The sequence below is a fragment of the Mytilus galloprovincialis genome, chromosome 8, assembly GCF_965363235.1.
Source record: "Mytilus galloprovincialis chromosome 8, xbMytGall1.hap1.1, whole genome shotgun sequence".
Lineage (NCBI taxonomy): Eukaryota > Metazoa > Mollusca > Bivalvia > Mytilida > Mytilidae > Mytilus > Mytilus galloprovincialis.
Genome location: NC_134845.1, coordinates 14,380,229 through 14,452,317, shown reverse-complemented (window position 1 = coordinate 14,452,317; position 72,089 = coordinate 14,380,229). Strand labels below are relative to the sequence as shown.

At 31.9% G+C, this 72,089-nt stretch overlaps 1 protein-coding gene and 1 long non-coding RNA gene across 2 annotated transcripts; one reads left to right on the top strand and one right to left on the bottom strand.

Annotated features, from left to right (window-relative positions):
- The first annotated feature begins 17,321 nt into the window (after positions 1-17,321).
- LOC143085133 (uncharacterized) lies at positions 17,322-24,805 on the top strand. The gene is made up of 2 exons (XR_012981252.1): positions 17,322-17,382; positions 24,495-24,805. It is a non-coding gene; the product is annotated as an uncharacterized LOC143085133 (long non-coding RNA).
- A 9,734-nt stretch (positions 24,806-34,539) lies between these two features.
- On the bottom strand, positions 34,540-65,239 carry LOC143085139 (dehydrogenase/reductase SDR family member 7-like). The gene is made up of 9 exons (XM_076261323.1): positions 65,109-65,239; positions 63,313-63,451; positions 39,752-39,901; positions 39,095-39,201; positions 37,666-37,858; positions 36,938-36,984; positions 36,551-36,670; positions 35,625-35,791; positions 34,540-34,734 (listed from the first exon to the last, which is right to left on the bottom strand). The coding sequence occupies exons 2-9, from the start codon at positions 63,437-63,439 to the stop codon at positions 34,680-34,682; spliced, it is 966 nt and encodes a 321-aa protein (XP_076117438.1). The 5' UTR covers positions 63,440-63,451; positions 65,109-65,239; the 3' UTR covers positions 34,540-34,679.
- Between the last annotated feature and the right edge of the window lie 6,850 nt (positions 65,240-72,089).

Genomic DNA, 72,089 nt, shown 5'->3' with positions numbered 1-72,089 from the left:
GTTAAACGATAACGATTCTTTGACAAAAAAAATAGTTCTTTTTAATTCACTGTAGCATGTGTAGTAAGGTAACTTTTAAGACGCTTGCAAAATGTTTTATTAATAACCCAAACATTTGAGGAAATATAGATAAAACCTTTGTGGGGCGCTTATACCATATCGCACACCTCGCTTTATGTTATATGTGTATTTGTTCACCAAGGCATTTGAACACTTTTCATTGATGGACAACACATTTAAATGAAATCAAATGTAAGCAATAGAAAACTATGCAAGTGATATATCATTCACTTTATAAACAATTTCAATGATCTAAATTATTAAAGTTGCTAAGAAATGAAATTCTTCATTATTTGTTATTTGACGATTTATTTAATACATTTTGTGAAATTACTTGATGATCTTGAATATGCAACGAAACAATAAAGAATAGTTTGAAAAATTTGATGAAATTCAGTATTCAGGATTTATATATATAAAAAAAAAGAATTTCCTACAATACAGGACATTCATGTCATCAATCAATTTTGTTTAACATATTATTTTTATGATTCAATTTCCGTTATTCTGCGTAAATGTCATATCGGTTATTGATTGTAAAACAATAACATGTATTGATTACTTTCAAATGTAAATATCAGCACATCAATGTTTAATCTGCAGATCTGCGGAAGATTAGAATCTAAAGTTGTAACACAGTATATGATATATTATGCATCATGATGGAATTGATTGCAGCTTAAGTAGATATATATCGTAAAGGATCGTAAAATTTAGTCACAAAAATAATTTTATATATATATTTCACGGCAATTTTTCAGTATGATCGAAAAGTATACTTACAACATATACAACATTGAATCGAAAATTTGGGCATCTTGTGTTGTTTTAGGCATCATCAATGTTGCATGGAGATTTTCGTTCATGCATTTTGCTTTTCCTTCATCATAACTGACGACATCATCGGTGATTTTATAGCATTTTGATTCAAATAGATTCCAATTATTGTTTGGACAGAGGAGTGTACCTAAATATTACAAAATAAAGCATAATGTAGTGCATACATTCTTAAAACATATTAGTGTTTACGTGTTGGAAAAAAATGAAATGAGTTTCAAAATCACTGTATTTAATTTTTTTTTTCTGATTTTGTTGATATACACGACTACATTAAAAGACTTGACGATGAAACTTGAGTATTAACAAACAATAGTCAACAAGACAAGTAAGTTCAACAAAACTATAAGTTCAACGAAGCAGTTAACAACGTGCTCATTAGGACAGACAGGAATAATATGATTCAAACTGTCATATAACAATATAAAACAATAGCATTTATCATTAAAATACCCATATGTAAATAAATACCATAAACAAATTTAATCATGGTAAACACACACTAAAACATACTCAAGTGACACTTCAGTAAATCACATAATCTAAAAATTCAGAAAATATGTATTTATGATTGTTTTTCTAACAAAAGAACACACTTTACACAATATTTTATCCAAATAAAACATAAAAGTTACACATCTGGCTTAAAAAGGGTTGCACAGACTTATATGCCATCATAGTTAGAATCATCAAAATGTGAATTAATTGCGCTAGCTTTCACGTATAAAATTAATCGACGATTGGATACACATTCACAACGCACTAAAAATCGAGTTAGCTTCTATGTACAATATTTACATTTTAGAAATAGTGAAAGTTCAATGATCAGTTAATATTGGTTTAAAAAGACCTCCAAACAAAAAGAATTATTAATATCCCCGAGCCCGAAGGAAGGTTGGAATATCTTTTTTAATGATCAATGCTTTAGAATTTTAGAATAGGGACGTATTACTAGAACTCTCTTTTTACCCCGGGTTGTCACCCCTTTAAAAATGCTAGTATCCGTCCTTGTGTACCATCATTTATTAGTCTTCAACAATCAAAATATTAATGTCAATATTAACTTATCATTGAACATTTACTTGATTTATAAATCGTCAAAAACGTAAACAAATTACACAAAAAGCACTTGAATTACTTATTCCCCTGAATTGGACGAGTCGAAATATGTTCAACTTATAATATAGTTAAACAGTACTCCTGAAAAATGTCTACACTACGTTACAAACGAATGCGAAATAGCAAGTGTACGCTGTCTGTTCAATCCAATAAATTCATAGATCTTGTTTTTTTTTTTTTACTATTACAAGTATGCATACAAACTCTAATAATTACTTTAAATGTATGTTTCACTATAATACGTTATTCTGATTGGCTAACTGTACATCACGTGTTATTCCTTAAGCAGTTGTATCAATAAAACTTCTCATTCATAATGACACGAGGTCCCACAATAAAGTGCACAGGTAAATGAAATAAAAACTTGATAAAAGGCCTGTTTTCATGATCCTATAGGTAAAAATATAATTATAAGTATTGAATGCTTTTTTTGTAACTTTATAGGGTTGTAAAAGCGTTGACCGTGCGCACATTTTTAGTATGAAGCGCTTCCGCGCTTCATACAAAATGTACTTCTGTCAACGCTTTTACACCCCAATAAATTTACAAAAAAGAGCATTCAATTCTTAAATGAATACAATCGTATTAAATTTAAGTTTCACTGGCCCAAGCAAAACGTGTTCATGTGAGATATTTGATCAAATCAATGTATTATATGAAATCAAACGTTTTTATTTTAGTCGTACGTTATTCCCTTTTCATGTCTAAATCAAACAAAAACACGTTTCGTAGTTTTTATTTTGCCGGACAAAAATCAAATGTTATAAATCGTATTTAAACAGTAGACAAGAACCATAGTCACTGGGGTAAAGCTGATGACCGTAACTGCATTCACTGACATCCCAAGATGTTGGATGAAAAATTAGGTCAGTTTCTGTATTGTCTGTTAAAGTGTTTCTATATCATTTTCGTTACAAATCATACATTGAAACGACGTAAATTTATAAAAGAATCACTCGGAAATCACAAATTACTACCGAGAAATGTGCATGAAATGGGAAATTCGATTTGAAAAATCGTTAAGATGACCGTAAATCATAATCAAAATATTTTCAAGATGACCGTAACATATAACAAGAATGACCGTGATTGGTAAAAAGATGACCGTAACTTGTAAAGGATGACCGTAATTTGTAAAGGCTTACTGTAATTTATCAAGGACGACCGTCAATTCTAAGAAATATCCGTACTTGTATTCAAAGCTTTTTGTTGAGTTTGTCGATCTCAAAAGGGGCTCGGTTAGCGGATATAAATATGGTTCATTTAATGCTTTTTTAAAACTATTGGCCGATTTTTGGGTTCATGACAATGATAATATACTAGTAAATTGCATATTTCTCGTAAACAATGAAATATTCATTGATAACGACGTTAAAATTTTCGTAGCTGTTTGTTAGAGAAGGCGATAAATGTTTACTGTAATGTTTACTATAGTAACACAATTTTTAAAAGTTATTTGCATAAGTTTACAATGTATCTATTACATAGTAATGCAGAACAATAAGATATCAAGTCGACGACATGGGTACTATAAGTTGGATGTAGAAAATGCATAACCTCCGATTTTTTTTTACCACGGAGGGACAACATATCAATCTATTAGTTCAGAAATGTTCGCGTCTGCCCTTCCATTATGTGAATCAAGAAAAAAAAAGGTAACGGTTGTATCGAAAAGAGAAAATCGAGTGCATCTTTTTATGTTAGGGCGTGTTTGAGGTGTATATTTTGTCTTTAAAACGTACAAAGCAAGAGTATTTGATATAGCATCTCGCTTCAGATTCTATAATTTTAATATATCAAAGCTACAGGTTGACTTTATAACGTAAAAAAATGACAGTACGAAAAGATAAAATATATGGGTCAAGTGAAATACCTAACTTATGAATCACAAAAACAGAGTAGGTGTGTTCGAATAGCTATTTTTTCTAAAAGTACTTGACGACAGTCTTTTAATTTGGATGATGAAAATGCGTATCTTCGAAAAAATATTTTGTTTTGTGTGTGATAACTAGGATATATGATCTTCAACCACTGAAAATGTTTAGTCTGCCCCCCTTCAACGACATATTTAATCAGTTTTTTTTTAAAATGTTTAAGAATTTTCGAAAATTCCACCTGACCCGATTATACAATAGTTTTAAGGCAGCAACCATATGATTTTCTTGGGGGGGAGGGGGGCGGGGGGGCTATGGATTTTTTGGGGAAAAAAAGTTTGCTTTCAGTTTTTGGAAAAAAAATAATTTGTTTTTAGTGGCAGCTGAGGGTGAAACAAACATTTTTTTTTCTCAGAGTGTTTCACCCTCAGCTGCCACTATTTGTTATGCTAAAATTGAAAGAAAACAATTGTTTTTGACTTGTCGTGAAAAAAAAAAGTTTGTCCGAAAAAAATATCCATAGACCCCGGAAAATCAAATGGTTGCTGCCTAAGTTGAATCAATACAAACAAGATCATTAACTGATACTCATTAGCTAGTAGATACATTTGTCTTTTAAAATACAACTGACATATAAGGATCGTAATGGTGTTGTGTGGATAAATTTATCGGTTTTTAAGAGCAAAATTGGCAGCGCGTCATCCCTACAATGGCTTCCATTTCTACGATTGTGAAAATGAACTGCCTGATGTAATGGGGAGATAATTTTGACGAAGTAGAATCCTGAGTGTATGAATAACATTTCTGTATATATACAAATTGACAACATTACAATATTTTCTGTTATTTTATTTCCACGACAAAATGGAAGACGATATAATATCAAAGGGTGTACATGCATTGGCATTTTTAAAAATGTGTATCTATTATATGTCATTAAAAGGTATCCCAGCAATAAAAAAATATCTTTTGTCTTGTAGTTGGAGGCTATGCACCGCATTTTTTCAATTATACTTGTAAGGTGTCATTTTATCGCGCGTTTGTTGCATGGTTTCCCCACTTCTTCATGTGCATGTCTTGTTGCAAATTCATTTTAAAAATTCAACCCTCTACTGTAAAAAAGATACATATGGTGAACTATGCATTTGAAGCACATCTACGTTTCTTCTACTTATATGATAAAACTCTCATATTAATACGTTTATACTAACACGATTAACTTCATTGTATACACAAAGGTAGTTATATAAATACGGATATTTCTTAGAAATGATGGTCATCCTTTAAAAGTTACGGTCATCATTTACAAATTACGGTCATCTTAAAACCAATTACGGTCACCCTTGTTATGAATCGCTGATTCTGTTACGGTCATCTCGATTGTGATTTACGGTCATCTGAGCGATTTTTTCAAATCGAAATTCCTGTTTCATGCACATTTCTCGGTAGTAATTAGTGATTTCCGTGTGAATCTTTTATAAATTTACATCGTTGAAATGTATTATTTGTAAAGAAAATGATATAGAAACACTTTAACAGACAATACAGATACTGACCTAATTTTTCATCCGACATCTTGGGATGACCGTGAATGCAGTTATGGTCATCAGCTTTACCCCAGTGATAGTAAAACATGTTTAAAACTTTGTATAAGCAGTCAGTTGTGAAATAAATAAAAGAGAAAATAAAAGAGGAAATAAAAGAGAAAAAGAAAACACAAAATAAAACATAAAAATTTAAATGAAAATTGTACATATTAATAGCATTTTACAAGATCTTGTCTTAGTGTGATAAGCAGTAGTACATGGAATTAGTTGTAAAGTTGATTGAATATTGCTTTACGTCCAGTAGCAAATATTTTATGCAAACAATAGGTACAAGAGCTTTTAATTTGGCGAGAGCGTTGATCCATGAAATTTACTCTGAGGTCGATCATCGATGTTTACGTGTTGTTAACAATATCATTTCACGCATCACATTTAAAATAGATACTTTTAGCTCGCTTTAGTAATTGTGAAATTCTGTGAAACTGTATTGTTTATTGTACTTGAGATTTTAGTATGATATTCTGTACTATCGCTGTCCTGGGTGGTCTCGTGTGAGGGTGTTTGCCTTGAGAGCGGGGAATTATTTGTTCGAAACCCCACCAGGTAAAACATAGACGTTAAAATCGGCATTTGCTAAGTTAACGCTAAACATGTGGAACCACGAAGTAAGAGCACAAACTAGTCGGATCAGAGTCGGAAATGTGTCCGGGTAAGCTGACTTTTCTTCCTGAGGACTCATATCTTGTAAACTTGCACGCAAAACAAAACAAATCAGCGTGTTTAACTTAGACTAGTAAAAAACGGGGTTAATTCTTGTATTATATTAACATATTATCGTCCTGAATATTCATTTTATGTGCCGCATGTCGTCATCCATTATCATCATTTATTTTACCGTTATATTTTACAGGGAAGTATGTTTCGTCTACTGGTTTATATTATAACTTTTCAATGCCAGGTTCAGTAAGAAGTTCACGCTATCTATGCATTACAAACATTAGATGGAAATACGATCTACGCACGAGTTGAATGATTGAAATGTGTAAGCAACAAGAAAGGTAAGCTTAATCTTTTTGATTAAGTCGCATGGCTGAATTTTTTTTCGACCTTTGCAAGATCAATGTAAGACGGAAAAAGATAACAAAACCGACATCAAGAAAATATCTAAACCAAATAAATGAAATGCCCAAAATCCCTTCTCCTATTAGTTTTGCTGAAAAGGTTACCCCTGATGTGTACTACGACAACGTTTTTTTTTAAATGTTAAATAAGAGAAAAAAGATCGAAGAAATGCTAAGATTTACGCCTAAAAATTTAAATGCAAATAAAATTGAAATACAATTTGTTGGAGACAATTATCTAATGAAAACAAAATTATTATACATCACCAAATGAAGCTGAATTATTTATTCCTCCTTATGTCTAGTGACAAATATGTCATGCATTTTCACGACGATCAACATCGTCCGGTTCAGAACATGTTAGTTTTCCCACTTAAATACTGTGTGGACACTGAGCGGAGATAAACAACCAAAAGCACTTTGAATAAATTATTTCTAAAATTGAATATTATGGTACATGTTTTTCCCCGATCCTATTTCTAACTCCCTGATTTTACGGGACCGTATCTAATTATTCTTACCCGATTAATTTTAAGTAAATAAATTAATATGCAAATTAAAGACTTACACCGGGTAAATAATAAGTCCGAGGTACAATAAGTAGACAATAGAAATCCTTTGTGAAATGGGATCTTACCGGATATCTCATATAGTTCTTTTGCGTTAAATAACAATGAAAAATGCACGAGCAGCTTAATCTCATTAAGACGAGTTTCGAGTTTGTTGTAATGATCTGTCTCTATCCCTACTGGTAATTTGTCATTTTTTAAAGTAGATAAAATACGCCTATGTGGTCAATCAGTGAGAAAAATATCAGATATGAACTTTACTTTTTCATTTTTTTTCAGAAAGCAATCTATAATAAAAAAAAAAGTTTTTGATTTTCAACCTATTAAATTATTTCACATTAATATCATGAACTTATTGTATTATTTGTATTGTTTAAATTTGCTAAGGATTCGACTTATAAGGTACAAAAAAATTAAGTTTGGTCAAATATACAATTTTAAGCAATTTGTTAGATGTTAAACAATACTAGAGCATATATGTTATATATTAAATATCTTATGGAATACATAAGTCGACTGACTTTTTTCAGTGCGTCAGTTTTATATGGTATTGTTTTTACTTTTGATAAAAACGAGAATATTTTAACCATCATGCATATATTCAACATAAACAAAGTGCAAACAGTTTTATACTTCACCTAGAAGCTACAGAAACATTCACTAAATAAGAAATGTTTTAAAATAGGCCAAATGCAATTGTTCTTACATTAGGATTGTGCTCCGTAGTATAAACCAAACTAACGAATTTTCAAAGAGTTGTTTTAGGCCGTTGACTCATTTGAATTAGATACAATAAAAAGCTTTACCACTGCACACATATTAGTGTTTTTATGCACAACATTTTGGAATTTGGGGTTTTCAATGCTCTTCAACTTTGTACTTGTTTTGACTTAATAATTATTTTGATCTGAGCGTCACTGATGAGTCTTATGTAGACGAAACGCGCGTCTGGCGTATTAAATTATAATCCTGTTACCTTTGATATCTTTTTACTACTTTCGTGAAGTATGTCCTAAATGGAAATCAAAGCTGTCCTTAGATAGTCTTACATGAACATGAGCATGTACCCATGATGACTGTCATAAGTGAAAATATGTCCCCTTATCTTGAATAATAACGATAATTATGACAAGAGAACAAAAATAGAAATAAATACGAAAATGAATATATAAGGTATGTAATTGAACATTATACGGGAAATATAATATACATTTATTATACAAGTTCATGAGTAAAAATTAGTCCTAAATTTACGCCGAAGGCAATTAAAATTTAATTGATGAAGTGAAAAAGAATATTTTGTTCTTTTTATCAGAGTGAGCAACACAAATAATATTTTATAATGATAAACATGAAATTGTTTATAGACTGACGAAATTAAAATTTGAGTTAATAATCATAATATCATCATAAATCATGTCACGTAAAGTCTTAAGAAAACAATCAAAGTCATAACATATCGTTACCTAGGACACTTTCGAAAAAAAATAAATGTACGACTACGAAATGTCCTCAGACTGTCAAAAGAGATGTATTAGTCGAAAACCATGTTTGGAAAACTAGATCAATTGAAATACTCCTTTCCCCAACTATTCTTTATTTCTACTCGATTTATAATCAAATATAGAATTAAATTTGATAGTTCAACTCATTAGTATTTATTTTTCGATTAAATAATGACTTTGTCATCCTATGTATTGTCGATCTGTTGTTCGTTCTTATAAATCAGTCAGCTATACCATTTTTATTACAAAAATTTCAATTTATTTTGAATTGTTGGAATTGTACTATTACATACAATGACGTTTACTGGCGTATTAAATTATATTCCCTTACCTTTGATAACTATTTACTGTTTCCTTATTTTTCAATACAAAACTGTCTAGCACAATTGAATATTCTCATATGCGAAAATTATAAGTGCATACCCTACCTTTCACAAGCCCTTGTCCAACAAGGCTCCATAATAACAATTCATTCAACATACTCAATACACTGTTGCTATTCTACGGTCAAACGATGGTGTTTTTTCCTTATAAAGTCAAGTAAAGGCGGAGTAACCTTGCCGATCATGAATAATCATTATTGGTAATATATACATTTTGTCCTTCAAATAGTCAGTTGATAAATCTTTTTCAAAACACGTGATTTCAAACCATCCCTGCGTTCTTTCTGAAATTAAATGCTTGCAATTGGTGGAAAAACAGTGAATACAATATTGTATGCATTTCGTTTAACATTGGTTTAGATCGATTCGAGCATCTCAATTGAGGAAAACCGGCTACATCAAGACGATAATGACAACTTGGGAAGGTAGTTCAAGAAAATCTGATGGAATCTACCAAATTCTGTACGTTTTCAATTGATTTCTAATACGACTGATTCTTCTGTCTAATTCGTATGACCGAGAATAAAATTCATTACATATGCTAGACCTGCGTTGCAATTAGCAAATATATGCACTTACTAAGCAGTGTGAAAAATTGCACCCAGTGTGTTCATATAAAGTTGTATTTAGTTATTTAAATTGCTATTCGCTCCTTAGATGCAGTAGATATAGTATACACTTTCATTTTGTTTTTATTTTGTTTGATCCGCTATGACGTTTGTCACTTTTGGTATTCCCTATTCGTTATAGGCATTTGGAACGAGTTTTGAACATACATGTTTGCACAAAAACAAATAACTTACGATTTTTCTTTATTCAAGATTCAGTTTTTTAAGGTCTCACCACATGCAACAGACATTGGCATCAAGATTCACATCTATTCAGCAGTATACTGCAAGCGAAATATATGTATGTGTTGATGCTATGAAATACCGTTTCAACTTATTGAAATGGAATGCCAAGTTTCGGCAACAATATTAGAAATATTGTGATGTTTTAATGAATAAAAACATTATTAACAACTAGTACTAAAATAAGTAACTGTAAATGTCAATTATTGTCTTCCTCGACCAATTTTCCCGTAAATTGTGTAAATTAAGAGAAATGTAGATAACTAATGTTCAACTGTCGTAAAACGATACGAAATGAACAAATCAAGGCAACACACAAAACCTGAGGGTATCGCATAAACAGTAAAAGAAGCGAGGCCGGCCGATTAAATCGACAGGGTAAGTACCGCTTGCATCACCCGTCATACCAATGCATGCTCAATCAAAATATCACACTTTGGAAAAGACACAAAGTTTAAAAAAATAGAGAAAAAAAAATTCAGAAGCAGTTAAAACTCTTTACTCTATTTTTTCCATTTCTCGTTTAATTTTCGAATACCTCGTTATCGTATAATGGCATTGTTCTAACAGATTTTCGTATTTGATAATACTAATATTTTAGTATTTAAAAAAAAAAAACTTATGATACACAGACGTAAAATAAATTAGTATATTTATTTCAATTTGAAAATATCAATGACTAAACTCCATTTTTTATGTATTCATAGATTTTTCGTGAAATTCGCATGCATATTACGTGTATCATACGTGCATTTCTCTCTGATTTATTCTTAAGATTAATTTCTCCTTATCTTGAGATATTGATATCGACTAATACAACATACTAGATCAACTATATCGACAAAAAAAATAAACTTGTTCCATTGCTCCTGCCTGATAAGATGTACAAACATAATAAATTTATTTTCTAAAAATGTATTGAAACCATATTAAGTGATATATAACAATATTTGCCAGACTTGACCAAAGATAAAAAAAGAATTTTCATAATAAATATTCTACTTATATGGTCATTTTTGTTAATAAAATTTGTGGTATATTGTCAACAATAATATCTTTTATACAAATCACAGTTGTATGTCCCGTGCTTTACCATCGTGGGTAAAGAAGTGGAAGTCTTTCAATTACAATTTGAAACACAAATGATTAATCATTACGTATTGTTTTTTAAAATATACTATTCGATGCGCAGTTCAATAAAAATTGTGCATCAGTATGACAGATGAGGTTAGTCTTTGATATTAATGATAATAATGTAGCATAGAAGACATATAGATATATACATATAATTCGTATAAACATCAACCCAACAATGTTAGATCTGTTAAATGTACGTCAGCAAATCGTTTGTTCTTCCCTCGCCGGACTTCGAACTAATGCTACTGAGATATCGTGGCACGAAATCACATGCACTCTCCCCGACGCGCTAGACAACTCGACCACCTAGGCCCTTGGCTGGTCGAGTGGTCAAACGTTCGGTCACACTGCAATTTAACGATTTTGTTCAACCCTGTTGGTCGAAGAAACATTAGCAAAGATATTGGTTGAGTTTTACAAAAACTTGTCAACACGACTTTTCGTTAAGAATTTTTTTTGGAGTTCAGAATTTTTTATATTTTACTCTTTTTTATATCTCATTAGGTTTAGGGTAAAGACCGGCAATAGGAGATCATCACTGAAATCACCAATTTAAATAGTACTTTGCATACATGTAGGCTTAGTTTAATTCTAAACACTGTGATCATCTGGGATATGTATGTTTGTGAATTAATAGAAAATTTGATTTAACATTATGTAGCAAAATTTGTCCAAAGCAATAATTAATGCTTACTGAAAAAAAGATTTAAACATTTCGATTGCTGAACATTTAATATGTTATTTCCATCATATAATTATACTGTCTAACGTAAAATTAAAGATATAGATTGTTTCATACATGTTTTACTGGTATAATATTGAAATTACCATTTTTTGAAATTCCCTGCACAGAACTAAATATGCAAGTAAACAAATATGTAATTTTGATAAAATTACAATGTATATCATTTGCTTAACGTCTTTTAAATTGTTATTAAGATTACTATAGACCAATTTTCAAGTCTTTATGCAATTAATAATTCATAACTTTTAAACCTATTTAAACAAACGTATCATTTATCCCTTTTCTCATTTCTTTGATTTTAGAGGCCGTCATCGTATTTTGTAAACAAATATTTTTAGTCCATACATTAAACAAATTGTTTTCTTTTGTGTTGCAGTTTCAATTGTTTGTCAATTGTTTTCTTTGCTTTCGTCTTATCCTTTTTTTCTGGTATCAGCAATTAAAATGTAAAAAGCATTCTTGAAGGGTTCTGTAAAATACAACCTATTACTAGTATTCTACTGATCGTGTTTTCCAATGTGTGATAATTATTTATCATTTAGTTTTATTCACTAGATAACTGTTGGTGATGTATTTGTTATTAGAAATAATTAATGATCATATGCCAAAAAATCCCCTTACATAACTGATTTCAACTATTTGCCCATTTCAAGTTATCACATATCAGGAGCATATTCAATTAAGATTTTGAAATATTTGTGTTGATACAGAGAATGAGTAAGATGAAATGAAATGAGATAAATCAGTAGACTCAAATCGTTATTTGATTTAGTTACCAAATAAGCGAACTAATAACTTTAATTTATGATTATGTCAACGGATCGAGTGTCTTTTATTCCGGCTAACTGTAAAACATATTTTTAAAATATGTTTTTCCCGGCCTGCCTATTTGCGGATGCACAAATATTCAAAAGCAATTGAAGTATCACGTGAAGTGGGAGACGTCTCAGATGAGATGTCGAATTGCAAACGCGTGTACAAATGTATACGACGAACGTTTTGAAAATTTGCGATTTTGATTTATATCTAAAGATGTCCTAAAAAACTATAGTGAATGTGATTGTTTTATAAACAAATTTATATAGAAGTGACTTCAGAATAATAGCGTATGCATGTATACTGAGAGAAATAAAGCATGGAATCGAAATTTATGAGTTGCCCTATTATATTTACCTGTATCGACTGATGGAGGCAAAACAGATTTACAAAAATCACGGGAATATTATTAAGTCAAAATTGCTTGGATGAATTATTCCTAATTAGTTCTACAACAACCGAGATTTATGAACATGCACTGATATGCCTAGACTAGATATAGAATACCCCTATTTTATTCAGTGTTATCTAATAACAAAATAATGTGTTCTATATTTTGTCTATTTTAAACACAATATTACTTTTGGGGCAGGTAACACGATCCTTTCCTTTCCTTTTATTTCTTTTATTTCCTATGAGTTTAAAAATCACCGAACATGTTAAATAAAAAATCTTCCAAATCATTTCAGAATCTTCTTCATGAATCATAGATGTGCATTGAAGCTATCAATCAGTGGCCCAACTCTTAACCTTACAGGAAATGCATTTGTAGAACAACATGAATAAGCTACATACTTTGTGCAAAATACATTTGCAGTTTGGATTTGTTTGGGTGAATGAATAGAAACAGACTACACAATAGCTTGCAAAGACTTTTAATGACTTTGATTCAAAAGTGTATTTGCTGCATTTCAATAGATGTTGATATAAGTTTTTTTTATCTCGTGCCTATGAACAGCTAGTAAAAAAATAAATCAAAGTTGGAACCAGACGAGTTTAATTCTGTTTTTTATTATTTGATTTTTGCTGCGTTACAACTTTTGTCGAGAACATTTTATCTTGAGTGTATAATAATCAAATAAGTGAAGTTCGCTCGGAGAACGTGCAATAAATGTAGTTTGACATTATCACGTTTTCTTTTCTATAAGACATCGTTTTCTGACACTGACCGATACTTTGTTTACCCTTGCTATAATCTTTGTTCATTGTGGAAGTTTTCATGGTATATTTGTTTTATTTAAATGTATGTTAGCTATATAGCTAGTTTATGGTGTTATAGAGTATGTTTGTCGAATCTTTAAAGTACTAGTAAAGACTTCAGTAGTTTGTAATGGTCCCTCTGCTGTTGTTTCAATACGGTTATTCGTAGTTATTCGAGGTTAATTTGCTTGCTCTATCGAAACTGGAGTCGCAGTTTCCAGAATATTTCTGGTTTGGTTTCACTGTTATTGTGCATGTGGATGAGAAATGTGTTGTATCAGATAGAACCTTTTACGGCAAGTAATTATGTAGCCAAAGGAGCTGTACATTTGTTTTTACATTTTAGGTAAATAAAGGTAAATGATTTATCATTAAACCATAATCTATTTTTTTATAATCCAAATTGACATTTAAAGAATTTTTCAGAATAGTTTCATTGATTTGTAATTCTAAGTATATTTCGTCCTTTCATAATAATCTAGTAAAAATTAGTACAGATGAGCACAAAAACTACACATTAGAAATTTTTACTGGATTGAAAGTAATTCTGAAATAATGAGTCTTTTTTTTCTAATTATTGGCGTACTTGTTTTGTTTTATTACTATTTTGATATGAGCGTCACTGATGAGTCTTATGTAGACGAAACGTGCGTCTGGCGTATTAAATTATAATTCTGGTACCTTTGATAACAATTTAAGGTTAAATGGATGTCAGGTTTTTTCTGAAAATCAACCAATAGAACCGTGTTCACCCATTAGTGCGCACTGTTATACAACGATCAGCCATGCCATGCAAATAGCTTTTGGGTTAAATCATTTTGAGCAATGACCAAGAAATTTGACGTGCTGTGAATGAAACTTGTTCTGAACAGCAGTAATGTTTTCGTATCTGATCAATACGTTTTGTGTAGTTACTGTTGTTATTCAACTTAAACAATTGTTTACAATACTTTGAGCTATCTTTCGAATACCAATGGTTCATTTGTGTTTATTTAAAATACTCAAAACTATTCGTTGTTTTTTTCTTCTTCTTTTTTTAGATTGATGGCCATTCAGGTGTTGACCGTTGGCATATATTTGAAGGGTGAGTTTCCACGTTCATCTAGCCCACAAAAGCCACCATTTTGAATTCCGTTTTGGGGGGGGGTATGTAATTTCTCACTTGATAAACAAGAAAGTCACATTGTGAGCCTCAAAATTTTCTTTATTTTTCCAAACATTTTGAAGCGTACGTACGAAAAGTATAAATACGTCTAGTGGTTATGTTTGACATCGTGAATATAGATATAACTTCACATGGTCTAGACGCTAAAGACAATGCAACTGTTTTTCAGACCTTTACATTTATGTCATTTTAAGACAAAATATTTATTAAATTGAATTTATTGCAACATACTGCATTCGAATGGAGATAACTGTACTATATTTTAAGCTTGGCCTTCCTAAAACTTGATTTTACAGTCGAAAATTTAGTTTTTTGCTTTGCTTATACTGCTTGATTTTACACTGATTAAGGACACGGAAGGCTGAATAATAACCTTACAGTTTAATGTATTTTTCTTCCAGGAGGTTGTTTTTAAGAATCGTTCACAATTAAAGAAATTTCGAAGATGTTTAGTTTTACAAACGATGTATTGTTTGATGTGTATAGATTTATGTTGTCACGTATCCCACATCTTCGTTCTGTTTGTTCCATTAACTTGATGTAGGATTACAAAAAGATTTGAAAAATTTATAAATGAATACTTTTATTATTTTTTATATTGATATCACACCAAAAATCACACCAACAGGCGTTCGTTTATACTTTTAATTTCAATATAAACAATACAATAATCACACCAAAAATATGTCAATATATGATTATTAAAAAAAAATATAAAACGAAATATACTGCACAAAATTATGAAATATCAATTGTTAACTTTATATTCAGATTAAACGTAATTTCGAGTTTTTTGTGTTTTGATGATGTTAAACTTTAAACAAATTTTACAGTATGATCATTACTTTTCAATAAAGACCCCTTCTATGGTATATATTTCACACATTTGTCAGTTTGTTTCTTTTTGGTGGTCAGTTATACTTTAAATTATGAGCTTTGTATCTTAGATGATTTTTTTATTGGTAGAAACACTGAAATGTTGCAGGTAGATCACCGAACTTTATCGTAGAATGAGATTCCTGTCGAATATTTGGTCAGTGTATTATTACAAACATCCAAATTATAATCTTAATTGTCATCAGCTATATAAAACGTAAGGTTTAACGATAAACTAGACATACTCGTTTGCTTTTTTGTTTTCCCTTGTTTTGTCTCTGTGTAGGACAACTATACCATAAAAGAACATATAACACATTCATAAAATAATAAACAGATATAAAGAGAAAGACCACTTATGACAAATAAAACATACTGTCTGCGTTGCTTGTATGATTTGAGTGCAGAAGGAAACGTGTGATATTCAATTTACAATTACAAGCATTAATTATAGATCGTATGACAAAAGGCGACTGCTATTTAAAAATTAAAAACATTTTTCATCAATCATTTTCTCATTTGAGACGTAAATCATGTAGATTACACTTTTCAAAATCTGTTTTTGGGACTGATTATAATTTGTTCATTAAAATACCAAAAAATAATAACAACAGTCATTTACAACTTTACAAAAAATAACATTAATCATACAGTAAGCATACAGTAGATAAGAACTGATAATGCTTTACATATTTTCATGCATTTTATTTTATTTTGTGGAATTTAGTTTTGATAGAAGATAGACACTCATTTTTCAAGGCTTACGATTATATAATGCATATAATAACTAGATGTGGAATACATTTGCCAAAAATTAACATCTGTTTGACAATTAAGATTAACATAAGAAAGTATATTCAATATATCAAGCTTAAAGATTTAAAAAAAATCTGTACTTCCGATAGTAAACTGAAATTCCCCAATGGGAATATTAAATTTAGAGTTGAATTCATTTGGAAAGATTTTTTATGCTTGACATTTACTGATAAATACCACTAGATTGTTTTTTTTTTGTATGTTAGAGTGCAAAAGTTTTCCTCGAATCTCATTTTAAAAATATAGTTTTATTGTAAAAAGAAAAGCCTATGCCAAAAGATTGGCATTCTTGAACGAAACACCGACTCGATATGCGAGTATTCATGTTAATGTTATATACATGTATATCATATACAGATCTTTATTCAGTACTTCAAAATATAGGACTAGTACAAATCTCACTACGCCAAATGACTGTAATTCCGCAAAATATTGATGATCTTGACAACTGTTTGATGTTAGTAATAAAATCTTTATTTGTTCCAATGAACAGCAGTCATCTCGGTTACTTTTAGGGTCTTCTTAAACATGCGAACATCATATACAGTTGAATTGGTGTCAGAGTTATCTTTCGGCGAGCACCTACAAGTATACAGACAATCTATTTCATTCAATACTCCAGCGTCAATCATTGGTTGCACTTCGCATTTCCTGAGCCAAATGCAATCTATCATTTTCACGCTTTCTGTTGATTCGACATTCTTCTCTTGGTCATCTACATTACCATCTTTGTATCATCCATTTTGATCACAGTTAGCATGGTAAGTACATAACACACAGACACCACCACGCATATACGATTTCCATACTGTCTTTTTCCTCAAATCTAGGCAATTAAATAATTAATGTTACCCTTTTTTATGTCCAGATGAATAAAATCAAAACGTACCGTTTTTTCTGATGTATTAAGTAGACGTTACAGGCAACGGTAGTTTACCTATGTTCAAATTGTTTTAAAGAAACAAATACATCTTATATCGCGTATCTATTCTTCATACAAGGGTTTTGCTTAGGAAAAATGGACGCAGCATGAAATCCCATTGTCTTCATTCACAATGGTTATCCCTTTTATTTATGATTAACAAATATACCCTGGCAGACTTGTCCCCGAGCGTAAGATTTTTACAAATGACTAGCTGTATACAAAGTGCTTATTTTAGTCTATCCAAGACTTGTCTGTTAATATCCAATTTTGTTTATTTTAGCATGTAGAGAACATGTTCTTTCTTTAGTTTCTTATTCGACGCTGGCATCATATACCAAGTTTTAACGACATATATTGCAAATTACAAGAATATGTACAATCATGATATACAAGTAGGAGTAAGTCTGCATGTAAGGTCTCTCGGGTCAATAATTTTGTGTTTTATCGTTCTGTTTGTAAAATGTGAAAATGTTCTACAACTTCTTTTAAGAAAAGAGGATTTGTATTCCAATCAAAGCTGGATATCATGTGCGTTTGAAAAAACATGTGACCTTAATGTTTAATTATAATGTTGTTCTTTTATTTCTAAATATAAATTTGAATTCAACTAGTACTTCAGGAATATAAATATTCAAATACAAGTCATTCGTGCCTTAAAATAAACCCTATCATTTCGACCGAATTAGCTCAATGTCGATGCTTTACAGTGTATAATTATTGATATTTGATTTAGAGGAACGAATATGAAATACATATTTGAGTAATCGATCTTATTTTGATATTGTAAGAGGAAATGATTAATGCTCTATGTATAGGATCTAACCTTGTAGTTTCATTTTTTTAACAGATAACTGCATGGACATCAATATAAAACCAAGGCACTCATCATGTTGTGAAATAAAACAAACCCATCATATCCTTATCCTAATTACCTAGCCACTTTCTTTTGTAAAATATTGTTGTATGTTATATTGATGTGTTTATCTCTGTTTACAGTGTAAAACATTGTGAACCTGTTTAGAGTACTATAAATAAAAGCAGCAGTTATTCTACTGCTCAATAGTCATAAACTGACTCAACAAAAAATAAACAAGTCTTTAACAAAAACCGATGGAAACGTATCAAATTTTAGAGAACAAACGGAATAACAGAAACACTGAACTGCTACAAATACGAACGCCAACATAGATAAAACAGTACTTACTAATTAAGAAAAAGTGAAATTGACTTCCAGAAAACCTATTACAGATCGTTCCTTTTTTCTTAATGCAAAGAAACTAAATATCTCTTTTCCCAATATCATGATCATGATAAGCATGTAAATTTTTGTCAAAGACACACGAATACAAACGCTGGAATGTATATACCAAACCTAAGCGGAAGATACAATGCTACCAAAAAGGTAGTTTAGTGAAATTCAATTAAGACATTAAAATCAAATAAAATCCCATTCATATGTTTTCTAAAAAAAACATGACCGATTCGGTTACAATTGATTTCAAAGCAACATCTTGCGTAACCTAGTCATGTGTAAGTTCGTTCATTACGATATATTAAAGCTCTTTTGATAAAGTTATTTATGCATATATTTTGTTAGTGTGTAATCTCTGGAATGATTCTTTTTCGGTTGGTTAATGCATAAACCAGTCACTAATGAGGCTTTGTTACTGTTGCATATCATTGTTTGAATGTCACAGTAGTCAATAGAAACCAGTCACTAATGAGGCTTTGTTACTGTTGCGTATCATTGTTTGAATGTCACAGTAGTCAATAGAAACAATACAAAGCAAAACACGTTGTGCCAAATTGATTCATTTCACAGGTAGCATTGAAAAAGATAAGAGCTTTTGCATCAAGTTATTTTGAATTGCTGTCGCATTTTCTAAATCTACCGTTATAGGCGAGTGACTTATTTCAAAAAGACGCTTAGTTAACGACTTTAATGCACCCACCTAACACACGGCTGTATTATATATCATTCGAAAGCTAATAACCTGTACTTTCTGTTTTGCCCGGTCGTAAAAAAATCGTACGGTGCATTTTCTGTTAAATCAAGGTCAAAGGTCATGAATAAACATTCCAATTTTTGCGATTGCTAAACAAAAAGCCATTTTCTAATTCTTGTACCATAAAATTTTCCAAAAGATCATATGAACTTTATAGAACAGGATACATTATTTCCAAATCAAACAAAACATAAGAGGTTAGATGCGCAATATTTCCCGAAAAATTGAAATTTATCATAAATCCTAAAAAAATGAAAAATTGTTCCAAAAGCAAAATATATCTTGGGGAATTGATATTTGTATGCTAAAAAATAGATAAATGTATATGTTTTAGCTCAAGGAATATTTGTTTTGTAATTTTAAGATGCAATTATTAATAATTGTTCATAGAACAGCCTTGTAATGAAGTGTTTGCAGTTGCCCAAAAATCTGCCATCTGCAAATAGTGATCATTTTGCTATTCTATGTTAAGATAGCACATCGCTTATTGTCAATATCAGGGAGGAGAATGATTTGCCATAATAAAAGAAGGGGTATTTAAAGTTCGAAAAGAATATATACGAGCTAATTGTGGTAAAAATATGTTTTTTACGAAGTCAAACTTATCTACTCTTTGTAATCATGTTTAAATGCAAACATGACTTTGCGACTGAATCGTAGGCAACATTGAAATAAGTAACCTTGTAAAGAAACACTTGCTTGTCCAAAGCGGGATGTAAACGAACTAAATAGAATTCTGCTGCTTCTTATTTAGTTTAAAATCGTGTTAGTCATATTAAATGTGTTTAGAAGTTTAATCGCTTTAATTGTTTGAAGAAAAGATGCTTTGATCATTTTCAACATAAGCTTTTAAAATAAAAATGCAGGTCATTGTGTATGTAAAACACTATAAGCAGTTGTGAAATAAAAAAATGAAAAAGTTGAATACCCTTCCTGACCTCATAAGATCATTCGCTGTTTTAGGCAGTGATCGTTTTCATGGTGTGCTGTGTTTTGTGAACTGTTGTTCGTCTCTTGGACTTTAATTTAATTTTGTTCATTGTTTTAATAAAGTTTATTTGATTCATGGTTTGAGATGTTGATTGTCCCTTTGGTATTATTTTACTTTGAAGACATTAACTTGCAGTAATGAAAATCGGCAAAAAACGAACAAGACAAGCAACAGTATACAAAACCCAACATATAAAACTACAGATTGAGTAACACAAACCCTCCAAAAATATTTGGGGTGAACTCAGGGGCTCCCAAAGGGTAAGCAGATCATGTTCCAGATGTGACACCCGTCTTGTGGCTATGTAATTCCTAGCTCGGTGCCAAGCCTTATTCGGTAGGTGACAATCAAGGCAGAGATGACGGTATTTTGGTTACGTCGATTGGAACTTATCAGTCGTCATCTGGCGAAATAGATATTTCATAATTGTCAACCAACTAGTAGTGGCGTCCATAAAATGTTCTAAGGGATAATTTCAATTTTGCATTTTAACTCTTGGTTAAAACCATATTCGAACCACCATTTTTCTTAAAATGTCCTGTACCAAGTCAGGCATATGACAGTTGGTATCCATTAATCTGTTTCTTTGTATGTTGACGTTTGTTTTGGAAGCAGTTCAGTGTTTCTGTAATATCGTTGTGTTCCTCTTATAGTCGATGCATTTTCCTTGGTTTTGGTTTGTGACCCGGATTTGTTTCAGTTACTAGTAAATCGATTGATGACTATTGAATAGCGGTAAAATATAGTTGCCTTTATTTAATATCTTCATTGTGAGCAGTTACGCACTATCTAGCATATTAATCTATTGCAATAAAAAATCATAATATCTAATAAAATTTGTAGATTTAGCTAACAAAGTCCTTATATTTGTATAAAGTAACATTCGTTTATATTGGAAAATTGTTTTAACGTTGAATAAGCTACAATTAAAAATTGCTTGCTGGTCCCTCTCTGTGATTACCATTATATTACGCTGGTTCATTTCCCAATCAATCTGTAACCAAGGGAAGATAAATAAATCGATTTTCGTTCATAGTCTTTTTCAAAAATGATGAACGGTTCTTTATATTGGTATGTAATCATTTTAAACGTTTCAAATTTATGAAATTATATTCGTACATCAATGTTTTTGATACACCAATAACAAAAACTGAAATATATTGAATTGATACATTTTGAAATTATTCAAAATTATATAAGAAACCTAAACTTAATTATAAAATAATGAACCTATTAAGGGGAGAGAATACTCGCATAACTTTTTCGAATTGGCACATAATACAACGAAATGTCACTCTTGCATACAAATGGCACATCAATATAATTAATTATCTGCGAAATCGTCCCCCACCTTCACTGATGATTCTAACTTATAAATATAACCAAAAGTTGTTAATCTATAGATAGTTAAGACTAATGAAAGCTAACCCAATGTAAAAATATTTCTTTGCAATTTTTTAAAACTTCCTCAGAAAAATACTCGAGCCACTTGACTTTCATAGCTCAAAATTAACGTTTTTACACAATATTTGAATAAAGTAGTTGAAGATTATTCGCTTCTCAAAGTGTAAGACGCAATAAAAATCGTATGCTTGCACCATCCTACCGAAATACGTATTTAATTAAGTCCTGAACATTTCGACATTTCTTCGTATATTTTGAACAAAACCGGTTTTAACCAAATCACAAGTACGTGTTAAGATCCGACTAAATACCTATTTTCCTATATGGTCAGGTAAAGTTGCTACATTATCACGAAAATCGTGAAAGTAAATGCAAGCTCTGAAATATTGTATCAACTTGGAGATATATACTCCACAAGAAGATTCTGCGAAATCGCGTTACAATTGGGCAAGTGTTTAAATAAAAAGGTTTATTTAATTTCGCGGGCAGTACGCCGACTGAGCATGCAAAGACAAATTAAGGAAATACAAAACCCTACATTTATACGTCATATCATAAATATCATAAATAACTTGTTACTGTTTCAGAGGATTTTCAATGAAATCGGTCTCCTCCTTCCTTTAGTAGTATAGATATGCAGCAGTTGCTTTAATATTGCTACATAGAAATGAAAACTTTATAATTTGGTAGTAAGGAGTGTTTTTATGGGTTGATTTATGCTCTTCTCTTTTGTCGTAAAACTTGTTTTCAACCAACCCTCATCGTCGAGTTCAAGATACGTGATAGAGTTAACTATATCTGTTGAGTCTTTTATTTTCAATGTGAATGGAAAATACGATTCCAACATTGTCACAAATTTGGCACTATTCAGTGAGATGACATCATCTATATAGTGGAAAGTGAAGTTTCAAGATAATGCTAGCTTCTTTTCAGTCGTCATCAAAAACTCTTGCATGAAGTCATCCTCGTATGAAAGATGAACTAGTCATTCAAGCTATTCAGGAAGTCTAGTTGTAACTAGAATCGTTGCGTAATAATGGATTTTTTTCTTCAAAATTATTCTCATTTGATGAATTAATGCATTTAAACAATGAACAACGCAATTTAAGCAATCAAGAAGTCATGTTTTATAATGTTTTTACTAGTTTTTTATTTCTTTGAAATTTCAATTTATTTTCTAATTATGTTTGTCTAAATCTTCAATTTCTTTTTTTATGGTTCACATTTAACAAATAAAAGGTCTTTTCACTACATCAATATTTATAATAAAGCTACAAATCAAACAATTAGAAAAGTCGAAAGATGTTTAAATTATTTCAGTCTGGTAGTTAAAATGCAGATTGCAATTTCTTAGTTTCGCCCCCTTTATTTCAAGCAATAGTATAATTTGCGCACATATTTTTTTACTTTAAATTTTTCAATTTCTAAAGAATTTGTTGAATAAATCTTATATTGACAACATACAATGTTTAAATAGGAAGAAATGCTTAAAAGCTGTTTTTTACGCAGATGGTGGTATTTTGGGCAACTGTATGAGTTGTTATGATTTGCTGTTTGTTTAGAAGTAAGCATAACTTTAGGAAATTTATGATGTCAAAAACTTCTTTGATAGTCATTACAGGGTATTACTTAGTTTTAAGTGATTAGCAGTTGCATAAGATAGAAAAATTTGGGTTTTCACACATTTTGTTAACTTTTGCTCGAATTTCAGGAAACATGTGCTGTCTAGCAAAAAAACGCTTTAAATATTTTAAAATGCATATGATTAATGTCTGTTAATCTCTCTGCTAAAAGTTTAAATTGTTTGCATATATGAATTTAGTGTATAAAAGTCATACTATGCAATCAAGATGAAATCTTAGAAAATATGTACTTATTCGTCCTTGACCTTTGATCTTGATTTGACGGACATTGCACCGTACGATTTTTTTACGACCGGGCAAAACAGATAGTACAGATGTGTAGCTTTCAAATGATATATAATTTAGCCGTATGTTAGGTAGGTGCATTAAAAATTAAATTTTATGGTTAAAGTCACTCGCCTATTACTGATAATAGTCATCTTTTACATTGCATATATGAATGATTTTGTAAAAGTGGCATATCTTTGGGTCAAGTATATGAATTTTGTTTTTTTATTTTGTGTTGAATCGACCAAGTTTCTTTCGAAATTAGTTAAGGTTGTATTACGTTTTGACTTTGAACTTTTTCAGAACAGCGGGCTCTATATAATCGACTTTGCTAACCCAGGTCAATCTTTAAAGAAAAATAGCCATTTAACTTGGCAAAGCCTACTTTTAAGTTACCGTAGAATTGTTTGGTACATTATTGCATGGTAGATATGATGTTTTTACTTATAGTTACTAAACATAGGAATTAATCAAGGTAGATAATTTCTTAACGCATTTTGCATGAAGTTGATTTGAAATGATCAACACTTGATAATTCATTGGTGAAAAAGGGTTAGTTTATTTACATTCTACTTGAAGATAATAGAAAACTACTTGAATGAATATATATCTATAATCTCTATCTTTGTAATTACAGATTCACTTTTTGATCGTCATTAGTTCTAATTTGACACATCTTAAGGATACCCGACTTGCCACCTTGAATGCCTACGCCGATCATACAGAGATGCAGAATTCCAAGCACTCCGTGGTTGATACGACAATGTGACGTTACGTTACCATGGAAGGAACGTTTCTCTGATATCCAGTCTTTTATTACGGCATTGGGATAGTTCGATGGATGTGCTCTGGTTGAGGCCACATGCTATTTCTACAACAATAAAAAAAAGTTTCATGCTCAATGAGCCTTACTATATTTATAGGAAACGGTTATACAGATGTCTTTAACATTCGTAATACCTTAAAAAAAACCTTGATATTTGCAATATGCATGTGACCTCAGCTTCCGACTATCATCCTCGAAAAATTGATTTCACAATTTTCAAGAAATATATTTAAGGAGTCGTTATAAGAAACTATATGTTGATATACGCGATGACAATGTATTTTTGAATTTATATACTAGAAAGTAGAAATGAACACTTTTTTACCTGTCATATTACCATATAGCAAGATAAGTATGTGAGTAAAGAAAGACAACTCTTATTGGCTATTAGTGATCTTTTATTTTATTCGCAATCAACCAAAGCAAAATTGAACAAACAACCATATGCCTGTGTCAAGGACTGGATCATTTCCATATAATCTTTAACGTTCCCTTTCATGTAAAGAAAACTTGCAGCTTAGTGTGCTTAATAGTATTCTGTTTTCTTTGCAATTGTCAGGACACATTATAGGCATATGTTGTGGTTCTTTTTAAGTGCAATATTAGAAAAATTCTCATATTGTCATTTTCGAAATTAATGTTGGCTAGGGGGAAAGGCATGTTTCGAATGTTCGGATTTAAGGAATCAACTGCTAAAATTGAGAAGTATTTACTAATATAGGAACAGTTTGAATTTTGATGAACATTATATTTAGAAATTTTATTGAGACTTCCCTTAGCGCTCAAAAGAAAAACTGAAGTTTTGGGAATTATTAGATAACAAAAATATCGAGTTCGCGATGTTAAACATCATAACGTATGAAATAGTTTATAGTCAAGTCAACATCCGAATTACGAATGATTATGCAAAGTTTTTCGAATTTGACAAAATGATGTAGTATAACAAATTAGGTAAAGAGTTGTTTCTGATTGTAATAGATATTGTATTTTATCGTATTTTTAAAGAATTCTTTTATGAAGATACTTTGTAATTTGAATCTCATGTAAAAAGATCTTTTTTTTTTAGCTTTTCATTAACATTGGTCTGTACCTTTTTCCTTGTACTATATTATGCAATTTAAACATAGATAGTTGTATGTTTTGAGATTTCTTATTGATAAATACATTTTACAACATTATATTAGGAATATATGTATACTTCACTTTATTTCAATGGTTATCTTGTTATAAAATATTATCAAGTTTTATAAAATACCTACATGTAGTATGTTTCTATTTGGATTCAGTTTTTTTCAGTAAATGAACTTAATTGTAGAAATACAAAATGTTGAATGTCATTAATGTCCCACTTAACACCTTTTTAAACGACCGCAAAAATTTTAATTTTTTGGTCGTATATTGCTATCACGTTGGCGTCGTCGTCTTGCGTCGTCGTCGTCGTCCGAATACTTTTAGTTTTCGCACTCTAACTTTAGTAAAAGTGAATAGAAATCAATGATATTTTAACACAAGGTTTATGACCACAAAAGTAAGGTTGGGATTGATTTTGGGAGTTTTGGTCCCATCATTTTAGGAATTAGGGGCCAAAAAGGGCCCAAATAAGCATTTTCTTGGTTTTAACACTATAACTTTAGTTTAAGTGAATAGAAATCTATGACATTTTGACACAAGGTTTATGACCACTTAAGGACGGTTGGGATTGATTTTGGGAGTTTTGGTTCCAACAGTTTAGGAATTAAGGGCCAAAAAAGGGCCCAAATAAGCATTATTCTTGGTTTTCGCACAATAACTTTAGTATAAGTAAATAGAAATCAATGAAATTTAAACACAAGGTTTATGACCACAAAAGGAAGGTTGGGATTGATTTTTGGAGTTGAGGTCACAACAGTTTATGAATTAGGGGCAAAAAAGGGGCCCAAATAAGCATTATTTTTGGTTTTTGCACCATAACTTTAGTATAAGTAAATAGAAATCTATGAAATTTAAACACAAGGTTTATGACCATAAAAGGAAGGTTGGGTTTGATTTTGAGAGTTTTGGTCCCAACAGTTTAGGAATAAGGGGCCCAAAGGGTCCAAAATTGAACTTTGTGTGATTTCATCAAAAATTGAATAATTGGGGTTCTTTGATATGCCGAATCTAACTATGTATGTAGATTCTTAATTTTTGGTCCCGTTTTCAAATTGGTCTACATTAAGGTCCAAAGGGTCCAAAATTAAACTTAGTTTGATTTTAACAAAAATTAAATCCTTGGGGTTCTTTGATATGCTGAATTTAAAAATGTACTTAGATTTTTTATTATTGGCCTAGTTTTCAAGTTGGTCCAAATGGGGGTCCAAAATTAAACTTTGTTTGATTTCATCAAAAATTGAATAAATGGGTTCTTTGATATGCCAAATCTAACTGTGTATGTAGATTCTTAATTTTTGGTCCAGTTTTCAAATTGGTCTACATTAAGGTCCAAAGGGTCCAAAATTAAACTAAGTTTGATTTTAACAAAAATTAAATTCTTGGGCTTATTTGATATGCTTTATCTAAACATGTACTTTGATTTTTGATTATGGGCCCAGTTTTCAAGTTGGTCCAAATCAGGATTCCATATCAAGTATTGTGCAATAGCAAGACATTTTCAATTGCACAGTATTGCACAATAGCAAGAAATATCTAATTGCACAATATTGTGCAATAGCAATTAATTATCAATTGGAGTTATCTTTCTTTGTATAGAATAGTAGTTGATAATATATGTTGGAAATTTGCCAGACATGACTATGATGTCATTTTCTATTTTTATTTGCCAATAACTTTATGTAAATAACTTCATTGGAAATTTGCCAATATAAAATGTTGCTGATGAAGTTTTTTTTATTGTTTTATACAATAAACAATGTATATTCACTTTTACTACCAACCAATCGTTACCATTCAGTGATAACAAGCACTTTATTTTACATTTTAATATTTTATGATGTATTTAAAAGAGTAGTTATTGTTGCAAACTCCATTAGAAATTTGAATTGATATCAGTTTTGGAAAAAGGGAAACGGGGATGTGAAACAAAATGGGGGGGGGGGGGGGGGGTTAAATTTTTCTCATTTCAGATTTCATAAATAAAAAGAAAATTTCTTCAAACATTTTTTTGAGAGGATTAATATTCAACAGCATAGTGAATTGCTCAATAATTTTTAAGTTCATTAGACCACATTCATTCTGTGTCAGAAACCTATGCTGTGTCAACTATTTAATTTTAGATTTAAATAAGTTTGAAGAAGAAATCTTTAATTGATTTGTAAAATCTTGACATTAGTTTTGTGTAAAAAAAACCATGTAATGTCAAAAATTTGATCACAATCCAAATTCAGAGCTGTATCACGCTTGAATGTTTTGTCCTTACTTGCCCCAACTGTTCAGGGTTCGACCTCTGCGGTCGTATAAAGCTGCGCCCTGCGGAGCACCTGGTTGGCAGTTTGTCAAATGCTGTTGTTATATAGATCTACAACAGTCCTTTTGACTGAAGTATAATGAATCAGACGTAGAAAATGTTATGAATAATGTTTATAAATAATAATTGACATAAACACATGACATTTTAAGATATACATATTGACTTTTTCTTATTTTGTTTTGTTATCAAATAGGCAGCTAAATTTACAAGACTACTCTTTACAACTGTAATAAGGTTCATGAAAAAACATATTTTCTTGTACAAATCTTGAAATTCATTTTGTTGCAATTTATTTAAACGTTGTATATGAAATTATCAACACAATATTGACTTTTACGGTCGTCAGCAAAAACAGCACACAAAACGAAGTTGGAAGTAGCTTATTGCCAAGAACTGATTACAAAAAGAAAATACATGTAGTTTCAACTTTTGAAAATAATTTTACAGCTGTAAAGAAGTCTTTCGTGAATTCCCGAGTGTGAATTTTCAGGACACAAATTTGTCTCTTTCCAATTAATTGTAATCTGTGTAGTTCTATTGCCTAGCACATGTACAGATATCTGTGTTTGGGTGTGTGCTTTAAGTGTGTATGCATTGTGAAACAATGTACATTGCCTTTATATGTTACAAAACTTGTGTAAACATTTACTGAATTTTTAACTTTATGAATTGACATTTTATTTTGAAAAAGAATGAAGTGATAATAGCTGTTAAATTGTTGTCTTTAAAAGGGTAATGTTAACGTTTTCTGTTGTAGAAGTATTTAAAACAAGTTACATCAGGAAAAAAACAGTTATGCCCCTTTGGGTAATTTCTTTGTAAGAAAATGGCAGTTGTTTAAGTTTAATCTATTATAATTAAAATTCAGGAAAATTTCAATTTTAAATTTAAGTGTTAGGTTAATACCCAGTACTTGTTACATTTGTTGGTTGAGGTAAAACTATTTGTTTTAAGTTGTTATTTAAAAATACCTAAACGGAATTTGTATTAGATATTATAATGGTATACTGTACTATGTGATAATTCAAACGAAAATGGAATTACAGAGAATATTTTAACACTGAAATTCAATTCAAAATCTACAACTTAAAGAAGGAACTATGAAGACCTTCAAAGATAATTATAAAGATATTACAAAATTACAAAAAAATTGTAAATGACCAAAGTCAAATTTTTAATAAAACTCTCGCTACACATGGAGATGAATTCAAACAATAAAAGTTAACTTGATTAAAAATGAACAAATATGTAGGCTCAACACTGTTTATAACTTTTTGTATATGGGTATATATGTCTGTTAAATTTACGTCATTTTAACCTTGTTAAAGTTCTAAGTGCCAGTCGTTTTTACTCTTAATCCTGAATTAATTTTAATGCATAAATATTAATTGTTGTTTGATATTGTAGTATTGTTAAAGTACAATTGTTATTTATTTAAAATGGGTAGATTTGAGAGATTGAAATGGACAAATGGTTCACTTTGACAATTATGTACTACTGATAGAGTTGGAATATAAATAGATAGGTCATTGAAAATTATGAAAAATCATTCAATGAAGCAATATCCATCACATTAACATGCACCATTACAATGTTTTAATTCATTAGTGAAATAAACAGCAGTTACTCATCTTCTTTAAAGCAACCACTAAATTACAGGTTCAGACTTAATAAAATACAACACTATTATTCAGTGTGTTAAAATATTTCATAGCTAAAATTCTAAAGATTTGAGTTGACAATATTTCCACTAAAGATACCAGATAAACAAGCAGTAATAACAATCATTAGGCTACCAACTTTACCTATAAATCATGTTCTAAACATGTTACACCAAAATCATTGCTTCAAGTATTAGAATGGAAAATCATACTAAAAGATAATCAATACTTTATAGTCAGGATAAAACACTGATAAAACATTACTACGACCATATATTCAAGACAAATCGCAATTATCACAAGGAAAACAGACTCATTATTATCTTTCATCATTTGCTCATTTTTAATTTTATTTTATTATAATAATTATAGTTAGATTAAGACATTTTGGTCTTTTCTCTATTTTCATAGACTTGAGATTAATAGATTTATTTATGTATGGTAAATAAAGTGTTCAATGTCTAAATTGTTACTAGTTGTTTTTTCTTAAGGTTACTATTTTTATTTATCCAATTCGTTAATCCGTGTCTCTCAATCTCACTAAAATCAGCTGTTATTGTTTGCCACGATACTCTCTACTTTCCTGTGTCTTAATCTCACTAAAATCAGGTGTTATTGTTTGCCACGATACTCTCTACATCCCTGCGTCTCAATCTCACTAAAATCAGGTGTTATTGTTTGCCACGATACTCTCTACATCCCTGTGTCTCAATCTCACTAAAATCAGGTGCTATTGTTTGCCACGATACTCTCTACATCCCTGTGTCTCAATCTCACTAAAATCAGGTGCTATTGTTTGCCACGATACTCTCTACATCCCTGTGTCTCAATCTCACTAAAACCAGCTGTTATTGTTTGCCACGATACTCTCTACCCTTAGAGGGAATCTCAACACCGGATGTTGATAAGATTGTCCTTTGTCTCACAATGTTAACATGAACAAGGTTTCGTGTAAGAATTGCAGTTATAATATTTTAGGAAATTCTTGAAATTGACTAGAAATTTCGTACGTAAATATTGGCGTTTAAAATATACTGTTAATGGATTTCCAATTCCCGCATTGACGAAGAAAACAGAAGAAAATAGCAAAGAAGTACTTACGACAAAAGGCATAAAAAGACAACGACTGAAGAAAAGACTTAGAAGAGTCCTAAACACGCTTCACCACAAAATCAGGAACAAACAACGGTACTCCTGTTATAATCAGTTGATTGTCGTATATTTAAAAAAAAGAAGATGTGGTATGATCGCTTATGAGACAACTCTCCAAGACAACAAGAGACCATATTGTATGCTTTATGAAATATCTTATTTAACTTTAAGACAGCAACACATTCATACACCATCGGTTCATTGAACTCTGTAAGCATAAAATATAACGCGACAGTTTTAGCAGAAGAAAACACATTACAATAGATGAAAATGAAAACTAAGATAATGAGAAATACAACACACCAGAATAGAGAACCGCAAACTAAAGCAATATTAATATAAAACCCTTTAAACAAACTCGGAAACACTTGCAGATTATCGACCAGTTTCACCCGTGTTGGTGCTTAGTCCCAATATACCTCCGTTGTGAAGGTACATGATATCATAAATACTAAAATGAGGACGTATTGTACAGCTTAATCGCGAAAATATCCATGGTAATCTGGCGCAAATATTAATCAAAATGTTATTTTTCTCATTTACCTTTGATGGATACGGAAATGGTAAGATGTTAGTTCCCTTAGAGGCAGTTTTATCGGAACATGGTTGAGAAAAAAAACCCATAAAGATGGAAAACATACACACGGGAATATTGTCTCAACTAGGAGATGCTGAAATGTGTTACATATAAATGGAAAGTTCACGATTGGAAGGCTTAACTCGTCCCTTATGTTGTAAAGGTTTGCTCTAAATCAAACCCGCATTGTCAATTTCTAGTCAAGACATGAGGCTGACTTAATTATCTGTAGAATCCGGTTTTTTTTTCAAATCCGATTGAAAAGATGCGTTCACTATAGTTACCAAACTTCTGATTATTTAGAGAGAAGACATCATCTTTAAAGCGGAACTTGAAGTTCAAGTCAGCAAATAAAAGGGCACTATTGGTTCCCTATGTCGATTGTTGAAAAAAATATCGCCTCAACTTAAAATAAATTAGAAATTTTGATTATGTCAGTTTAAAAGAATATTTTGTTTTAATCAGAGTGTTTTTTTTTGCAATTTGTTTATTTTTGACATAAAGACAGAAAACAATCAAGCAGGATTACACACATGTACAGTTTCAAGTATGATCTTAAAGATATTTTCATTATATGACAACTCTAAATATCAAGACATACAACAAAATATAACTATAATTTTCGTACCAGTTATAAAATATTTAAATCACCTAGGACAGATTGTAATGGCAACCATCATTTATCTATATATTCTTTTTGTGTAGGCGATAAGAAATTTACTGTATGTTGTTCTATTCTTATACAGTATTTTAAATATGCAATACTACCCTTCACAGAAGGTTTTTTCTCCTGCGTTTTTACAGCTATAAATATAAAATTTTTAAATCAACATTATATGGTGTACTACATTATATGGGTCAAAAGTTTCCCCAGTACCAAAAATAACATCTTTTGCCTCTATATGTTTAAGGATAAATCCACATTTTAATAATAAATCTTGAAGTGCTATCCAAATATTTTTGCTGTATATACATTCCCAAAAAGCTTTCCTTGGTTTCAGTGCAGAAAGTGCACATTTCTGTTTCTTCTATTAAACCACATTTATAAAGAAAAGAGTTTGTGTATACAATTCTATGTAATACCTTGAATTGAAAATTCTGAAGTTTAGCGTTTTTTGTTGCTTGAAATGCCATCGAATAAATTTTCCCCAAATCATCAATCTTAACACATAAATCTTCAGACCATTTATTTTGTGACCTTAAAGGATTTTCTTTATTTTTTTCCAGAAATAATTGATAAACATATTTACAGTGTCTTTTTTTTTTTTTTTTTTTTATCATTTTTGAATTTTTCTACAAAATCATTTTCAATAATATCTAATCTACCATGATCTGAAATGGTTTTCTTCAAGATATCTGGAATTGCACTAACAAGACCATAATAATAGATTAATAATGACCAATAATTAATCAGAATGTTAGTTTTACAAGTTAATGTTTATCCCCCCCTAGAACAAGATATTCGTATTTACCTTTGCCATTATTTTTTTTTTATGTTAAAACTTATATTTGTTCTCTTCTTTTGTTTATTTTATAAGACAAGATTGTGGTATGCTAATGTAAATAGTAAAGAAATCAACTCTCTAAGTCAGGTTCAAACAACTATTTTTTTCTTAAAATGTCTTGTATCTAGTCAGAAATATGGCAGTTGTTATTTAATTGCCCGTTTCTATGTATGTTGGTGGTTTTTATACGACCACAAAAATTGAGATTTTTTGGGTCGTATATTGGTATGACGTTGGCATCGTCGTCCGAAGACATTTGGTTTTCGCACTATAAATTTAGTATAAGTAGACAGAAATCTATGAAATTTTAACATAAGGTTTATGACCACAAAAGGAAGGTTGGGATTGATTTTGGTAGTTTTGGTCCCAGCAGTTTCGGACTTCGGGGCCAAAAAAGGTCTCAAATAAGCATTTTTCTTGGTTTTTGCACAATAACTTTAGTATAAGTAAATAGAAATCCATGAAATTTTAACACAAGGTTTATGACCACAAAAGGAAGGTTGGGATTGATTTTGGAAGTTTAGGTCACACAGTTTAGGAATAAGGGGCCAATAGGGGCCAAAATTAAACTTTGTTTGATTTCATCAAAAAATGAATTATTGGGGTTCTTTGATATGCCAAATCTAACCGTGTATTTAGATGCTTAACTGTTGGTACTGTTTTTAAATTGGTCTACATTAAGGTCCAAAGGGTCCAAAATTAAACTTATTTTGATTTTAACAAAAATTGAATTCTTGGGGTTCTCTGATATGCTGAATCTAAACATGCACTTAGATTTTTGATAATGGGCCCAGTTTTCAAGTTGATCCAAATCGGGGTCCAAAATTAAACTTTGTTTGATTTCAACAAAAATTGAGTATATGGGGTTCTTTAATATGCCGAATCTAACCATGCATTTAGATTTTTAATATTTGGGCCCGGAAATCAAATTGGTCCACATTGAGGTCTAAAGGGTCTAAAATTGAACATTATTTGATTTCATCAAAAAGTGAATTCTTGGGGTTTTATGATATGCTGAAATAAACCATGTATTTAGATTTTGGATATTGGACCATAATAGGTAAATGTCCAATTTTAAAGTTTTTAAGTTTAAGTTCTTAGACCACATTCATTCTGTGTCAGAAACCTATGTTGTGTCAACTATTTAATCACAATCCAAATTCAGAGCTGTATCAAGCTTAAATGTTGTGTCCATACTTGCCCCAACTGTTCAGGGTTCGAACTCTGCGGTTTATAAAGCTGCGCCGTGTGGAGCATCTGGTTTTATTCAGTTTAGTGTTTCTGTTGCTCGTTTATTTTTTCTTATAGTTGACGTGTTTCCCTCGGTTTTAATTTGTGTTCCGAATTTGTTTTCGCTTAATCGATTTATGACTATTGAACACTGGTATACTTCTGTGGCCTATTGCAAAAGGAAAGAAACTCAGATTGTATATACGCTAACAGATCTTTCGAATTTCCGCATCTGATTCACAACAATCCTAGAAAAGGTAATTTAAAGGTACTTTCAAAGCAGCCGTTTAGTAAATCATCTTTAATATGCATACAATAAAAACATACAATAAATATGAAAATAGCCCTTTTTAAACAATTTGAAGTCTTTCAATAATTGTATGTGTCTTTACAAAAACAGAACCCCACTGAACACATTTTATTTTTTTAACGACCTTCTCTCAATCTCTTCATTATCTTCAAACCAAACTTTTTTCCAACACTAAAAAATAAATATGATAAAAGTCAAAGTGAAAAACAAACTCTTATTCTACAATAAATACATTCATGAAACTAAAGACACACTAAAAGAATCAAAATTGTCATTTATATTTAAATATGTTATATAAAGAATATGTTATTATGCATAATTATATGCAAGTCTATTTCAATTAAGACTAAGATTGGAAAATATCAATAGAAATAAAATCTACAGAATAAGTTGTGTGTACACCTTTTCTTATAGGTTGATTCAAGAAGCAGAGATTGACCTTAACTTGATAGAGGCTGCCTCAATAGATATCTGTTTTCATCGACAGAAGGCATTGGCTAAAAGTAGACAATAGATATCTGTTTTCGTCGACAGAAGGCATTGGCTAAATAGACATGCACGTTTTCCTTCTTTGAAATAAAAAAAGAGGTCGTAAAGGTCGATTTTGATATTAGATTTACGTTTAATGTAAAGATGTCTGATGTAGTTGGCAGCATTTTTGTAAATCAAATATACGAGATTAAACATGAAAAAAATAACTTCTCTGTATAACAAGCAACATTGAATCCTTCATGGGAAGAGATTGAATTCCTAAAATATCACAATTAATATTCAGAGTTAAGCTGACATAAGATGGGTTATAGGCTCCTGGTTATTTTGAAAAAAACAACATGTATATCACTGTTGCTAATGTCTGTCAAATATCTTTAACAAAGCTTCACAAAAATGCATTGATAAGCTGCATCTTAATGATACAAAAATACATAAAAACAAGCTTTCTTTATTTACATTTTGACTTTATTATAACATAAATTTGAACCATAATACTTTTCTACAAGCGAGGAACAGTGTACATATTGTCATGCTCCTGGCTATACTAAGTTTAGAAATAGTTTACTTACAATTTGCCCAAAACAGGGGAATACTGGTTTGCATATGTAAGAAAAAGGACAGGATTCAAGGCAATCCAGCATTCATCAAGTTTGTTGGCTATGGCTATGGCACTTAATTCTGCACAACGTGTTGTTTTCATCCGTTTGTCAGTTGGCTCCATTTTCTGCTTCAGCACCTATTTATCACCATAATAAATTGTAAGCTTGAAGATCATATCAATTTGTCCCCTACGAATCACCAAAGTTATTCTCACAAAATATATAGCAATTATACAGCAAATTTAATACAGATTGTTTCAAAGTTGAGTTATATACAAATTATATCATCTACACATACTCAAATAATTCATAATTTTAAACATGGTATATGTGGCAACAATGGAGCAACCAATCATTGGCAAGTTAACAGACATATTTTACAATGCAATGATGTATAATATTGTAACTTCGATAATTGGGATGATAAAAGGATATTTGTTTTTTTGTCGAAGACTGCCCTCTGTACGTCTTTTATTCTACCCGTTGACGTATAGCTCAAAATGTCTTTGTAGATATTCCCAGAGCTTTGTACACCCGCCATAACTTAATTCAATTTATTTTGCAGGGAAAAAGCCCAAATCTCTCTCATTAAACTACAAATTTGTAAGGACAATGGCAAATACCTTTTGGGAAAATAGTGTGATTTGAAAAAAAACAACACCCATTTGTTTATACCCAGTAACGTCATGTGTTTTATGTCTAGCAATTCAGTTGATACCTTTTAAATACTAGTATTAAGTGTTGTAACGACACGCTTCAGCCCAGTATTTATAATATATAACATAAAAATATACAGTGTCAATTAACTCCATATCACATGCAGAAAGTACAATCTAAAATCCAAAAGCTCCAGAGATTACAGGGAGTAAAAATCAGTGAAAAAAAATTATATTTACTTTTCCAGCTTCCCCTACGAAAGCAATATCCAAAAGATTTGAAAATACTGGTCCTGGGCACAGATTTGTGACTGCTATGTTGTTTTCTAGAACCTCAATTCTCAAGGCATCAAACCAACCCTGTAAAATGTATTACATTGATGAATTGAACAAATTATTTAGAGTCAGAAAAATAATCAAGTTAATGTTTGCATATCTTTATCAGGAATGACTTTAAATAAAGAAGACATTTGAATACTATTATGGTGTTTTTTGTTTATTATATAAGAGTAAAAACACATTTTGGGATACAGATACTTTTTAGAGCTACTAAAATAATAAAAAAAAATGTATCAAAGCAAAACAGGCAAAGAGATACCTCATTTGAGTAGATATGGAATTAATTACCTGAATTGCATGTTTAGCTCCAGTGTAAGACCCAGAAAACGGCGCCCCTGTAAAATACAAACGATAATCAATGATTCTTCAGATATCATTCAATATGTTTCGTACAAGCTCTATATACATATATTGTAATGAACAATAGTTATGAGATAAAACTTCCCTTACAAATCATATTTTTCAGAGTATGTACATTTTCAAAGATTTCCAAAACTTATTTTAGAAAGATTTTGCATCCCAATGCTTAGGTAAGCTGTTGGCTTTTTGAATGAATGTCAAAATATCATTTTCACATTTAGTGCTCAATTGGAGTTCAGTATTTTTATTATACCTTTTTACATTTTAAAATCATGGCGTCAATTTTCAGCTGCATGTTTATAGTCATGGCTCACTAAGTATCAAATTTTGTAACAGCTTTTAATATTTTTGGTAACATTTAAAAATTGTAAAATCCTAACAAATATTTTTTTAAATTAGTCGTTAAGGTTATTAGAAATTGCCATTACATATTCAATTTGCTATCAATTTTTTTTTCCAAGCTCGGTTATCAGCAAAAGTAAATCCAGAAATGTTCTTTTAGCTATAAGCTAATGAAGACATATAATGTTCAAACATTTAAAAAAAGTGTCCATACAATAAATCAGTAAAATAAACTTTAAACAATAAATTTAATGTAATTTAAATTGTTTTAATTTTGTTTCATCCATCGTTTGAAAATTGTATTGTGAATGTACCTATTTTCCCAGCAATACTGCTCATGTTTACAATATGTCCTTCATTCCTTTTGATCATGTACGGTAAAACAAGCTTTGTAAGGGAGAGCACTCCAAGTACATTTACTTTCAAAACTTGTTGGTCCACTTCTAATGATGTCTTTATCCATTCGGCTCTCTGTGATCGTCCAGCATTGTTGACTAAAATGTCAACCTACTGAAAAAAAAGGAAACGATTAAAAAACCCAGCGGTCGCCCATTGTTGTTGACCGTCATATCAATCATGAGAAACAAAGTGTAAACGATTCTGAAACACAGGTCCTATCAAAATCATCTCTAAAGTATACGTCAATTGTCGAAAAGGAAAATCCTTTTTGTTCGAACAAGCACTGTAATTCGGTGGCTGTCTTTTGTTGATGTGTTACATATTTGTATTTTGCTCATTTTTTGTACATGAGCTAGGCCGTTAGTTCTCTCGTTTGAACTGTTTTACATTTGTCATTTCAGGGAGTTTTATAGCTGAACATGTGGTATGGGTTTTACTCATTGTTGAAGGCCGTACGGTTACCTATAGTTGTTAATTTCTTTGTCATTTGGTCCCTTGCGAAGAGTTGATTATTGGCCTCATTGGCAATCATACCACATCTTTTTTTATACATAATAGAAACAGTTGTTGTGTTCACCACATCACCATGACTTCTGTTAAAGTTAAAATTATTTGTTCACTAAAACCGTTGTGGTCATAATAAATGTCTGATATAAAACAATAAGTAGTATAGTAATTCACAGTAATGTATGAAAGTAAGTGTGGCATAACTTTTGTCATAACAATTGTTAGCCTAATAGTCACCTCTGTACAATAGTTTTTCTCGCTATGGTATGCACAGAAGTGTGACGAAAGAACAAAGAACGAACTCTTATAGATAACTGAAGTATAGAAACATGGCCGTCATTGTCGGTAGCTATTTTTTCATTAAAGTAGGATATGATTGATGTATGAATACATAGTTACGTCCAGTTGGAATTGGAGCATTAAAATCGATGCGTAGTGAAGGTGCAACGGTCCGTATGTGACCTGTTGAATGGCACAATTGATTTCCCTTATCCATTACACACTCATTTCACCGTTCATTCTAGTAGATTCTCTTTGCAAAACCTTCCCTTTGCAATAATTGTTCTCGTCATCATGGCATGTTTGTCACTGGGCGGTCAGCATACAGTGATAGAATTAATAAACACAACTGAAAATCTACAAAAATATACTGAAACGTGTTCAGATAAACAAAACAGAAAAACAGCATTAAAACAAAATAAAATAAGAAAAGTTTATAAACAAAAGAGCAATACAAACCACATAATAAACGCAACTTAAATACGCGATGTAAGATCTTAAACAATGTACGTATGGGTGTGGATGTCAATATTTTGAAAATTAATACATTTCACTCACTTGCCCAAATTTATTAATGACTTTCTCGACAGCTGCTGCATGAGTATCAAATTCTACCATATCTAACGGTACCACTAAGATATCATCCGCCTTCACACCCCATTTCTCTAAAGATTTAATGTAAAAACATCGGTTTTCTGTTGATCGACAATCTTTTGTGGATGCAATACATATACGTTTGATTTAAAACTGTGCCTTATATAATAGTTATGCGTTCAATTAATGTGTCGCTTTGTTCTTTAATTTAGCTTTTAATAATGAGCTTGTTTAAAGATTGAGATGTGCTTCAGTTTTATTTACACGTAGGACGAGCTATTTGTGTCTTGAATGTTGAGTTGATTTGCTATATTTATGCAAGTAATATGTTGTGTTAAATCTTTTTATTTGTAATTCGAACGTGGCTGCGTATTTTTACATCCCCAATAATCAAACGGACTTCAGGAGTTTACCGATGGGAGAAGTGTATTCTATATATCCAGTCCATCGCCCTGTTTGGCTTTTAAATTAAACATATGATGTTTTCATGCCAATATTTACTGTAAAAAGCTTTACAAAATCGAAAGAAATAATATGGTTAAAAGACTTCTCCAAATAGTTGCTCAACTGTATCACTAACCTTCTACTTCTTGTCCTATACAATTGACATTTAAACCTTACCAATACATTGTCCTCTGACTCGCTCTAATTCGTCTTTTCGCCGAGCAGATAGAATCAGTTTGCATCCCACTTTAGACAATTCATACGCTAAACATTCGCCGATACCACTAGATGACCCAGTTATCCAAACTATTTTATTCTTTAAAGAGCCTAAAATACATACTCTATACATTGTGTGCATTTTAGGAACACTAAAACAAATGGTTGATAATTTGTTAGTCAAAATAATTACGACGCGTTGGAAGGCAGTGCAAGGACGCATTCTTTCAAGAAAAAAAAAACCTCGATCGGTTTATGTTATTTGGAAACTTAAGTCGCTGTGTTGCATTCTTATTGGTTTGTACCTCACATCTCTTTTTATGCATAAATATCTTAATTTTAGATAAAATTAACTTTTGAAAAGACATCAGTGTTATCATAGTAAATAGGGTCTGCTCCTTACGCAAACAACTACTCTAACAAAGTTACGAGAAAAACAACTGAAATCGACACGACCTATGCTGTATGGTGACCATCACGATTTGGTGGATCATTATTGTCTAATATAATAGACAATCACAACTCAATAGCGAAATGCTATTAAAAGCAGTCTTACATATTTTAGTACAAGAAAAGTTGTGTGATAGTAAAAGAGGGACGAAAGATACCAGAGGGACGTTCAAACTCAGTAAACGTTGCATTTAAAACATACTTAAGATGCAACTGGTTCCACCATTTTCTACATACGGAAATGTCTGTACTACATGTATGTCAGAAATCCGAATTTGACGGTTGTTTTCCTTTCGTTTGATATATTTGAGCTTTTGATTTTGCCATTTAGGAGACTTTCCGATTTGAATTTTCCTTGGGGTATTTTCTTATTTTAATATTAAGCATGTTAAGTGTTCCTTTCTCTTAAAATTGTTATAAGAGGGTTGGTGAACTAATTTGCCTTTCTCTCTCATTTTCCTTCATTGCTCCGTTCCCGATGTTGTAATTTGGCATTTCATTTTCATCACAGAAAGGTCTATGAAAGAAAGCTAATAAATGCTCATTAACAAGAAACCCTACAGACGTGAGAAAGCAATTGTTAAGTACTTGAATATGTTCATACAACAATATTCTTTTCTAGTAAATGATTAAAAAAAAAAGAATTTTTTCAAAGGGTTTTGATCTCTATTAACCACTAACTTAAAGACAGTAAAAATCCTGCTCGTCTTCATATCTATAAGAAGGATTGATAGTATATAGGTTTGAACGTTGTTTTAAATTTAGACTTGCAAGTTTATATCTACATGTATTTCGTTTAGGCTTGTAAATCATATTTCCCTTCCGGTTTATATAATCCTATTTCGACTCTTACAATTCAAGAGTCTATCATAAATTAAGGTAAATTGTATGGCCTTCCAACTACTTTTCGATCACTGAAGAGACATTGTCGAAATCCGGATATGGTGTACAATTTTTAACACCTCATGTTTGTGGTTAACCATCTTTGCCGCAAGTTTATTGATTTCTATTTGGTATTAAATCAATATTTATTAAAGATCCACGTTGTTACATCTCGTGATCAATTTATTTGGCAATCGTCAATGGCAGTCAGCCGGGTTTAAGAACATCAGTTGTTAGACTTGTTAGTCAAATGCGTTTTGTTAAAATATAAATGTTCTTTTTTTTTTGTCATTTGGAAAATGTTGTTTGTGCAGTATTTAGACCCCTCTACAAAGTAAGAGGCGATTTTGGTCTCATATTGCAGGTTCATCTGACGAAAGATTTTTGACACCTTTTAAACACTTGGGTGTCTATTTTAGTTGATTCAATTAGTTTAGGTGGAGGATTTTAACTGATTAACTCATTAAAAACGCTCCGATTCAAGCTTAAGTATGAAAAACCTATGACATATATGCCAAAAAAATGTCACTTTTCAGATGGTTTTTGTCAAAAATGAAAGTGGCCGCATCCGTGTTCATCCTCAACCGTTGTATATGTCATGTATTACCATCGATTACAACTTACATATTTCAATACTAAGAATGAACACAAATGCTGCCACTTTCATTTAAGTCAGAAACCGTCTAAAATTTAACTAAACGGCTAAAATTGTGAAGATTTCAGTAATTTAGCATGACTATATGATGCTAGTACCCGATATATAACACTGGACACTTTAAATTTGCAAAACACTCATTTGCAAATCCGCCGCCGCCTCAAATAAGAGCTACAGTGTCATGTATATAACCAAAATGTGCGGAATTACATGGGATTCAATAATTTCATTAGTTTTCTACTGTTACTATTATATTTATTTTGCTATTTGATTTATAAAAACATGGGATTTTCAATATCACATGGGACAGGGCAAAATCCCATGGGATTTACCATTATCCCATGGGATTTTGGTTAAATCCCATGGGATTTTTTTTGGTCCCATGGGATAATTGTAGTCCCATGGGATATTTGTTGTCCCATGGGACAAAAAAAATCCCATGGGATTATTATTATCCCATGGGATTTTTAATATCCCATGGGACAAAATAAAATCCTATGGGATTCAAATTATAAATATATAGATATAAATATACAGTATGTGTATGTTGCAATGAATGCTGTTTGGTAGTAAAAAGTTTTAAATGTATACAAGTTTTTTTATATTTTATTAAATTTTTTTTCATTTTGTCACAAACATATTGTCGCTTTGACATATTCACCATTTCCTTTCTCAATTTTATTTTTATTTGTTAATATGACAATAAAGATTATAATTCTGATTTTGGAATGTATAATAAAATTTAAGGTCAAAGAGTAAAGTTCTTTCACTGAAACAAAATGATGACATGTTTAAATAAATGAAAACATATTGTTTTGAAATCTTTGTCTTGTTCATTTTATAATGAAAAATAGAACTGAAAAAAATATTTCATATTCTAACTGAATAGTTTACTCTTTCATGAAATAAGGTTTTCTTTGTTATAGTTTCATTGCAATACATGATTGAATATGCAAACAATTTGAATTATATACCTTTGTGGTGTACATAATATTATGCTTATATTTGCAAATTTATAATTTAAACACTTTTTGTGTTAAAGTTTTAGTTTTCTTTTTCGCTGCTTGCTATGTACAATTATTCAGTCCACTATATAAGAGTCAAGTCAATAAATTATTTCATCCACTAGAATATTCCTGCAATTCATAGACAAAACATTTTTCAATCTGTTCTTCAAAGATCCTCCTCGGTACATCTTTATTGGATGGAGCGATTCAAATGAGAAGACAAAGCAGGTTTATTTGGACAACAACATACTAATATTTTTTTCATTCGTTCCTTCTTTCAATTGATAATTACATTGTTGCATTTACATGATCAAGTTCTTGAGCATCTATGATCGTGATGATATGACTCCTTTTTGTTTATAGTCATTATGTTGAAATTTCCTTTTTCTATTAAATGTAGAAAAAAACATTCCATTTCAAATTAATAAAAAAAGTCGCACTGTTGAGAAAAATATCATCTTCCAAGTTTTCTGTTCAGTGTTGATCTGTTGAATGATGACATGAAAACTGAGATGTCTGACCTACAAATACACAAAACTCAAAAATTATCAGTGAAGAGAAATACAGCAATAAAATGACTATTTTATCATGTTTATGAACATTTTAATAAACTTTCATTTAAATATCTATTGTTAGTACTCTTATTTCAGTGCTTTGTGTCTATGATTTACATATTACTGGTTATTGTTTGGTTCCTTGTTGCAGTCTTTTCAGTTAAGCCCATTGCAACAAATTTTTACAATTTGTTCAAATGTTGTGCTGTTATTAAAACCACTGTCCGGTATAGCGTTTGGTCATTGTCAAAGGCTGTACAGTGAACTATTTTTGTTAAATTAAGGGGGCTCACAGGTTTCAATCAATTTTTTTTTCTTAATACATGTAATATAGGGTTACACTATATTTTTCTATAAATGAACTTTATCTTATACTTTATAGAAAAAAAGAAAAATTAAATTAAAACTAGAGGCTCTAAAGAGCCTGTGTCGCTCACCTTGGTCTATGTGCATATTAAACAAAGGACACAAATGGATTCATGACAAAATTGTATTTTGGTGATGGTGATGTGTTTGAAGTTCTTACTTTACTGAACAATTTTGCTTCTTACAATTATATCTATAATGAACTTTGCCCATTAGTAACAGAGAACTATATTTGGTAAAAATTTACATAAATTTACCGAATTAATGAAAATTGTTAAAAATTGACTATAAAGGGCAATAACTCCTTAAGGGGTCAATTGACCATTTAGGTCATGTTGACTTATTTGTAAATCTTACTTTGCTGAACATTATTGCTGTTTACTGTTTATCTCTATCTATAATAATATTCAAGATAATAACCAAAAACAGTAAAATTTCCTTAAAATTACTAATTCAGGGGCAGCAACCCAACTACGGGTTATCCGATTCATCTGAAAATTTCAGGGCAGATAGATCTTCACCTGTTTAACAATTCTACCCCATGTCAGATTTGCTCTAAATGCTTTGGTTTTTGAGTTATAAGCCAAAAACTGCATTTTACCCCTATGTTCTATTTTTAGCCATGGTGGCCATCTTGGTTGGTTGACCAGGTCACGCCACACATTTTTTAAACAAGATACCCCAAAGATGATTGTGGCCAAGTTCGGATTAATTTGGCCCAGTAGTTTCAGAGGAGAAGATTTTTGTAAAAGATTACTTTAATTTATGAAAAATGGTTAAAAATTGAGTATAAAGGGCAATAACTCCTAAACGGGTCAACTGACCATTTTTGTCATGTTGACTTATTTATAGATCTTACTTTGCTGAACATTATTGCTGTTTACAGTTTATCTCTATCTATAATAATATTCAAGATAATAACCAAAAACAGCAAAATTTCCTCAAAATTACCAATTCAGGGGCAGCAACCCAACAACCGATTGACCGATTCATCTGAAAATTTCAGGCAGATAGATCTTGACCTGATAAACATTTTTACCCCCTCAGATTTGTTCTAAATGCTTTTGTTTTTGAGTTATAAGCCAAAAACTGCATTTTACCCCTATGTTCTATTTTTAGCCGAGGCGGCCATCTTGGTTGGTTGACCGGGTCACACCACACATTTTTTAAACTAGATACCCCAATGATGATTGTGGTCAAGTTTGGTTCAATTTGGCCCAGTAGTTTCAGAGGAGAAGATTTTTGTAAAAGTTAACGACGACGGACGACAACGGACGCCGGACGCCAAGTGATGAGAAAAGCTCACTTGGCCCTTTGGGCCAGGTGAGCTAAAAATGGGGACACCATTCAATCACACTCACAATCCGCCTTTGAAAGAAGCATATATATACATTTTTGTAAAGGTACTTTTTTTTCTGTTTAACTAATAGGAGAAATAGAGGTCAGGCCAAAATAAAAAGATTGTATGTTTGCCCAAACGCGACCGACCCAAAATAAACCCGCCGACTCAAATTCTTTTTTGACGTTTTTTTGAAGAAATTTTTTTTTTCGGATTTTTTTTGGGTCCGCTCCGTCATCGTACAAAACTTAATGTTTGTCGTCTTTGCGTTTGAAAGTAAAGTAACAGTTAATCGATATTCGATGTTCTCTGTTTTTATCTTCTGATTTAACGAACGTAAAGAAGTAAAACATGTGAAATGGCACAGTTTTTTTACGCTGTAGTTGTCTGTACTACCAAACCCTTACCTATATGCTCAATGTTAATTTCATCGTGTTATCGAATATCTGATAAGAATATTCAGGTAGATTTGTTCAAAACCATGTGCAATCGAATATTTTCAATGTTATTCTGACAGGAAATGGATCTGGAAGTTGCGAATTTACAATCTTGCAAGAAGATTTTGTTTTTACTGAATAAAAAGGAATTATTGCTTAATAAATTGTTGTCTTTAATTATAATCTTCCTTTATCATGTAAATTAGATGCCCTTTTATTCAAATAGTTCAAATTTACAAGTCTCATTAGGCAGCAACCATTTGATTTTCTGGGAGGGGGGGGCTATGGTTTTTTTTTCTGTGCAAACTTTTTTTTTCGCCTGCGGCGAAAAACAATCTATTTTTTTCGAAACAAGTTGAAAACAATTTTTTTCTTTCAATTTTAGCATTACATATAGTGGCAGCTGAGGGTGAAACAAACAATTTTTTTTTCTCAGAATCAAAAACAAATTATTTTTTTCTCCAAAAACTGGAAACAAACTTTTTTTTCCAAAAAAAACCATAGCCCCCAATCATTACATAACATGCATAATCAGCTGATATTTATTTTACACAAACATCGTGTTGATGGAACTGTTGAAAATCACTTCATAAATCCACCAGCCCTTTCACACAGTTAGCAATTGTCAGGGTTATAAACATCTCGGGATACAAATCATATAGTAGACTAATTTATTTATAGAGGTTTTAAATTCATGGCTTTTGGTTGTCTCTACAAACGTTTGACGGGGAAAAAAAAGATATACTGTTTTAAGATCTTTTAATATTTTCATGCAAATTCTGATAAAAAAAAAAGAATTTGCCTACCTACCTACCCACACCCAGTCATCATGGGTCGGGTTTGGGCAAACTGAAATATTTTTAATTGTGGCCTCATTTTGAAATGAAAAAAGAACTTAATTACAGAAATCGCTTAAATTTTACAATAGTTTAGTTTAAGTAAAGTTAGTTGAAAATGATAATAAAAAATATAGGTCACTGATGAGCTAAAAAAGATATTACAATTCTCATGCCAAAAAATGGCATTTCTGCACCAAAGGGAGATAATTTGGAGCTTTTTCAATGATATATACATTTTAAAAGTTGTCTGGGGCCAAAACGAATTGATTTTTTAGAATGATTTCTGTACCATATGAAAAGGTAAAAACTAATAAAGTTATAAATAAAATTAGTTATGAAAAAAAAATATTTAATATTTTTCTGAAATTTTTATACCCTCGAGCCTCCTAAAACATTGTTAAATGTCATTTTATCTCTATAGGAGAAAAGTCTTATTTGAAATCAGACTGCTTCTTATTTTTATATCAACCCAGCCATATTATGCCTGTCCAATATCAGGAGCTTGTACATAGTTCAGTGGTTGATGTTGGTTCATATCCGTCATTTTTGTTTTTCATAATATTTTGTTTTTTTATAAATTAGTCTGGGATATTTGAAGTTTGAATTGATGCTTTGTTTCAAATTTTGTTAGCGTTGTCTTTTATAGATTACTATATCATGTATAGGGTATGAGTTTTTTCATTACTAACAGGTCATCATTGGCCTCTAATAAGTAATTACAATGCTTACATCCACTTAATTGAACTCTGATGGATAGTTTTCTCATTTATCGTACCACATCTTATTTTAATAAATATTTAATCATTACTCAAGGGCTAAAACTTTTTTCAACAGTGGACTTACCATTTAGGCTTTGTTGACCTTTGTAAATCTATTTTTGTTGATAATTTCTTCTGTTTATAGTTTCCCTTTTATATCTTTAATATTCTTGCCCTACACATAAAAGGGTAAACAATATCATTTAATGACAAAAATAACTACTAATACATAAAAAGTAGGCAACTGAAAATTTTGCCTCATTTGTATATAACTTTGACTTGATTCTCATTCTTGCTGTTTAATATTATCATTGTTTTATGAAAATGAGGTCTTAGTAAAATTAACCTTGGCAAACAGATATCTTCTTTTTTTATATGACACCTTGCATTCATTTCGTACAACAAGTAGACCTATGCTTATAATATCTGATAAAATGACAAAACCAAGAAAACTTAGCATTGACCAAAGAACCATAAAATGCGGTCATGGTTTTATGAATCTGCCAGAGAGACATGCACACCTTACAATTGTTACATATCCTACAAATATAATCTACCTGTAACTTTAAGCATAATTATGATAAACAATGCAGTGTTTCATTGACCAATGAAAATGAGGTCACGGTCATATAAAATATGACAGACAGACATGTGCATCTTTCAATCATTCCGTTCACTACATAAAGTGACCTTATTGCTTACAGTATCTGGAAAATAAACCAAACCACAAAAGCTAAACATTTTCATAGTTCCTTATACCCTGTCACATTCATAATATATGTGCCTGTTCCAAGTCAGGAGCCTATAATGAAGTGATTGTCCTTTGTTTATGTGTAACATTTAACTGTTTTTCCATTTTTTGTACATAAATTAGGTTGTTAGTTTTCTGGTTTGAATTGTTTTCGTTGTCATTTCTGGACCTTTTATAGCTGACCATGCTGACTATGCAGTATAACTGGGAGTACTCTCAGATCTGTTCATTGTGTCTTTTTGTGTAGGGATGTACAAGTACCCGGCCATGTCCACTTGTATTTTTGTCCATCTGATGAGTTAAGCCTTTTTCAACTGATTTATATAGTTTATTCTTATGTTGCACTGTTATACCACTGTCGCAGGTTAGGGGGAGGGTTGGGATCCCCCTAACATGTTTAACCCCGCCACATTATTTATGTATGTGCCTGTCCCAAGTCAGGAGGCTGTAATTCAGTGGTTGTCGTTTGTTTATGTGTTACATATTTGTTTTTCATTCATTTATTTATATAAATAAGGCCGTTAGTTTTCTCGTTTGAGTTGTGTTACATTGTCTTATCGGGGCCTTTTATAGCTGACTATGCGGTATGGGCTTTGCTCATTGTTGAAGGCCGTACGGCGACATTTAGTTGTTAATGTCTGAATCATTTTGGTCTCTTGTGGACAGTTGTCTCATTGGCAATCATACCACATCTTCTTTTTTATATTTGTTCATTGTTAAGGCTGTAGGATGACCTTGAGTTGTTAATTTCTGTTTCATTTGGTCTCTCATGGGGAGTTGTCCAATCATACCCCATCTTCTTTTTTTTTATTGTCCTATGTACTATGAAAATAAAGTAAGATGAAACTTCTCAGTCAGACATATGCACCTAGTTGACCTTTTGCTAATTTGAAAATAATAAAATAGAGAAACTGGCCAAAAAAAACAAAAAGGTAACATTAAGCAATGAACCATAAAAATGAGGTCAAGATTGAATAAAACATGCCAGTCTAACATGTACATCCCTAAAAATTTTCATACAACAAATATACTTTGCATGTTTGCATACAATATTAGAAAACCCGACCAAAACACAAAAACTTAACAATAACCACTGAACCATGAAAATGAGGTCAGAGGATAGAAAACCAGATAAATTGACACAAATCCCTGTGGTAAGACAAAATGTGCCATAATATTAGTCCAAATGATAATAAAGTCTTGCATGGCTATTCTGTTCTGTTCTGGTTTAGAAAATCCCTCCTTCAAAGGAGCACTTTGCACAATGACGAATAAATGTTTATATATATATATACCTAAAAAGACATACTAGGTACGCCTCGTGAGATAAGTGTTGGTTACTGTCAAAGACCCTTACGCTTGCTTGGCGGAAGGTTTTTAATTATGAAGACGAGTTCGTACTCCATGAAGAGCAAAGCAAAGCTTCCTTGTTATGTATTCTACAGTGTAGCAGGCATCCATGCATTTACATTTGCAACCACAAGCACATATAAAGCTACTAGGGTCCAATATAAAGTTAGTGTCTAGCTATTTCAACTTTTTTCTTGGACGCCGTCATAGTAAAAAAAAATCCTTTCAAGGTGTAATAATTGTTTGTATTACAAAAAGAAGAAACCTAAATCTTACTTGTTAGTTGTTATGGGCTAACAAAAAAGATTTATTTAAAGTTGGTTATACATACAATACAACATAAGCTCTAGAGCTTTTATCCAACATATATATATATATATGACAAGCACAATACATAAAACATTAAGTTCATCACTGAGATAGTAGTCTCAGATAGAGGGAGACAGGGTCAACCAAACCCCTATTCAATCTGAATGTAGGACAGAAAGTCACGGTCAACAAGTCACAGACAAAAAGTCACAATTCAGTTTAGAGATTATTTTTCTTTGAACAAGAAAACACTTTTTTTGTATTTTTCTTGAAGTTTTATTTAAGAAGCAACTTAGTAATTAAAATTTATTCAATAAATATCAATAATAATCAAATAATTGTTATGAAAACAAAATTTCAAAGTGGCTTGGTACTTAAATGGCTTCAATTTGCCAATAAATATGGCCCCATAAATATATCCTTTGCAAGATTAAAATCTAATACATTTCCATTTATCGTGTTTATCAAGCTCTATGAGCAATTTCCTTAAATTGAAAATGAATATATGTAATAAAAAGAAAATATTTCAAGATCTTTTTCATATATATTCAAACCAATTGTCAACAATTTGTTTGTGACTTTTTGTCCTATCAAATTTGTGACTTCATGTCCTGTGACTTTTTGTCCTGCGACTTTCTGTCCGTTTACCTTCCATCTAAATCAGTAAACTGAATTATTGTTTTTTGCAGTAGTCCGGGTAACGAGTCGATATCTGTTATTAATCATGCAAATTGCGAGTCAACACTTACACACCTTTTTTCAGAATGTCAGCTAAAAACAAAGAATCACTGGTGATAGGGGAGTGTAACCGATGAATTGAACCTGAATCAGATAAGATTTTCCAAGTATTACGGAGTCGGAGAACCTCTTTATTTGATCACACTCACCGGGAGATTTAATAATGAGGCTACTAAAAACATTTCATTTTCCCATGTTCGCTGTTTTTCGCTATAATTATTTAAAGCTGAATAAAGCTATTTGAAAAATACATTAATTTGTGTTTTTTACTGCTACAAGATATTTGAATAAAATCACGTGAAAAAAATGCTAATTACGCACCAGTTGCTGAGCAGAGAATCATTTTAAGCCAGGAACAGTATATACTAACTGTAAGAATAGAAATTCCCTGTAAAAAGGCAGTCAAATCTTAACAGAACTGTAACTTAATGATACATGTATATCAAGTTCCAACACCTCACCCAGCACCCTGGCCCAGCACACTGAGTTAGCAAACTGGTGTGTGTCAGTCTTATAATATAAAACTGCGTAGGTTCATATCGTTAGATTTATCATTTGTTTGGATATTTTTAGGATCGTTGTAAAATTATATATCTTGAACTTTGTTAAAATACTATTTTGAATTGTTCAATTCGTTATATTTCATAATTTTGTCAAAGTGTACTTTTTAAAGTTTTAAATTTTAAAGATATAAAAACGAATATATAGATATATATTCCATTTTGATTTGAGGGAAATCTGTTTGAACTGTACTGACATGGTCAGTCAACTGATTTGTTGCAAAGCTGATTACAGGTAATTATAACATACAGTAATTTTCCATTACGACAGTGCGTGTACTCTCCGGTGTGTATAACGTAAAGTTTCTAGAGAACATCCTGTCTACGTGTAATACAGATTGATGACATTACACAAAATTTCTTTTGTTAAATGTGCTTAGGTATCTGTGTCTATTCCCTATTTCAACACCACAAATTTTTCGAAGAAAACAAATCAAAAAATCAATTATATGAAAAAAAGAAGAAAAGTAGCTAATATCAACTTCAGTAACTAGTAACTGCGCATTGAGTAATCATAATTTCAATATTGCATGAACCAACAAATGGAAGTTTTTAACGACCTTGACTGGCTATACAGCCCTTGCACGGTCGGTAATGAACCAACCCTTGACAAAACGTATACATGTAGGCCTATGTAAAAGTGTTTAAAAAGACCAATTCCTATTGGTTATATTGCACACTAGGACCTTAGATAACTAGAACTAAGCAGTGGTAGATCCAGAAATTCATAAGTGGGGACCCATTGACTGCCTAATAGGGGGTCCCTGCCAGTCATGCTTCAGTGATTCCCTATATAATCTCCCATTTTCCAAGATTAGTGTGTGGGGGTGGGGCTGGAAAAAAAACCTAAATCCGCCTCTGCTAATTGGGAAGTCATTTTGTCTGATACACACATATAAATACCTATAAAGTACAAAATGCTTCAAATATATGCATAAATAATAATGATACGTCTAAAAACCGTTAAGGATCTCCTCGGTGCACGCAAGACATAAAAAGTCACTTAGGACATGTATTTTAGTGTTGAGGGTATTCATTCGATTCATAACTTATTTCATAATCTTGTAATTTTTGTTTTGATAAAATTTGAGACATGAATACATGTATTGAGACATATAATACATGTATTATATGTCTCTGATAAAATAAAACCAACTTTAAAGAAGTTATTTAAGTTTGAATCGGCTGTCACCTGTGTTTTGCATTGGGATGCCAAAACATTAATGTTATTTACAAAAATGCCAAAACCTGCAAATATATTTTAGGCAAAAAGAGACATTTATAAATCGATGATTTTTACACTAAACGTTTTTATAATTTGTTATAGAAATATTAATAAGTACATGTACATAGTTTTATCAGAGACAACATATAATATAATTGTATTATATGTCTCTGGTTTTATCAAGGATTTGTATAGTAACTACACACATCCTTGGTTTTATAAAGTCCTTCATTGCTTCAACCCCTTGGTGAAATTTAAATGGCGAAACGATAATTAATAAACTATCTATCTATCGACATGCGCCGTTATTTAGGATTTTAGAATACGTCACGGATGACCGATGATCATTTTCAATACCAATCATCATTTGAATTTTGTCAATTGATCTTTAATGATTAGGACTGATTGGTGATGGCAAAGAATGTGTCTCTGTTGATGGTTATAAACACATAGAAGTAAAATTTGCAAAAAAAAGTTTACTTGGAAAAAAATATAAAATTATATGAATATGCTAAATAAATTTTTCTTTGGTATGTAATAATCGAAGACGTTTAGAAATATAAAGAATCTTCACATAGTTGGGAAATTTTCTATTCAAGTTATATCATTTAAAAACGTTTAGAAATATAGATCTTTTTCGATGTACAATTTGGCCCGCTTGGAGATCTTAATAATTGTTTGCCTACTTTCGTCTATTTATATTGCTGAAATTCTTTAATAAAAAACTTGTATAAGCCCTTGCTATAATATAATGAAACTCGTCGCCAATATCACCATAAAAACTTAAAGAACAGATACAATCTTATCCTAAATAGTTTGCCATCTAACAATTTAAAAAGAAATTTTGAGTCGAAACTGAAGTACCAAATCTTTAAAAAGAATCACCTTTTTTTGTAACAGTATAGACGTCGAAAATTAAACTCTATATATATATTCTTTTTTCAAAACTCCTGAAATAATTTAAAATTATATTTAGACAGCTTTCATATGCAAATCTTTTTAGAAGTATGTGAGCGTATTACCCCCCCCTTTTTTTTCCTTCTATAAAATTTATTTGTAAACGAATTTTGTGTCTTAATTTGTGTTTGCTAATTAACTGCGGTTCATGCTGTCAAAGGTAAAAAATGTCTCCTTGTGTATAAGTTATTGATAAAAAAATATTTGAAGCCGCCAGAAGAATAAATCATTTCCTGAACTTAAATACATTTATTTGTAAATAAAGACAATTTGCCTAAAACATTCTCTCATATATTTAAACAATTGTAAAATAATTAATTCAACAACTTTCTTTTACTTTTTACTTTTCTTCTTCATTTTTTTTTTTTTTTTTTTTTACCCATTGCTCTTCATTTACTGATCACAAATTTTTCGGATGCTTTTTATCCTATTTTCGTATCGAACTTACATGTTAGCAGTTGAACGGAATTAAGTACATTTTCCAGGAATTTACAACTTAAATTTTCAACAACAAAATTCCACACTTTTTTACTGGGATTTTTTTTTCTTCTGTTTTGAAGGCGCCACCAGTGACCCCGTAGCACACATAACCAACACCTCACATGGCGTATTCACGATGTTGAGGTATTGACCTACAATCACATTTATCAATATACAGCAAGTAGGTAATTTGGTGTTGAATGCCAGTAGGTCAGAATTTGTTAATTGAATTTTACCTGTAAAAGGGTCACTAGCTGTCAAATTCATGTTCATCGATTTTAATCAAATTCACATAACATGTGGTGTTGAATTGTTTATTAAAATTCCACGCACAATCTTGGCTGATATGCATAAAACCATTATTTCATGAACCTGCATGAAATATTGACTTATCACAGAACTCAAAAAATAAACCACCGAAAGTCCACATAAGAGATCATAAGAGGGTATAGAGAATAACGGACAAAGAAAAAAAGGAATAAAGAATAGTGAAAGAAAGAGAATAATGATAAAAAGTGTAAGTCATTAAAAATATAGCTTAAAAAAAAAAAAGAAGCCTCTTGCATCAATTTGAGGAATTAACCCAAGATTAATTTTACGGCGGCTTATTTTATTTTGGATTAAAAATAAACACAATTGACAAGTTTCCTTCCCCTGCATTTTCGATCGCACATGTAAATAGCACGTTGGTCTCAAATAAGACACTGATACATTACAACACTTGCCGTCAGTATTTGAAAATATTAATTAAGAAGGTATAGAAAATTAATGCACGCACACTATTATCCACCACAGGCCTAAATTATGGAACGCCATGACTGCCTTATGTTAATGATCAGCATTATATGCAGTGCTCACACCATTATATTAAGTGCTCACAACATTATATTAAGTGCTCACAACATTATATGCAGTGCTCACACCATTATGTTAAGTGCTCACAACATTATACTAAGGGCTCACAACATTATATTAAGTGCTCACAACATTATATGCAGTGCTCACACCATTATATTAAGTGCTCACAACATTATATTAAGTGCTCACAACATTATATTAAGTGCTCACACCATTATATGAAGTGCTCACAACATTATACGTTTTTTGTTGTATGATTAGATTGTTGTATGATGAGATTGATGTATGATGAGATCATTCGGTAAACATCGTTTTTTAGCGGAAATTACCGAATCCATAATTTGTAAATTACGGTAATGCCCAGCAAACAAATTTAAACAGTTATTAATGTTTGGTGCAAAAAAACTAGTTTGTGAATTTAAATTCTTTTAAGAATATAATTCGGACTACGCCGCATTTTTGCTCCTGTCCCAAGTCAGGAGCCTCTGGTCTTTGTTTTTCTTATATTATTTTAATTTTAGTTTCTTGTGTACAATTTGGAAATTAGTATGGCGTTCATTATCACTGAACTAATATATATTCGTTTATGGGCCAGCTGAAGGACGCCTCCGGGTTCGGGAATTTCTCGTTACATTGAAGAACTGTTGGTGACCTTCTGCCGTTGTTTTTTCTATGGAGTCGGGTTGTTGTCTCTTTGATACATTCCCCATTTCCATTCTCGATTTTATGCTAGTATACATAAAAGTCAAATTAGTTTCGACAATTTTCCATTTTTTTTCCCGTGAGTGATCCCTATCCATGAGAAAGAAGCCCCACAGAAACAATCAAGATCCGCCGTCAAAAGTAACTTTCCAGATAACGAAAAAAATATTCAGATATGAAATTTTCAACCTTTTACATTGATCCTAACATGGGATATGGAAAAAAATTGGTAGCAAAAATAACAGAAATCCTCAGACTATAGACAAGCTTGTATGTGAGAAGAATTAGAACGCCAATCACAACAACGAGAAGAATTCACAGTAAAACAATACCAGAAGTTCTCCATTAATATAATTATATTACAATTATATATTGACATAATAATGAGTATCTTTTTTTTTTTGTGCTTCCGTTACAAAATAAATGGTGTGGACTTTAAATAAAATCAAAGAAGTGCTCAGCAACAAATAGCATTCCTCTTTTTTGTGTTGTTGCTATCATCTGGACCTAAACACAAATTTGAATCTTTTTTCGAGGTCCATTGTTTTCAAAGAAGTGCGATCTAAAAGATATTATTCTTCTATGACTTGTAGTTGATTATATTTTGTATCTTAATGTACCTTAACCAGAATTAATTTAGGTCAAGTAGTTATCAAAGGTACCAGGATTATAATTTAGTACGCCAAATGCTTGTTTCGTCTACATAAGACTCATCAGTGACGCTCATATCAAAATATTTATACATCCAAATAAGTACAAAGTTGAAGAGCATTGAAAATGACTCCTTTTTCATGGACAATCGTTACTATCCAATAATAGTAAATCATTCTATTTTACTCACAGTTTGTTTCAATCTTTCCCTAAATGCAAAACTTAGATGCATGTTTTTTTTTATTAGTTGTTAGTGGCTTTGAACTAGCTCAGTAATTGCGAGTACTCTCAGATCAGTACTTATAGTGTCTTTTTGTTGTTGGGATATAGAAGTAGCCGCCCACGTCTACTCTATTTTCTGGTAGATGGATTTATATTTGTACCCATCTGATGAGTTAAGCCTTTTACAACTGATTTTCATAGTTCGTTCTTATGTTGTTCTGTTACGCCACTGTCCCAGGTTAGAGGGAGGGTTGGTATCCCGCTAACATGTTAAAACCCGCCGCACATTCTGTATATGTGGCTGTCCCAAGTCAGGAGGTGCCTTTATTTCAGTGGTTGTCGTTTGTTAATGTGTTATATACATGTTAGTTTTTCGATCGTTTGTTTGTACATAAATTAGGAATGTTTTACGTTTATCATTTCGGGGCCTTCTATAGCTGCATGACTATGCAGTATGGGCTTTGCTCATTGCTGAAGGCCGTACTGTGGCCGTTTAGTTGTTAATTTCTGTGATGTCATTTTGTCTCTTGTGGAAAGTTGTTTCATTATCAAGCATACCACTTTTTTTATATATATTAACCGTGCAAAATGACGAACAAACGTAGTAAACGTTTTTCATCCCCACAAACTCAGTTTTCATAAGAGATGATAACTTTAAAGAAAATAATGTTAAACTGGGTTTTGAAAGGGTAAAATTTATGGATTTTTTTGAAAAAAAGTGTGTTTCCAGTTTTTGGAGAAAAAACTAATTTGTTTTTGATTCTGAGAAAAAAAATTTGGTTGATTCACCCCTAGCTGCCAATATATGTAATGCTAAAATTGAATTAAAAAAAATATTTTCGACTTGTCGCGAAAAAAATAAAAATGAATAGCCCCCCCTCCCCCCCAAAAAAAATTAAATGGTTGCTGCCTAAAGTTATGTTAAACACCTACAATAAAATGCTTTAAACTGCATTTTCCATATCTGTTAGATACTTATTCATGTGAAATGACAAATTCTGAAAATGGATGCCAAAAATGACTCAATCATGACACTCTTGAAATCATGACATATATAAGCTAGCGTAATATGACGCTTATGTGTTATAGAAAGCTGACTGTTTTATTCAAAAGGTAATTAAGCTTTTTTTAAACTGAGTACGGACTATAAAGTGGCACCTTGCTAAAGTTCTTCAGTAGGAAATGAACTCGAGGAATATGTCATACAAATTTCCCTTCGATATTTCATTAAATAAACTTTTTATTATTTCACTTACATTTTGCCATTCGTATTTCTTACGACGAACAGAACTACTTTAATCATTCACTTCTTAGTTTCATCTTTTCCTTACTTATTTCAATCAGTTTTAAATATTGTATACTGCCTTATGATCACATGACTTTAATAACTGTTTAAATTTGTTTGCTGGGCATTACCGTAATTTACAAATTATGGATTCGGTAATTTCCGCTAAAAAACGATGTTTACCGAATGATCTCATCATACATCAATCTCATCATACAACAATCTCATCATACAACAATCTCATCATACAACAAAAAACGTATAATGTTGTGAGCACTTCATATAATATTGTGAGCACTTCATATAATGTTGTGATCACTTCATATAATGTTGTGACCACTGCATATAATGTTTTGAACACTTCATATAATGCTTTGACCACTGCATATAATGTTGGGAGCACTTAATATAATGTTGTGAGCACATAATATAATGTTGTGAGCACTTAATATAATGTTGTGAGCACTTAATATAATGATGTGAGCACTGCATATAATGGTGTGAGCACTTAATATAATGTTGTGAGCCCTTAATATAATGTTGTGAGCACTTAATATAATGGTGTGAGCACTGCATACAATGTTGTGAGCACTTAATATAATGTTGTGAGCACTTAATATAATGTTGTGAGCACTTAATATAATGATGTGAGCACTTCATATAATGGTGTGAGCACTTAATATAATGTTGTGAGCCCTTAATATAATGTTGTGAGCACTTAATATAATGGTGTGAGCACTGCATATAATGTTGTGAGCACTTAATATAATGTTGTGAGCACTTAATATAATGATGTGAGCACTTCATATAATGGTGTGAGCACTTAATATAATGTTGTGAGCCCTTAATATAATGTTGTGAGCACTTAATATAATGGTGTGAGCACTGCATATAATGTTGTGAGCACTTAATATAATGTTGTGAGCACTTAATATAATGGTGTGAGCACTGCATATAATGCTGATCATTAACATAAGGCAGTCATGGCGTTCCATACTAAATCGTTAGTCCGCAAACAACGAGGGTGATAAAAAACCCAGCACTTTGAACACAGCCACCGGCATGCTATGAATTTGAAAGCTTCCCAAATTGAGCCCAAATTAGTAACTATCAAGTTCTATTAACCATAGAAAACTGTTGTCCTTCTTTATCAAAAAATGAAATTTAAATCAATTTATTCATATATTTGACCGACTAGAATTAATTGGGGAATTTAAACCAATTCCTATTGTAAGTGATAAAACTATCAGATCATAATATCACAGTCTTCACGCCGAGTGGCAGCCCAGGCAGCCCAGGCTGGTAAAATTGCTCTCGGGCCTGTAAAAATTAGACCTACAGGCCAACAGAATTTAACTAAAAAAATTTAAAAATTGAGCTGCGGGCCTGTAGATTTAGCAGTTCAGCGTGAAGACTGATATCAGGGTGATTGAAATGAGGAAAAGGGGGGGGGGTGGCGATCAGGTATTTTGGGGGGAAGAAAGAAGGGAGGGTGAGTCCACCCCCTTCAATTTGATAATATGCTATTATCTTGTAAACGGTTTAGATCCCCACCCCTAAAGATCCCCACCCCTAAACCATATATATTCTTGAATGGGACAATAAAATGAATCAATTAAAATTAAAGGGAAGTCCCTGGGGGGTAACCCCACCCCATTCAATTTGAGAATGTGCTATTATCTTGTAAACGGTTTAGATCCCCACCCCTAAACAATATATATTCTTGAATGGGACTATAAAACAAATCAATTAAAATTAAAGGTTAGTCCCTGGGGGTCACCCATCCCCGTTCAATTTGAGAATGTGCTATTATCTTGTAAACGGTCCAGATCCCCACCCCTAAACCATATATATTCTTGAATGGGACGATAAAACAAATCAATTAAAATTAAAAGGAAGTCCCTGGGGGTCACCCCGTCCCGTTCAATTTGAGAATGTGCTATTATCTTGTAAACGGTCAAGATCCCCACCCCTAAACCATATATATTCTTGTATGGAACAATAAAACACATCAAATGAAATATAGGGAGAGTCCATGGGGGGTCACCCCCACCCTCACATGTTTGAAAAACTTTTAAATGGTTGAGATCCCCAGTGGTTAAGTGAAAAAAATTCCGGATCACAGGGGGAGGATTCTAGGGGTTGGTAGTTCAACTTGGAACCCCTCCTTTTTTTTGGACACTCAATGCATTTGAATGGGAACATATAGTTGGAACCACCCCTCCTAAATCTTTGGTTGGGAACAGGGAACCCCCTTTATAAAATGGCTGGATCCATCCAGGCATACCATCTAGCTAGCTATTAAGGCTATAAAAATATGAAATAAATCAAACAAGGAAATTAACGGTGTAGGCAACTGTTTTGAATTTAAAAAAAAGCCTTTATTAACAATGTTAAATTTTGTGTGCATTTATTTTTGCTTATTTTCAATAACAAATAAATAATGGACAGAATTGCGTGATTGATTATTGTAATTTACGAAAAATCTGCATACATGTTATAAAATGGGAAGTAGAAACTGGAAATTTGTCAAAGAGACAACAACACAAGTGACAACCAAAGAGCAGACAACGACCGAAGGTCACCTATGGGTCTTCAATGCAGTGAGGAAATTTTGGCACTGGTCTTCAACTCATAAATATGTCTCAGAAATGAGAATGATATACAGCTCTCATTTGCATTAATAAAAACCTCACAATATGTTCTGAATATCAGAATATACAGTATTGCAAGATACTCTCATATTGTACACATATGGAGCTGAGAAACTGTAAAATTAATCATGCTAATTTAACATTTAAGTCCTCGGAATCAATCTTAATATGCATACTGTTGTACAAAGGAATATAAGTATGCAAAAGACATATATATATATATATATGGTCTTCAAAAATAAGAGTATCAATGCTATTAATTTATGACAAGCTCTTAATCAAGTTATTATTTTGGTTTGTTTAAATATTTAGGAGGTTAGTATGACCTCCTTTTTTGTGATGATGTTTTCCTTTTAAGCTGGGAAAAATTGTTTGTATCAACAAAAATAAAAACACAAAGTTAATCTAGAATTATGTTTTTATCATTTTTTTATGTTTAGATCATGTAGATTGTCAGCAAGATGAAAAGAAAAAAAAAATATGCAGCTCAAAAGTCAAAATGTGGATAAGCTGAGGTTCAAGGTCCTACTTTTGCAGATTTTCATATTTTGCGTGAATGAATTTAAAGTTTATACCATGGACAGCAGAGAAAGAAAAAAAAAACTTTCAATTTTCCTGCTTCTGAAGGATAAATGTAAAACATCTTGTTTTTGGTAAGTTTTATGCTCTGTTTTAATAGTGTTGGTGCATTCATCTGTCCAGTCCTTCCTCTAAATTTTATCCTCTTTAATTTCAGTAAGTAGCCTGTGGATTTACATATATATACTCAAAATTTAGTACTAATATTAAGGGATTTTAGCATGACATCCTGCCGAATGCTTGTTAATCATGTTTATGTTCCAGAACATATGAGTATTTAGACTACGCGTACAGTCTGCCCAATTTTAAGAAGTTGGTCAAGTTTATTAGAAACAAATATACATTACAGATCAACATAACTGAAATCTTTAATAGATTAATACAAAAAGTTTAATTGCAGTAGAAATAAAAATACATGTTTGGTTGAGCTCTGGTATTATAGACAGTACAAGTACCGGGTATACTCAAATGGTCTGATTGTAAGCATATGGTCGGACTTTAAGAGTATACTTATATGTTTCGGACCATAAACGTACGGTCCAAATACTTATATGGTCTGAAACATTTATACATGTCTTAAAATAAGTATCTGACAAACACGTTGGTGTTTGTGAACTTGGTAATAAGTTATTTGATAGAAATATAATGTTTTCAGATTATAAAAATAAAAATATCCCATATTTACTTTTAATAAAGAAGAAGATTATTGATGTATGTATAACTGTAAAATGAGACAGCAAGCCAACAACACAAAAAATAAGTATGAAACAATATATTTTTTTGTATCAATGTTATAATCATGATAATTTCCAATATGTCCGAAGATTTCAAGGTATTTTTACATTGAAATAAAACACAAATTGAACTCTGTCAGAACTTCAAAAGCTTAAAGATATATTGTTTCTGTTGTCTGCATTTTGTATAATATATTGAAATTCTAGTGAATAATGGAATATGTTATTATAATTGCCTAAAGTTTTAACATTGATCTTTATATATGATATAAATAACTTGGGGAAAATACCCATACGTTATAAAGAAGAATAAATTAATTGATTATTATATACCGGTAGTATTAGAATAGGAAGATGTGGTATTTGCTAATTTGACAACTCTCCATCAGAGACCAAAGGATGTAAGAGGTTAGAAACTGATGACATTGGACAACCTTTAACAATCAGTAAAATCCATACCGCATAGCTATTTTTATTAAAAATCATATTATTGCTACATGTATGCAAAAATTTTTATATAATACTTCAGATTTTATTGGTTCTTTTTCAGAAGGATTGAAATTCATCATCTAGAATAAATGGAGAAAACATAGAAACAAGACCAGAATAAATTCAAAGACAAAAGTTGGATCAGCTATTATTTTCATTACTCAGTCAATAATTTGAAGTTCTTTTAAATACCAAAGATATTGAAACCACAATAATGTCAATGTTCTGTGCGCTTAATGACCAAAAAGTGGACTATAAGATCACACAATGCTGGATGATAAGAAACTATTAATGTTTTATGTGGAGGGATATTGTGAAAAATAGATTTACTTAAATAGCTACTGTAAATTCAAGAATTGTTGTGAGGGTTTATATTTGCAAAAATTGCAACACAGATGTAAACGCAATAATTTAAACTCCCATTTAGAAATATTTTATATGAATTAAACTGATCTCAAAATCGTAAAAAATTAAAATCTCATATTAGTCTTAAATGACAAAAATCCAATAATAAATGCACGCAATAATTTCTGAATTTACAGTACTAGTATGTTCAGCCTTATATTAGAGTTTTTCATTGATTTCAAATGGTAAATAATAGTGTTTCAAGAAAGTATTCTATAATTCATAAATAAACATATATTGATACTAACATTATCTACTTTGTTGTTTAAAAGTTTAGTTTTGAACAGTTATAGAACAATATGTTGAATTAACATTTCCAAAGAAAAAAGATATTCAATTAATAAGATTCATCTTATAACAATTTACTACCAAATAGAATGCATTGTAACATACACATTACTGTATATTTATATCTATATATTTATAATTTGAATCCCATAGGATTTTATTTTGTCCCATGGGATATTAAAAATCCCATGGGATAATAATAATCCCATGGGATTTTTTTTGTCCCATGGGACAACAAATATCCCATGGGACTACAATTATCCCATGGGACCAAAAAAAATCCCATGGGATTTAACCAAAATCCCATGGGATAATGGTAAATCCCATGGGATTTTGCCCTGTCCCATGGGATATTGAAAATCCCATGTTTTTATAAATCAAATAGAAAAATAAATATAATAGTAACAGTAGAAAACCAATGAAATTATTGAATCCCATGTAATTCTGCACATTTTGGTTATATTCATGACATTGTAGCTCTTATTTGAGGCGGCGGCGGATTTGCAAATGAGTGTTTTGCAAATTTAAAGTGTCCAGTGTTATATGTACATGTACATTGTATTGTTAAAAACAGCCCATATTTATGTAGCAGAAGCATTTTACTTTCCAATAAATAACAAATAGTTTACATGTTAACAATTTTGTAAAATTGCTATATTTAAGGGCCAAAAAGGGGTGTTACCGGACGTACAGACTCCTTTGTTTTACATACACACGTATTAAAATTAATTGCGGTTTTTATCATACGCAATCATAGGTTTGAACGTTGTTTTCAATTTAGACTTGTATATATATATATATTTATATATATGTATATAAAACTGTTGGATTTGAAATGAGCAGTGTTTTAATCCCTTAATATGTAAGTTCAACATTTGTTTATTCTAAAATATATCTGATATAATTACACTGTTACAAGTATATATACATTAAAAATACACGTAAAATAGAATACAATATTGTTATACGATCGATATTTTCAGTCTCCAAACACTTACTTGGTGATTTTCCGAATTTTTCAGCGATTTGAAGTAAAAGATCACAGTCTCCCAAGACTACCATGACTAGAGCTATGATGAAACATGTCAGCATAAACAAGCATATCAAATACAACCAGTCCATCATTCCGATAGGTCTCTAAAATGTATGAAAATCTTATTTTCATTTATAATATACATGTAAGAGTGATCAAAGTTTACTTCCGTCACATTCAGGAAATTTCATTAAAAGATACTTCGCCTTACGTATTGCATGTACTGTAAATGTAGGTAATATGAATTTTAAACTGTTAACTGTTTTCAACCCACTGTGTTAACTGTTATCATGTTTGCATTTGTTGTTAACTGTTTTTGCCAAAATCGAGGTGTTGTTAACATGTTAACGGACCCCCTATTGCCCCCTTAAATGGATGACGACGACAACGATGCAAAAGACGAAGAAGATGAAGATTGCAATTTACCATTCGGTGACAAATTAAACGATCATAAAGACAAAAACATGTTGATATATCGATGTTGATATGGTAATAAAATGAACCCTGCTTTGTACAAGGCCAACTTGTTAAATCGGATTTTCTGCTTGCTAGTTCACAAGATAACAATCCAACCTAAAAATCGCCGTTCTTGTTTTCACAGTATTTAAATCACAAAATAGATCAATTCATGGTAATTATTAAAAGTGAGAAGATGTGACCGTATGATTGCCAACGAGACAAACGGAAGGACGACTACGGGTGCGGGAGTTTCTCGCTTCATTGAGACCCATTGGTGGCCTTCGGCTGTTGTCTGCTCCATGGTCGGACTGTTGTTGCTTTGACACATTCCCCATTTCCTTTCTCAATTTTATTCCATCAAAGACCAGATGACATAGAAGTAAACAACTTCTATGGGACATCGTAGGGCCTTGAACAATGAGCAAAACCCATACCTCACAGTCAGCTATAAAAGACATCGAAATGTCAGACAACTGTAAAACAATTCAAACGAAAAAACTGACGGTCTGATCATGCCGATTCAAGATGTGTAAATTTCTTCATAAAATGAATTTTCTCAATTAAATTGCCTGATGAAACGATACTGATATTGACTGATAACTGAATTAAAAAAAAAAATATATTCAATGACATGAAAACATTATCTTTACCAAATAATAACATAGGCGGATCCAAAAAAGGGGGGGGGGCTGGGGGGCCCGTACCCCTCTTTCGTGGAAAAATTTTGTTGATTATATAGGGAATCACTGAAGCATGACTGGAGCGTGCCCCCCTTAGGTCAACCAGAGGGCCTACTTATGAAAAGTTCTGGATCCGCCACTGAATAAATTACCCGACCAAGCTTAAATTTGAAAGTTGACAATGGCACCATAAGAGCACGTATTTCTAAAAGATGAAGAGGTTAAGGTGGTAGCACATATATATATATATACTTGAAGTTGTTTTTGTCAATTTGGGGATGGGGTGGTTGTGTTAGTATCACACTCGTTCGTGATTTTAAAGCTTTCGTACAAGTGTTGATATAAGCCAACCCCTTCCCCCTTCCCCTCCCACCTCATTGACAGAAACAATTGCCTGTGGATGGTAGGCAAATTATTTTCTTTTAATAAAAAAATATAATCTTCTTGATATGAATATAGACATGTTGGATAAAACGACAATAAGCTGACATGATTAATAACTTACACAGTAAAGTCATGTGATAGACAAAGTCACGAAACTAACTCTTGATGTGTTGAGACGAGTAACATGTAAATGAAGAACTGCGAATAGCAATAAACAGCTACAACTAAACTGACTTACCTTTAAAACTCAGATAAAAAGCTGTTAAAATATATCATCCTTCCGGCTTATCACTCTCACGTCCTAAATATTGACATATATTTGATCGGTTATTTTTATCACTTCCAAAACTAGGAGCACCTTTTCAAGCCAGGTCGCAGAAAGAATAATCAAATTAATATGATCTAATATGAGCATGAAGGAAATCGTCCGACGACTCCTTATTGTAGGTATTGCCCTTTAATGACGATTTTTGTCATTTTGTTTTTGCGTTTTGACTTATATAATAAAAATCATAATAGATAAGTAGACACTTTCAATTACAAAAATGATCACCAAAGTAAGGTAAGATCTACGAACAAGTAAAATTTTACCCATATAGGTAGTTGACTAACACTCTTTATTAGAGTGGTTGCCCTTAAATGAGGATTTATTTTATCCTCTTTTGCGTTTTGAGCAAAACCGAAAGAAAGTAGAGAGAAACTAAACAGTCTAAATGATTAGCAATACAAGATCAACAAAACAGAGCCTTTGACTATGCATTCCAGTGGCGGATCCAGAGAGGGGCGTAGAGGGCGTACGCCGCCCCCCCCCCCCTCTTTGCTTGGACATTTTTTTTTTGTAAAAGTTTAATGATTTATCAGACTAGACGACGTGAACTTTGCCATTTCCCGTGCATTTATTTTATGTGACAATTCTTTACTTATAAAGATATTTTCCGCTGGTGTATACTAACTGAAAGTCATGTGATTCACTATGGTGGAGTTGACCAGTGCGTCGAAAAAACGTCACTCAGTCATTTCGAAATTTAAATTACCGTTACAAATTGCTTAGGCTGAGCATGACAATCTTCAAGGTGACACAGGATTGAGCAAGAACATATTGACTTCTATTTCATTAGTCCACAAAACAGTAATACTAGTTATATTAGTACACTCTCACGAAAAAAAGTTCCTCATCAATTATATCTACCTACGAAAACATGTTTAACTCGTAACGCACCATGATCGGCATCCTATTTTAAAATAACAGCTGAATAATGATCCCCAGTCAGTATAATCTCTAGATAGATTTAAATTCTAAGGTACGAACCATTTGATTTGAGGAGGCAGTCGGAGATATTTGAGAGATAAACAATTGACTCTAATTTTTGCATTCTGAAACAAAAATTCTGGCCGTATCTGGATTGAAAACAATAATCTTGTCCATTTTTTTGCTATTAGAAAAGAATATCCAACAGAATTATTAAGCATTAAATCAACATGATAGATAAAAACAGGCGTATTTTTTTTTGGCCGGGGTTTGCATGTCTGACCGAAGTGTCTGTTTCGCCGAACTGATGTATTTAATACTTTTTTCAAGACCATACTACAACCTGCTGCTGGAAGTAGCATTAATGTCTATAATTTTCAACCTTCATTCATATATTCGTTGTCTGATGATTTCAGACTCATTCGTAGCTTTTGGTTGATTTGGAATACCTCACATCCCTTAATTTTGTTGGGTGAAACATATCAACCAAACATTTGGATAAATATTGCTTGTTTGTCTTTTTTAGCTCAGTCGTGTCCGTCGTATTGTAAATTTTATCGAATAGCCCGACTTATATCTTGTTTACAACAAGAAATCTGTGAGGTTATGATAACTTAACTTACATCAAACCAGCGAGAATTTTCAATGTCTTTTTTTACTGAAAAGTCCCACATCAAATTTATCAGTAAATAGCTTGAAATCCGTACTATCATTTTATGATAGACAATTAATAGGGAGAATACAGCATCGAAAATGTCCAACCCTCACACCTTCCAGGAACTACAAAATATACATGCACCACGCCAGGAATCGTTTTAAAAAAGTAAATATTACACTTATTTCATGTTTTTTTAGCCAAAAAAGGTGCCAAAAATTTAAATTAAAAAAAACTTCGCCCCCCCTTTCCAAAATCCTGGATCCGCCCCTGCATTCTATTCTCGTCTACAATGTTGGAGAATGTCCTTCGTTGAATATGCAAATAAACAAGGTGAGCGACACAGGCTAGTTTGTCTCGTGTTAAATATACATGACGTAGCAACCAGAGTTTTCAAACTTCGTCATCCCGGGGCCTTTTATAGCCCACTATAAGGTATGGGTTTTATTCACCAGACTCAAGCTAGCGAACAATAAGCCAGCGAACAATAAGATGAATCAAGCTAGCGAACAATAAGCCAGCGAACAATAAGAAAACGCACCCACATGATCATGCCTAAAAACCGAAGATTTGCAATAACACGACACGTACTTATGATAAATATGATGACAAATAAATAAAAATGATGACAAATAATTTCCAATAGGAAGATGAAATGCAATTCCATTTAAACACAGAAAAGTTTAATAATTTATTTGTGTATTTAATAACTTTTTTTTAAGGCCGGGAATTAAAAAAAAAACTTTCTCCTTTCTCTTTGATAAGGGATTGGTTATTGTCTGTATAATAATAATAACAATTGATAACAACAGGTTACACTATACTATTGTAGCGAAACAATAAGATCTTCAAGCTCATATAATTATACGATTAAAAAGAAAAACTGATAACCACTGTATTCACTTTTCGCCAAAGAAATAGCTAGTTCACGTAATTATTCAAAAGTAAATAGTCACTCTTGTAATTTATTTATTACATTTCGATAAAAAGAGCGATAAGTGTAAGAGTTACACACGAATACACGAATTACGTCAAATAGAACGAAAACGACTTGACATAAATATTTTGGTTAATCTAAACAACAATTTATTTAGAATCAAACCTAGTATGTAAACTACTTTAATCCGTAAACATTTCCCTACGGCAAAAACCCGGATGGGGTAGGGTGACCTTACCATCCCCCTTCTTTAATTTATAAACAAAATATAGCTCCGGTAAAGCTTTTGTCCCCACTATACACAAATGATAAACACTTCACTAAGGTTGCCTGAAGCCAAAGATCCAGGTGGGTAAAGTTACGGAACTTTTTTTTTTTAAGTCCAAAGTTGGGGTCGGGTGACCCTACCCTCCCCCTTCTTTAATTCATAGCCAAGTCCCTACGGCAAAGCTTTTTTCCCACTGGGTACAAATGATAGGCACTTGCCTAAGCTTGCCTGGGCCCAAATACCCAGGTGGGTAAAGTTACGGAACTTTTTTTTTTTGAAGTCCAAAGTTGGGGTCGGGTGACCCTAGTACCCTCCCCCTTCTTTAATTCATAGCCAAGTCCCTACGGCAAAGCTTTTGTGCCCACTGGGTACAAATGATAGGCACTTGCCTAAGCTTGCCTGTGCCCAAATACCCAGGTGGGTAAAGTTACGGAACTTTTTTTTTTTGAAGTCCAAAGTTGGGGTCGGGTGACCCTACCCTCCCCCTTCTTTAATTCATAGCCAAGTCCCTACGGCAAAGCTTTTGTGCCCACTGGATACAAATGATAGGCACTTGCCTAAGCTTGCCTGGGCCCAAATACCCAGGTGGGTAAAGTTACGGAACTTTTTTTTTTGAAGTCCAAAGTTGGGGTCGGGTGACCCTACCCTCCCCCTTCTTTAATTCATAGCCAAGTCCCTACGGCAAAGCTTTTGTGCCCACTGGGTACAAATGATAGGCACTTGCCTAAGCTTGCCTGGGCCCAAATACCCAGGTGGGTAAAGTTACGCAACTTTTTTTTTTTGAAGTCCAAAGTTGGGGTCGGGTGACCCTACCCTCCCCCTTCTTTAATTCATAGCCAAGTCCCTACGGCAAAGCTTTTTTGCCCACTGGGTACAAATGATAGGCACTTGCCTAAGCTTGCCTGGGCCCAAATACCCAGGTGGGTCACCCGACCCCAACTTTGGACTTCAAAAAAAAAAAGTTCCGAAACTTTACCCACCTGGGTATTTGGGCCCAGGCAAGCTTAGGCAAGTGCCTATCATTTGTACCCAGTGGGCACAAAAGCTTTGCCGTAGGGACTTGGCTATGAATTAAAGAAGGGGGAGGGTAGGGTCACCCGACCCCAACTTTGGACTTCAAAAAAAAAGTTGCGTAACTTTACCCACCTGGGTATTTGGGCCCAGGCAAGCTTAGGCAAGTGCCTATCATTTGTACCCAGTGGGCACAAAAGCTTTGCCGTAGGGACTTGGCTATGAATTAAAGAAGGGGGAGGGTAGGGTCACCCGACCCCAACTTTGGACTTCAAAAAAAAAAAGTTCCGTAACTTTACCCACCTGGGTATTTGGGCCCAGGCAAGCTTAGGCAAGTGCCTATCATTTGTACCCAGTGGGCACAAAAGCTTTGCCGTAGGGACTTGGCTATGAATTAAAGAAGGGGGAGGGTAGGGTCACCCGACCCCAACTTTGGACTTCAAAAAAAAAAGTTCCGTAACTTTACCCACCTGGGTATTTGGGCCCAGGCAAGCTTAGGCAAGTGCCTATCATTTGTTCCCAGTGGGCAAAAAAGCTTTGCCGTAGGGACTTGGCTATGAATTAAAGAAGGGGGAGGGTAGGGTCACCCGACCCCAACTTTGGACTTCAAAAAAAAAAAGTTCCGTAACTTTACCCACCTGGGTATTTGGGCCCAGGCAAGCTTAGGCAATTGCCTATCATTTGTACCCAGTGGGCAAAAAAGCTTTGCCGTAGGGACTTGGCTATGAATTAAAGAAGGGGGAGGGTAGGGTCACCCGACCCCAACTTTGGACTTCAAAAAAAAAAGTTTCGTAACTTTACCCACCTGGGTATTTGGGCCCAGGCAAGCTTAGGCAAGTGCCTATCATTTGTACCCAGTGGGCACAAAAGCTTTGCCGTAGGGACTTGGCTATGAATTAAAGAAGGGGGAGGGTAGGGTCACCCGACCCCAACTTTGGACTTCAAAAAAAAAAGTTCCGTAACTTTACCCACCTGGATCTTTGGCTTCAGGCAACCTTAGTGAAGTGTTTATCATTTGTGTATAGTGGGGACAAAAGCTTTACCGGAGCTATTTCTTGTTTATAAATTAAAGAAGGGGGATGTTAAGGTCACCCTACCCCATCCGGGTTTTTGCCGTAGGGAAATGTTTACGGATTAAAGTAGTTTACATAGGTTTGATTCTAAATAAATTGTTGTTTAGATTAACCAAAATATTTATGTCAAGCCGTTTTCGTTCTATTTGACGTAATTCGTGTATTCGTGTGTAACTCTTACACTTATCGCTCTTTTTATCGAAATGTAATAAATAAATTACAAGAGTGACTATTTACTTTTGAATAATTACGTGAACTAGCTATTTCTTTGGCGAAAAGTGAATACAGTGGTTATCAGTTTTTCTTTTTAATCGTATAATTATATGAGCTTGAAGATCTTACTGTTTCGCTACAACAGTATAGTGTAACCTGTTGTTATCAATTGTTATTATTATTATACAGACAATAACCAATCCCTTATCAAAGAGAAAGGAGAAAGTTTTTTTTTTTAATTCCCGGCCTTAAAAAAAAGTTATTAAATACACAAATAAATTATTAAACTTTTCTGTGTTTAAATGGAATTGCATTTCATCTTCCTATTGGAAATTATTTGTCATCATTTTTATTTATTTGTCATCATATTTATCATAAGTACGTGTCGTGTTATTGCAAATCTTCGGTTTTTAGGCATGATCATGTGGGTGCGTTTTCTTATTGTTCGCTGGCTTATTGTTCGCTAGCTTGATTCATCTTATTGTTCGCTGGCTTATTGTTCGCTAGCTTGAGTCTGGTGTTTTATTCTATGGTGTGAGTCAAAAGGTGACTTGTAATTGTTCATTGTCTAGTTGATCTTTGACTGATTGTTGTCTTACTGAAAACGTAAGATAATTTCAATTAATTTTGGATCTGTCATAATAGGGGATACACATACCTCACGGCCATTACATTGACAATGTGTGAGCAAAACAAACAGACTGTTATGGCTGATTATGCGGTATGGGCTTTGCTCATTGTTGAGGGCCGTATGTTGACCCATAGCTGTCAATTCCTGTGTCATTTGGTCTCTTGTGGAGAGTTGTCTCATTGTCAATCATACACATCTTCTTTTTTTATATAGACATAATTCATGTAATTTGTACAATGTCAAAAATTTGGGCACAGCAGTCAACATTGTAACAGAATCTTAATCACTTTAAAGACAAATAACTGTTTCAACAAAGAAAAACAAAAAGGTATATAGACACTCTTAAGACAAAGTCCATGGGATACAATGAAATAAAAAAATTCAATAATGACCATTGCACAATAACACGATGGCGGAATGTATAAGTACCGAACCACGCCAAAAGTATATTACAAAAATTGGAATAAACATTAAAGGTTTAAAAGGTACAAGAACAAATTAAAAAAGGGAACACTATGCATACAACACGTTATTAAGACGATAAACAACGTCAGTTCCTTTTATCTATACTTCAATACCATCATTATTTGTGAAGTTGATACGGAATATTAATCATCAAGATCTTTGTATCTTCCAATGAACATATATAGCAAAAAGAAGGAGACATTTTTTGACATAACCTTGGCTCATCAACTTTCTGCTCTAGACGCGGTTGATGCTTCATTAAGTCTGAGTATCAGCTGCAAGCTCTTGGATACTGAATGAGTTGGGAAAGCATGATTAGTTGGTATAAAGTAAAATCACAAAAATACTGAACTTAGAGGAAAATCAATTCGGAAAGTCCATAATCACATGGTAAAGTCAAATAACAAAACGCATCAAAAATGAATGGAAAAGAACTGTCATATTCCTGACTTGGTACAGGTATTTTCAATGTAGAAAATAGTGGATTAAACCTGGGTTTATAGCACTAAACCTCTCACTTTGATGACAGTCTCATCAAATTCCGTTATATTTACATTGATGCGTTAACTAAACAGACACAATAAAATAGTCAAAATATGGGTACATCAGTCATCATCATATAACAATTATAAAAGGAACAATTTAACAGAACACAAAAACATCTATCTACATATTACACATTCATTGATTTGTGCGTCTGACGTCAGAAAATTTTAT

What these genes read in the sequence shown, in the direction of transcription:
- LOC143085139 (XM_076261323.1), bottom strand. Translation starts at nt 63,439, where the DNA reads ATGATGGACTGGTTGTATTTGATATGCTTGTTTATGCTGACATGTTTC. An exon ending in AGTCAGAGGACAATGTATTG is followed by an intron (nt 39,202 to 39,751) that starts GTAAGGTTTAAA and finishes TTAAATCTTTAG; the next exon opens with AGAAATGGGGTGTGAAGGCG. An exon ending in TCCCCTGTTTTGGGCAAATT is followed by an intron (nt 34,735 to 35,624) that starts GTAAGTAAACTA and finishes TTTATTTTTTAG; the next exon opens with TGTTGGAAAAAAGTTTGGTT.